Source organism: Phoenix dactylifera, unplaced genomic scaffold (assembly GCF_009389715.1).
Source record: "Phoenix dactylifera cultivar Barhee BC4 unplaced genomic scaffold, palm_55x_up_171113_PBpolish2nd_filt_p 001200F, whole genome shotgun sequence".
NCBI lineage: Eukaryota > Viridiplantae > Streptophyta > Magnoliopsida > Arecales > Arecaceae > Phoenix > Phoenix dactylifera.
Window position 1 is genome coordinate 14,147 of NW_024068535.1, and position 71,060 is coordinate 85,206.

A 71,060-nucleotide genomic window follows, 5' to 3' on the forward strand; every position below is an offset into this window, starting at 1 on the left:
GCCCGATGCCCATCACTGGTCGCGGGACGCCCGCAGCCTAGCCTGTGGCCACTCCCCTCCTCCTATCCCAGCTCCTCCGCCTGCCTCCTCCCATCCCAGCCCCTCCGCCAGGCCACCGCTGGCGACGACCCTAAGTCCGACCGCGATCCCTCCTGCCTCATCCTCCTCCGTCTATCCGTCTACCCGGGCGGTGTCCTCTGCCTACAGATCGACGAGGACCCTTCTGCCCCTGCCATCGATTCCAGATCCTCGACGTTCTCTTCTCCGACCTCGCCAACTGCTGCCTTTGGCTCCCTCACCTCTCCTCTCTCGCAACCGGATCCTCCTCCTCCTTCTACCTGGCCGACAGCTTCGAAGCGTGTCCTTATCCACGACCCCTTCAAGATCCTGGAAGGGATCGGGCGAGCCGGTCCTTTCCCTCAACTCCCATAGCCTCTTCGACTTCAAGCAGCCGAGGGAGCGGCAGAGAAGGAGGGAGAAGAGGCGGAGGGCATCGGGGGTGGCGTCGGGGGAGAGGGAGAGGATGGATTACTTTGGCATTGAGGAGGGGGAGGGAGGGGGATGGGTGGGAGAGGATGAGGCGGGGGGATGGAGTATTTTGGGAGGGAAAAAAACTTTTAAATGAGAGTATTTTGATCAAAAAAAATAGCTTCTTGACAAGGCTGAAAACAGATTTTTTGGAAAGCTCCAAAATGGAGCTTCTCTCAAAAAACTGTTTTCAATTTTCTGAAAAAACTAAAATAGTTTTTCGAAATTTTTACCAAACATCTTTTTTCATTCAAAAGTACTTTTGAAGGACCAGAAAGTGCTTTTTAGCCCTCCAAAAGCTTCCCAAATAGAGCCTAAATTGTCTCTGGTGTACTAGCATATTTCCTTGATATGGTGGCTGAAATATATATGGCGCTAAAAATCATGCTTAGTTCGATGCAATAAGCTTGATAAGGTATACCCTAAACCTTAAACCCTGGTGCAGGGTTTGTTCATACTCCTATAAATAGGGGAAAGCGCACCCCTTTTCTTCGCCTCCTATACCTCCTCCCCTTCTTGTTCTAGGGTTTTGCCCCGGCTTAGGGTTCCGCCGGGCCGCCGTTTTCTCCTTCTAAACAACCCATTTTCTCGATTCGGGGCTTCTGATTTGAGTAAAGTTTTCATCTTTAATCTTTCTTTTTCTTTTCTTTTTTTTTTTCGTGCTCGAGGCATTGGATTTAAGAATGGAAGTAATTCTTAATGTTAGGACTTGAGAGATTTTAGATCTTGATTCTTTGTAGAAGTCTTGCACGAAGCACCCCGGGCTTTGCTGAAGAACTCCGTGACGACGGAAGCCCCAATGCTCGTGCCAGATGGATTCGCCGTTCCGTGTTGCAGTTCTGTTCACGAATTCCTACGACCGATCTGTGTCAATGTAACGGCTAAACTTTAGTTTTTTATGATGTTTCTTTCCATCTGTTTGTTATCGTTTGCCTCTCCACACCTTTAGCTTTTTGAGGTTTCGTTCCCCAATGAGCCTAGTCATGGAGGCATACAGCGAGAACGGCGGGGTGAACGTGGAGGCTTACTCTTTTTTCCATGGTTTTGCCTCTAAAATCTCTCGCCACAACTAGATGCCGATCAAAAGCTTGGAAATTTGTATTTGTTCGCCAATATCACGCGATGAGCTAAGAGAGTTCCGAAACCCTTTTTTATTTTTTCCCTTCAAGTGGATATTGTTTGTCGCCTCTATAATTTTCTCTAGTGTCTAAGTTGGCTGGGGATGGTATTTTTGCTATCAGGATACGAGGGAAAAAATTGGATTGAGTCTTCCTTTTTTTGGAGGGGTACTATATTTTTCACTTAAAATGCTCTACTCTTGGCAATGGATATAACCTACCAGCGCTTCTGATAATTGTGCATGAAGCATATGAAAAGAATGGTTGATTTCCTTGACATGAGCTGATGCATATCTTTTCAGGATTTGCTTATAATTTTCTAGAAAAAAATTAAATGCTAGGATAATGCGGTATTCTATTCTTCTATTTGTTTTAGACTCATCGTGATGCATTGTCTGTGATGAAAATCTAGACAGCTTCAAAAACGCCAGTTCTGCTTCAGAACGATGGAGGAAGCTGTTCTGTGCTTCGGTACATTTTGGATTATCATTGTTTTTTCTAGTTTTTCACCTAGGATGGTTGTTTTTTTGTTTTTCTCACATCCATTTATTTGAACTAACTTTAGCGGTCTCTGATAGTTGTTTTTCTCCCAGCTGCCTATGATGATATCTCCAAGTTTATGAGATGTAAATAGCTTCAAGTCCCTGTTTTACAGGGAGAACCTACTTGGAACTCCTACATTCAATGACATCAGTGGACTTTTCTGAGGCATTGTTTCTTTTTTGATCATGATGTTATCTTGATATGTATGAATTATAGTGATTAACAAAGTACGTTCGGGCTGTTTCTAAACTCTTATTTCTTTTATGTATTTAATGTACGGTTTTTTTTTAATGAAAAATATTGAGGAGTGATTTCAGCTGGACGTGATGGTAGAAGCATTAGCCTTTTTTGCTTTTTAAACACTCACTTTGAAGTGTATATCTTGTACATAAGTATTTGGTTGTTGAATGGTAAGCCTTTTTTGTGAAACACAAAACATTTAGCTTTTTGCCACCGCCAATGATTATTTGTCTGCAAAATGGATGTGTTGTGGAACCAAGTCCCTGCTTGCAGGGAGAACCTACTTGGGGAGGCAGCAGTTAACATGACATCAACAGATACTTCTGAGGCATAGAGATTTATATGTTCAGCCTTTGAATTTTCTTGATTTTTCTTTCACTGTTAAGAAATTATTGGTGATGCTACTCGCTAGCTATGTCTGTAATTCTTATGTACACTATTTATACAAACACACTACATGTAATGAATCCCCAACTTACCCAGAACTAAATCCCCAACTCAAGTTTTAGCTTGGTCTGCATGTAATGAATGTAATTTCAAACAGCAACTAGGTAAACAATGAAAAAAATATTATGGCAATTAAATTATGTTGTCTCCCTTCCCTATTCTCTTTTGTGGCCTAAGCCTTTTTACAACATTATGTTACCTGATTTATTTGTACCTACATGTGTATGTATCTGAGTTTAACTATCCTCTTGCTACACTGCACAATTGGCATGTAGGAACTGATGAACTCAGAAATGGAGTGTGGTCATCAGCTTCCTTTCTTATCATATGAGATTAGGGCTGAATAACAGCAGCAGAACATTTTATATTTTTATATGTTCTTGCATGTTATAAGCCGCTGTATAGTCATCCTTCTTCTTTATTCTGTGGTATGTTGAATTACACTTTTCCATTCTTTAAGAGGCTTGAGAAGTTAGAATGTTCTGCAAGTAACATGCTGACATCAATTATTGGCTCTATGGGGCATCATAATTCAGCTCTTTACAATGTTACAATCTAAGTATTTTGGTTGAGATGCAATGGAAATAACCATGCAAGTATTGTTGAAAATTACAGGTGCAATCCCTTCCCAATCAGCTAGCTACAGTTGCAAGACATATGAGGATTGTGTATGTGCATCTTATCATGATTGAACCCAAGTAAAAGCTTAGGCTACATGTTCCACAGCATTCTGTCTTTTACTGATATGGAACTTTTTAGATTATTTTAAACTCAATATCTTCAAATAATTGGGATTTTGCTGCTTCCTATGTAAAATTTATTTACAATAATTTGTGGTGCTACCAAGATTGATAAGGTTTTGAAACAATAATATTTGATAATTAATCTTTTTGCTTCTTGAGTTACAAAAATATAGCAATTATTCTTTCTTGTATTTTGCGTTTAACTAATCATAGGACATGTTTCTTCTATTTGGCTATAGCTGATATTGGAGGTTCTATATTGTTCCCATGTCTAAGTAAATCTTTTCATTCTGAGGTTATCATTGGACTAACATGTCAACACTTCAGCTTTTTTGTTTCTCTACATTTTTTTGGTGGAGCTCATTGATGGAATATGTGAACCTTATTGTTTTGTTGTATGCTTTATTGGTCTCGTTCTCTATGATCTCTCTCTCTCTCTCTCTCTCTCTCTCTCACAGTATAGAGTTTATCCCTTATTTTCCCTCTTGATTTTTGGGTTTTTCTTCGTATTCTCCTGATATTATGTGGTTGATTTTATAATGGTGGTTAGGATTTCCGCTACATGTACCAAGGTTGGGGTTTTGGGTTGCCCTGGTCTTGAAGTTGCCGGATCTGGCTGTAGCTATATGAATCAAGGGAAGAGGGAAGAAAACTGGTCGGCTTGTCCTCCTTATTGTTGGCAACCCGCTTACCAAGCTTCCCACATTAATCTGTTGTAAAACGTAGCTTCCTATTTTATTCTTTTTTATTTTTTGTGAGGAGGGTAGAAGAGGGAGATGGTGCATGTGTTAGCCATTTTTAGAGGACCTTCTCACACATCAAGAGCTATCCATTTTCTTTGATTTTTTAATGTTTTTATCAATTTTTTAAAGTGATGATAGCTCGGCCATTATCCAGGCAAGCTGCTTTTTAATTGCTGCAGATTGTGTCATCGATGCCTACATCTGAGTCTTATTTTCTTTTAATCTATCGCTCTATTATTCCATGCTGTTCTCTATAATCGGCAATTATATTTTTGCTCTTATTTTTACTCTATTTGTTTTTTGAGGAAATATTTGTACTTTTATATTGATTTATTAGTTTGTATCGTTTAATCTCTCTAATTACTTTTTTGGTTGTGTATTGCTATGAAACTTTTTGGTCCCCTATGTACTTCACGCCGAAGAAATCTTGATTTTTTAATAGGTTGTTTCATCACGCATGGAGGACAACTGTCTCATTGCATACGGTAGTTTGTGGTTCGTTGAACAGAAAGCTTCTCATAGCAATCTCATAGCATATAAAGGACAACTGTCTCGTTGAACATAAAGGACAATCTCATAGCATATAAAGGACAACTGTTTCATCGCAAAGCTTCGAGTGGAAAGGGAACAATTTTATTTGCTATGAGATTGCATCTACTGCTATCAAGAAAATCACATGAATACTATCTCATGACAAATCAAGAAATCAAAAACTAGAATTCAAGAGGCTGGAACCACCAATTGCAGTCAGATATGATTTTATGATGATGGAGGGAACATGGCTTATCGCAACCCAATCCTCGCCATCATTTTCCCAAACTCTGTCACTAAATGCAGCAGGCATATGCAGCAGCTCCAGCTTCTTAAGGGTAGTGACATATCTTAGTCCATGTGGAATCATCTTCAGTGCATTACAGCCAGCAATAAACAGGTGACTGATACCAGGCATCGCCCCCTCCTGCACCCTCCAATTTTCCAGTGCCCTCAGACCGTGGAGATGCAACCGTTTCAGCTGCAAGAATCCACCTGCAGAGCAAACCATCTCTTTCCCTGCGTATGCTCGAAACCCCAATCTAAGAACTCAAGGTTTTGCAGCTTCTCCAGCGTTGCCATTGGGTCCACTTCTATACGAGATCGCTGCAATGTGAGCTTGGTGAGGTTATGAGGGAATTCATCGCTGTTGGGTAATTGTGGCCTCTGACATACGTCCATTTAGACGCAAAACATGAAGGTGCTCTTGTCCTGATAATGCTGGAATGATGTCGGTGGGGATCGGATTCCCTTCGAGTGCGAATAAAACTAGAGAACTCAGGTTCCTAAGTGAATTGGACAGCATCGTTTCATCTAAATCTGAAACTTTGAGTATCTCGAGGTTCCGAAAGTTGGTCAGTTGTGGCAGTTGCTTCTCAATCCATAATCCACCACGTGCTCCCTTCAAGGTCAGCAGATTCTTTGCAGCACAGATCTTTACAGATCTTTTATAATGGGATCGGGATCGGATTAGCCCAGTAAAAGGATACATGCCTTAGTGAAGGAATCTTCCAAATGCATCAGGCAAAGACTTGACGGAAGTCCATGTTACATCAAGAGTTTGTAGATAGCAAAGATCTCCGATGGATGGTGGAATCTCTGACACCCAGGTCCTTCTCAGCCCCAAATATCGCAAATGGATTATGCTTTTGATTTCCTTGGGCATCTCCTGAAGTGACGCCCCTTCCAGATCAATCACTCTCAGTAACTTCAGACTGTGTAGCCTCAGGTCTACAGGGCCAGTGCTTGCAGGCCAATTGAAGCCTACGAGAGTGCGCAGGAATTGAGAAGAAGAATTAAGAGACGCCAGTACATGATCAGCACTGTAGTGGAATAAAGCCACACGGCGTGAAGCACTTGAGGTTGTCTGATCTTCGGTGCTATAAACGTCGGCAAATCGAGCCTCTTTTGCTTCCGATATGCACAATTCACGCAGGAGATCGTGAACTCGGAAGGTCTTGACACCTCCATCAGACTTCCTTTCCACAACTTGAACCATGCACCTCTGGACTAACTCTTCCAAGTAATCTGCCGCTGTTTCTTCTGAAGTTTCCCTCTCTCTTGCCGGAATGAAGCCTTCTGCAGTCCATAACCTAATCAGTTTAGAAGCTCTGATCTCTGAGTCCTCAGGGAAATAACCCAGATAGAGACAGCATGATTTTAGGTCGTAAGGTAGGTCTTCATAGCTCAAAGCCAGTACATCTAAGCATTGGTTGCCATCTTTGTCTGCCTCCCATTTCAAACTCTTCTTCACTTTTGACCATACGATAGGATTTTTATCTTTTTTCGATAGCATGCCTCCAAGCACAACAAGAGCAAGAGGCAAACCACCACATCTTTTCACAAGTTCTCGACCCAACATCTCCAAGTTCTCAGGGCAGCTCGTTTTAACATCTTGATTTGGAAAAACATTCCTAAGAAAGAGTTCCCAGCTCTCCTGTCCATCTAAAACCCTTAACTCATAGGGTGGGGAATCTGGATCAGCAGATTTTGCAACATCTATCGAACGGGAAGTGAAAATGATTCTGCTTCCGTTCTTCGCATCTGGCACAATTTTTTTCCATACTTCTGTACTCCATATATCATCCATCACCCATCACGATCAGATATCTCGTCTTTCAAGAACTTATGCAGCTTCTCTTTCAAGTCATCTTCTTCCATGCTATCCAGTTCTTCCTCTGAAATTCCCATAATTTTCCTCATGATGTTCTCCAAAATCTTTGTCACACTATAGACCTGAGAAACTGATATCCAGGCATATTTCTCAAAGCTTCTCTTGATTTCGCCGGTATTGTAAACCTTTTTAGCAAGTGTAGTCTTGCCCTGACCGCCAATTCCAACTATCGAGATCACGCAACGCCGTGTATTTCTCGGATCTTAATTGTTTTACGATTGCTTTCCTATCATCCTCGAAACCTGCAGTATCTGAGTCATCAACATGTGGTAATATCCGCCGCTGGGATTGCACACTCTCATCTGCATGGCTCCCCCCTGCTCCCCCACTTTCACCTATATTGGCGATGCCATATCGATCTCTACGATGGGAGATGTCAAGGATCCTTGACTTGATCTCTGAAATATCCAAGCCAATTCTATGGCAAGCTATTAATTCACCGAAGATAAGGGCATACGTAATGACAAGGCCCACGAAGCCTCTCCGCCTCCGCCGTCTCTCGATCTTGAGCACAAATGTTTCAACGATATCCTCAGCGTCGTAAGCTACATCTGTGACATCTCTCGCCCAATTCTTCACACTCTCATCGTTCCCCTTCCGTTTGTTGTCAGCGTCCTTCAAGAAGCATTGAATTCCCCGCAATTCATCTTCTATCCGCTCAACTTGATCACGGACTCGATACAGTAATTCGGCTTCTTGGAGTAGGAAGTCTCCGAGTTTTCGCACCACAACAGAAACAACAGCCTCAGCCATTTCTGATCTCAGTTCTCCTTCCCAGGTGGAAGTGAGATCATAGCTTCAGAAGCACATCTAGATTTGCAAGATCTGCTTGCTCGAAGGGCATCCAGCCATCATTACTTCTATAGCATTAGATGCATCTCTCCTGCAATCCATTTGTCAAGTTGTTCACAAAAGTCGAAGATTTCCCCATCTTTTTGACCTCTCCCCTGCAACCCATTTGTCAAGGCGACATGTGATCTTCTCTGGATGTGAGTCCGCTGCGGAACTGACCCATTTGGTGGCTAGGTCCGCGGTTGACCCATTGACTTGTAACATCGTTAATAAAGTACATAAACATCTAAAAGTAATAGAAATGAAATTAACAAATATAAAAACAGACACTATAATTAATTTCAATGTCAATATATAATAAAAAGTGCTTACTTCATTTTTTTTAAAACTTGGCATGTTTATTTGATAGCAATTTGTATCGCAATTATATAATTATAAAAGTTAATCTGAATTTATCTAATTTATTTCAGTTAATTATATAATCTTGATCAAAAAATTGTTTAACAAAGTTTTGCAATGCATAAGTGTAGCACCAATGTGTTAGAAACATTTGATTATAAAATTATAAGTTACAAAGGTATGTAGTTGTATTGATAATCAATTTATTTTTTATACCAAACATATAAAAGTTTTAGTTATTAAAATATTAAAGCTGTTCTAGGTATGTAAAAATTGGATTAAGGTTTTTATTACCTTTCTGTTACAATAAAAATTGATTAAAAATAGTTGGTATGAAATATAGTTATTAATTTTGATGTGACCCTACCTAAAAATATTAGTGGGGGTTCAGTGGGTGGGCTGTGGCCCACCATAGGTTTTAAAACATTGCTTGATATTAATTTCGTTAATTTAACTGGAAAAAATATTGTTATTTTTAAAGATTTCCATGCTTACTCTTCCATCAACATGTTCATTTGGAATCCGTGCTGGAAGAACCTTCGCTTAGGCAGCATTTGGATACCGCAAAAAAACAAACAAAAAAAAAAGCTATTCAAGTACTGTAGAAGGAATGGATTCGTTTCCTAGGATAAGTGTCTTTTATTTGATCACAGGAATAAATGGGAGAGGTTACAGGAAAGGAATAGAAGCTATTTAATGCACTTCGAATTTCACGATGATTTATTATTTATCACAGAGATAATAACTTTTTGGTACACTTAAAAAAATAAAAAAAATGAAGTAATAACATGGTAATCAGCTAACGAGGTAGAAGGGAATATATCTATGCTATCTTTCTCCATGAATAAAGTTATGTTTTAGATAAGAAAGATCAAGGCTGCAAATGGGTCAAATTGACCCGTGATCCCATCTAATCCGACTCGTTTAGACCCAATCCGATCTATTTAAAGGATCTAAGGAGCTTGGTCAAGTTCTAAAATTCGACTCGTTCCATTTTCGGGTTGGATCTAAATTTTCTAAATTTTGATCCGACCCAATTTAATTTATTTAAAATTTAGATAATTTTGGATTTCCAACCCTATAATCCGACCCGATTCGATAAACTATTTAGGTTTGCAGGCTGCAAGGGTGCATCACATGTTCCAGTAGTTGTTCGTGGGTATCCAGAAATAAGGTTTTACAAAAGCATCACATGTTTGTTGAACTGGTTTAGTGTTCTGTTTGATGCAATTTTAATGGAGATCAGGTATCACTATCCTGTTGCTTTCTAGTTTACGAAATTTTGAATTCAAACTGCTGCTTTGCTCCTAGTAAAGAGGAGGTCAGCCAATCTAGTAGGTGAAAGGAGTAGGAAAACTCATGTAGTTTTGTTTCGGTAGTTTTATGGTCACCTTCAGACCTCAATTACATCTTCAACAGTTATGTTAGATCCATGTTTTTTTGTTTTCAGAAAAGGGTTTAAATCCATATTGAAGACACCTATGCATTTGGTTTTGAAATATGTACTCGTTCAATTTATTTTACTGTCCATATATTTTTTGACTTTGAGTTATATCAGACTATTAGGTATTGTTGAGCACTATTTATAGACAATCAACTTTTGTGGAAAGGATCAATTACCATTTACCAATACTTGGATACGCGTGATATCGTCCAAGCATAAAATCTATGAATCAGGTCCAAATGTTGCTTATGAAGTATCAGTTTGAAAATTGAGTCATGACTGAATAAATTATGAACAAGATAGGAGAGCTACCAACATTTAAGACAAGCATGTCATTTATTTGTATGATTTCATTTGAGAAAGTGAATATTGGTGAAATAAGAAATCGCAACTTTGCCAAACAGAGAGCTAATTGGGATTAGACCTGAACCGCCCCATCCCGATCCAAATTTTTTAGGTTGGGACCGAGTTTTACATAGATCTGGCTTGATCCAAATGACCTATTTGGTCAAAAATTATAGCCGTAGATTTGACCTGATCTGATTTTCTATTAGGTTTGGTCTGGGTCCAATATTAGAATCTAAATAAGGAACTTGATTGGGTCGGGTCACTCATGACCTGGTCCAATCTATTTGCACAAGAAGGTAATTAGACTATCCCGCTGGTAAAAGATGATTTGGCAAGATAAAGGAAGGAATCGTAATGACCAAATCCGGTCTGGTCAACAATCTTGATACCATTGCCAAGTCCAGCACCAAGGAGCTCATGGAGGCGCTTGTGGCCGAGGCTGATGTCAGTATGATTGGGCGGTTCGGAGTGGGGTTCTACTCTGCTTACCTCATGGCCGAGAAGGTGGTTGTGACTACAAAGCACAATGATGATGAGCAGTACGTTTGGGAGTCGCAGGCCATAAAGAAAGAAAACAAAGATTGTGTTAGAAGTTGAACTCTCTCAATCATACTAAAGTCGTGGTTGGACTTTTATTTATAAGCACCGTAGCAATTTACAAGATCTTGAGATAAGAAAGAAAAGAGATAATTACAAGATTGATGGTTGAGAGATTTTAGAAAGAAAAAATTGGAAGACTAGCGTTGAGAGATTTTAGGACTAGTCATTGAGAGATTTTAGGAGATTGCACTTCTAGCTGTTGGAGAGATTGTAGGAGGCGTGGCTGCTTATCTTAGAAAGTTTGTATTGGCATTTGTTGGTTTGAAAAGCGTTGGAGTCACTGGTGTGGGAGGAGGATTCATTGCTAAGATTTTAGCTGTTGGAGAGGTTGTAGGAGGCGTGGCTGCTCATCCTAGAAAGTCTGCATTGGCATTTGCTGGTTTGGAAAACTAGCCGTTGAAGTCATTGGTGTGGCAAGATGATTCATCGCTAATACTCTCCTGCAAACTGAGCCGATCTGTGAGGTTCTTCAGTTTGGTGCTTCGACGATAAAGGTCAAAGTGGGAGAGGGGCTTAGTGAAAATATCAGCTACTTGAGAGGAAGAGAACACATGCTAAGTGTGAAGTAGACCAAGAGCAACTCGTTCTCTAATATAGTGGTAGTCGATCTCAATGTGCTTACTTCGGGTATGGAGCACGAGGTTACAAGTTAGATAGAGAGCACTAAAGTTGTCACAGAATAGTGTGGAAGTTGTGGGCAATAGAACACCAAGGTTGCGAAGGAGAGACGCCAACCATGTTAATTCTACGGCAGTGTGTGCCATGGAGCAGTACTCAGCTTCTATGCTGGAGCGAGAGATAGTGTTTTGTTTTTTTGCACACCAAGAGATGCAGTTATTACCAAAAAAGATGCAAAAACTAGTGGTAGAATGACATATCACCGGACACCCTGCCCAATTAGCATCAGCAAAGGCATATAACTCGAGAGAGGAGTTGGAGTGAAGACGAATGCCCATGGTGGTTGTGCCTTGCACATAACAAAGAGTACGCTTAACCATTTGGTAGTGGGCTTCAGTAGGAGTGTGCATAAATTGAGATACGAAGTTGACACTGAAATGTAAGTCTGGCCTGGTGAGAGTCAAGTATTGAAGGGCGCCGACAATACTGCGATAATAGGAAGGATCGAAGAAGGATGTGGAGCTCCCAGAATCCTTCGTCTTCGGAGTCATAGGTTTCGCCACGGGTTTGCAATCCATCATCTGGGCACGATAAAGAATATCGAGAGCATAGTTGATCTGAGACAACACTAAACTGTCAGTAGCATAGGTCACTTGAATTCCAAGAAAATAATGTAAAGGACCTAAGTCTTTCATATCAAATTCATAATGAAGAGTATGAATAAAATTATGGAGTAAGTGTTCATCAGAACCTGTTAAGATAATATCATTAACATAGAGTAATAAAAAGATAGATCCATGAGACAAATGACAAATGAATAAAGAGGGATCCGCAATGCTGCAGAAGAAACCAAAGTCAAGAAGAAAGCTACTAAATCTGTCAAACCAAGCTCTAGGGGCCTGTTTTAGACCATAGAGAGCCCGATTTAATTTGCAAAAATGATGGGGATGAGTAGGATCAACAAAACTAGGTGGTTGTTCCATGAACATTGACTCATTTAGAAATCCATGTAAAAAAGCATTTTTAACATCTAACTGCCTAATCATCTATTTGCGTACTAAAGCAATGGTAAGAACTATTCTAATGGTACTTAGTTTAATTACCGAAGAGAAAGTCTCAATGTAATCGTTATCGTCAACTTGGTCATATCCTTTGGCTACTAAGTGTGCCTTAAGGCAATCAAGAGAACCATTAGCTATGAGTTTTGGCTTGTAGACCCATTTACTACCAATGACATGTATATCAGAAGTGCGAGGGACGAGGGTCCATGTGTTATTTTTATGGAGTGCCTCTAATTCCTCATGCATTGCTCTGGTCCACCCTTCATGTGACAAACGCTTTTTGGTTCCTGCGGGATTGGTAAAACCTTATGAAGATTGGCATATTTGGGATTAGGTTTGTAGATACTTGCCTTTGATCGAGTAATCATGGGATGAGGAATCATAGCCGTCGAAGATGGTGAAGCCTCTGGTAAAGGAGCAGCACTAGGTAAACTATAAAATGTGGTGTCGGAATCAATAATGGGAATGTTGCCTGCAATACTCGAAGGGTCAGGAGGGGTAAGAGGCTCTAGTGGAGGAACAAAAGAAGATTCAGGGATGCCAGGTTGTATGGGAGGCGATGCTGCTTCAAGAGGGGAAGAGTAAGAGGCTTCATTTGTGTTCTCACGAGCAACTAGCAACATGGGAGGGGAATCCAAATCATCCTGCACCATAGTGTCATTAGTAGTATTTGAAATATTAGGAGAATGCGAATTGGACGAAGTGATGGAGGCTAAGGATGGCGTAAGCCATTCAGAAAATGTGGAAATGGTGTTAGGTTGTAAGGAATGTGAGTGCAAGGCAGCAAAATCTTTGAAGGGAAAGCTACCTTCATCAAAAACAACATGATGGGAAATGTACATACGTCTAGTAGGAGGATAAAAACATTTATAACCCTTATGCTTATTACTATAACCCATGAACACACACGGAAGGGACTTAGGATCAAACTTGTTAGTTTGATTATTCCAAAGATATGGAAAACATTTTGATCCAAAAACTCGCAAAGATAAGTAATCTGGATGCCGTCCATGAAGTTTGTAAAAAGGAGAAATATTACCAAGTCTTACAGAAGGTATACGATTGATCAAGAAAACGGCAGTTGAGAAGGCCTCTATCCAAAAGCGCTTGGGCATGCCACTATAAAAGAGCATGGTTAAGCCCAACTCACGAATGGTTCGATGACATCAGCAATGGCATTTTGTTCTGGAGTTTGAGGACAAGAAATTTGATGAATGATCCCTTGATCCTGCAAAAAATTCTTAAAGGCATTGCTAATAAATTCACCTCCACCATCCGACTGAAAAATTTTTATTTGTTTTGAAAACTGACAATCAACAAATTTTACAGAAGTGCAAAAGGAAGCAAAGAAATCAAATTTATGTTTCAAAGGGATGAACCATATGTAACGACTACAATCATCAACTAATACAGCGTAGAATAAAAACTTATCAATAGAATTAACATGGGCAGGTCCCCCAAGATCACAATGGATCTTTTCAAAAAAAGTTATAATTACTATGAAAAGAAGGAAGAAATGGAAGGTGGCTGAATTTGCCAAGCTGACAACCACAAATAGTGGCAGTTTTATTTCGGCCAATAACTTTTATTAATCCTCAAGACTGAAGAGTTTGAACTACAGTAGCTTGTGGATGCCTCAATCTCTGGTGCCAAACATCATTGCTCACAGCTTGAAAGCGTAAAGAAAAGTGGGCTTCTAGGGACATGGAGATGGTATAGAGATTACCTTGCTTCGGCCTCACAGCAAGATTTGATTCATGGCCCTGTCCTTTATAGTAAAACCAACACCAAAAAACTCACAATTAATAGGATAATCAGTTGTTAATTGACCGACGGATAATAAATTTTTTCAAGGTCAGGAACAAATAAAACATTATCAAGAGTGAGAGAGTTGGGTTTGTTACCAATTTCGGCCTCACCTATATGAGTTATTGGTAACAATGTCCCATTACCAACCATCACATAATCGATTCCAGTATAAGGATGCAAATTTTTTAAGATACCTGGATTGGATGTCATGTGAGCAGAAGCCTCTGTGTCTGTTGTCCACTCTTGATCTTCAGCATTATTGCTGAGAGTTAGAGCAGCAAGAACTTGAGGCACATCAGTGTCTTGATAGGCTTTGTCAAATCTGTGCCAGCACTTGAATGCTTCATGTCCCTGTTTGCCACAGATTTGACAAGTGGTGTTCTGTTACGATCTCTACTATGTGGTGATTGAGGTTTCGCAGCTTGATTAATAGGCTGAGAACTATTGTTTTGGTGATGAAAGCCTTTGCCTTTGGAAGAAAAATTGTTTGGAAGATCCCATGGTTTATACAAGATCACTAGAAGTTATCGAAAAGTCGTTTTCTACTTCGAGTATTGATGCTGGGGATGGACTAAAACCAGATCAGCTCTAAATTGATTAGAACTGATCTATTGTAGTACTTATGGTGGCAATGGAACGGTCATGTGATTGACTTGCAAGGATTACAGGGAGAGGAGGGAGGTGGTGGGAGTTGCATATTGATTGACTGCTACATTCCTTCCCTTATAAACTTGTAATTATGGTAGTTAGGGAGTAGCCCGAGTAGTGGTGGGTGAATCGGCAGTCCCGTTATGATCTCCACAAAAAAAGAAAAAGAAAAAAAGCAAAGGGTGGCTCCAATAATGATAAAATTGGAGATTTGTTCTTAGTAGCTAGTTTCGATACCGGTTACAAATGAATCTGGCTGTTCAAATGAACAGGTCGGGACTTGCTCAAATGTGAATGACATTAATCAAATGAGGTAGGGCACATAATAGTGCTAGTGGGTCTACTTGCTCTGCGCCATCATCCCAATTTGTTGATATATTGAATTAATCTGCTCCATCAAATCAACCAATCTGGAAGACAACTGCAAATCAAAAGTAAGGAGCTGAATATAATATGAGCGTAAGGCATGCCATAATTTACCATATGAGGCCGCTGTTTGTGCTTTTTCCTATGAAATGTTAAGATCTGGAGCTACACCTGCAGAGGCTACCTCAGTTCTGCAAACACTTTTTCAAGATCATCAGTTTTGCTTATCTTATTCATAATATGTGCAATTCATATATATCTTTTGAAATTGTTCCGACCATGTTATATTTACTCAATAGGAATGTGATAGAACACCCTAACGAGGTGAAGTTCAGGAGACTAAGAAGGGTATTTTTTGGCTACCATATCATATGATATTTCTTTTTGCTGTTATGAAGAACACAACTCTGCATTTGTTATAATATTAGGTTCTTAGTCACTTTCCATTGGGCTTCACGGGAGCTGGTTGTTGTGTTCCCTTGTTGTTAATCGGGAATGAAGGTAGCAAAAATGTGCGAACAGTAATAGCCTTATTAATTTTTGAGATGGAAACCACATAAACAATTTCAAGTAGTAAATCTAGCAAGCAAATGAGCAGCTGAATCTCTGGGCTAATGGGCCGGGCTGAAGAGGCCAGGCCGATCTGCCCTGTTGATCGTGGTCGACCGATCGCAGAAGAGGTGGAGAGAAACTCCCCACTCCTCGATCGTCCCAAAGATCCAACCATTGGCCGGATAAGGTCGGGATCCCTCCTAACTAAGTCTTCTCCTCCTCCTCCTCCTCTGTTGAAACCGTCGCGAACACCCAAGAAGCGCCGCCGATTTCCAAGCATTTGCTGAGCTATTCCTCAGGATTCCATCTGAAAGGATCGTCTGATCATCCATAAAGTTTCGCCGGGCTGAAGTAATGGGTCAAACCCCTTCTTCCTCCTGATTTTCCGGCTCCATGGCTATTGCCGCTGTTTGATTTGGGCCGGTGAGCTGCCGGAATAGCATGAAACAGGACATTCTATATTTTCTTCTTCTTGCTTGGTTCTGCTGACCCCTGCTGGCTCTGGCTCGTTACTCGGGGCTGTCGTCGTTGCTATCACCAGAGGCTACTGTAGGCCGCCGTCCGCTAGCTCTTCCATGGCTCGGTTCGAGAAGGAGAGGGAGAGAGAGAGCCTCCCCTGTTTTGAGAAGAGGAAGAAGGCTTTCTCTCTTCTCTCTCTACTTTTCTCTCTCTTCTCTCTCCAGTTGGGCCGGGGGATTTGGGGAAGAGGAATTGACAGGTTATTGAATTTTGGTTCTGCAGAACAAAGCTTGAAAGCTTCAGATGGTTCAGAGTGTGAAATTGTTGAGGCGATGCTGGTAATAAGCCAAATGAGGTCAGAGCAAGGAGGACTCTCCTATCTTTGTTTCAGTTGGATGATGCTGACAGCGTTGAGAGCAAGGAAAATTTATCGAAAGACCAACTCGTAAGAGAATTTGACCGCTGGAAATACCATGTCTCTAGAAGATGGGTATGAATGCATAACTGGTGTCTCCCATGATGTGGATAGTTCTAAGGATGTTCCCGTTGAGGCGATCTCTAAGCTTGGTCGAAGCCAGAGTGTACATTACTCTTCCCCTGGAAACTTAGATAATGGACTTCTTCGCTTTTATTTGACTCCTTTGAGAAGCAGCAGAAGAAATGTAAGCAAGAGTAGGACGAAAAAAATCACATTAGACGCATCTTTGGGTTTTATTGAAAAGAACAGCATTGTACTCAAAAGGATCCTAAGTTTATATTGGTGGTTGTGCACTTTTTCCCGAAAACCATTCCGTAAGAGCATCGGGGGACGCTGAGTGCGACCAATTGGTAAAGTGCTTCAATATACGTGCGATTTCAGTGTCTTACCATCGAGCAGTTGGCAGGCTATAGCCTGGGGTGAGTGGAGAACGGGAAGACGAGGGAGGTGATGGCGGAGGAGGAACGGGCTGCCAGAGAGGCTAAAGGGAAGGATGTTGGCAGTGAGCGGCCGGCTCCGAGAGGGCCAAGCAAGGCTCCCTCCTGGTCAACGGTGGCTCAAGCGCCACCGAGGCAACCCATGTGGTCAAGCCATCGGAGGAGCTCGAGATCCTCCAAAGGCATTTCACAGAGGTACTCGAACTCCCGGCGGAGCGGGTGGGGAAGGCTCGGAAGGCGTGGGCGTCCACGGCAGTCATCGTCCGGAGCTTGGGAAGGCAAGTCCCGACAGAGTGGGTCGCCGGGAACTGAGGCAAAAGGGGAAGCTCGACTACGATGTCGAGGCTTTCCCGATGGTGGAGGAGCACTTGACCCTCCATTTCAGAAGTGAGGGAGACAAAGATGCAGCGTTGGCGGATGGTCCATGGATATTGGCCGGCCAACTTTTGGCTATGGACTGCAGGCTGCCGGACTTCTCCCCATGCGCCAAGGTGGTGAATCGGGTAGTGGTGTGGCTCCGGCTCCCCTTCCTGCCGCTTGAGTACTGGGACAAGGAGTCGATCTAGGAGATAGCGGCGGCGGCCGATGGTCTTGGACGGGTTCACAGACCACCTCCGGACAATTGGGTATGCTAGAGTGAAGGTGGAAGTGGATGCTGGTAAGCTGCTCAAACTTGAAATTTTCATCAGAGGGTAGGAGGCAAATTCTGGCAGGCTTTAGTCTACGAAAACGTACCGGCGTTTTGCTTCAGATGTGCGAGGATCGGCCATTTGGAGGGTGATTGCAAGTTTCCCCCACCTTTGCCGGGGTTGACGGAGAAGGATAGGCACAGGGACTCGGCCATGCCGATGTTCGTGGAAACCTCCTCCGAGATGGGAGGAAGTGAGTCCGACCATGGTCAACGGCCGGTGTTCGGGCCGTGGCTAACCACCACTCGCATCAGATAGCCAAGGGTGGCCGAGGACGGGTGTGGTTACTCCCGAGTCAAACTCGGATCCGTCATCGAGTCTGTCTGGGTCAAATTCTCCATGAGCCCGGTTGAGCTCACCCAACTCACCACCCAACTCGGATAGATGGCAGAAGCCCTCAAAGGTGGCATGGATGAAATTGCCGATGAAGGGTGCTCCGGCCGGCGACTCAACAAACTCAGGGGAGGAGACTGGCTAGGAGGGCCATGGCTCTAAGTCCGTAGCGAGCCAAAGGAATGCTTCGGGCTGGACTCAAGTGATGAACCTGGTGGAGCGGGCTGAGGAGGCCCACAAGACGTATCCATGGCAGAGGTGGCCTCTGGGCTGGGCTCGTTGAAACGGGCGACAAGCCCGGCCATTGCCTGAAAGGTGGATGGGCTGGTGGAGATAGGATCGGACCAGCTAAGTGGGCCAAGCGAGGGTGCGGAGGATGGGGGCCTGGTCAGTGGGTCCGCCTTTAAGGGCCTAGGGGGAGCTGGCGTGGATAGGGGCCCGAAGGAGGTCGGACTGGGGCCCCATGGACCGGAGTTGCGCCCGTGTCTCCTTAGGCCGAAGGTTTGCCACAGAAAGAGGGGGGGGGGGGGGGGGTGGTGACCACAAGCGAAACCCCAGACTACCTCATCCCAAGGTGGTGGAGGATGGAATGGGGAGCAGTGAGGAAGGAGAGAAGGGCGTGAGGCTTGTCGGTGCTGGAAGCAGCCGGAGGAAACCTAAAGGTCGAACCAAACCTACGGGGGAGCAGCAGCGATAGGAGGCGAGAGTGGAGGGTTTGCGGCCTACCTTTCGAGGCTCCAGCAAGAAGGGGGTGAGCTCCGGTGGTGCGAGTGGACACCGACAGAGTCGGAGCCCCCTGCTTCTCGGACAAGTGGAGCAAAGGCCAAGGGCTATCCGGTGGCATCATTGTGACTTGGAAAATGGGGAATTGTAATCTGTATATTTTCCATCAATGTAATTGGCAGGTTATTATGGTAATATTAGAAGGCAACGGGCATCCATGGGTCCTTTCGGCAGTGTATGCGAGTATTAATTATAGGGAGAGAAGGGTGCTGTGGGGTGAGATAGCTAGCATGGTACAATAGGGCTTCCTAATGGTTGTGGCAGGTGACTTCAATTATATTGATGGGCCTCAAGAGAAGAGAGGGGGCAAGTCATTTACCAACAATGTTGAAGTCAGAAAGTTCTAGGAATTCATCACAACGACTGGCTTGGTCGACCTAGGGTTCACTAGGGCTAAATTTTTCTAGTGTAACAACAGGCTGGGTCGAGCAAGAGTCTGAGAGCGGATTGATCGAGTTTTCACCACAGTAGGATGGATCCAGCACTGGCCGGATTACCGAGTGAGCCATCTACCTCAGATAGCATCGGATCATTGCTCTATCCTAGTGAGTACCTTAGTTGTGTGCTCTTATTTCAGTTCTTTTCATTTTGAGAAGTTTTGGCTTTCCTACCCTCAGTCTTAGGAGGTGGTGAGAAAGGCTTGGCAGACCGTTGTGCGGAAAAGTGCCATGTACAGAGTGACCAGAAAGTTGGAGCTAACCAAGCGACGGCTGAGAAAGTGGAACCGAGAAGAGGTGGAGATTATATTTAGAAGGATTGAGAAAAGTGAAGTGGCGATTGTTGACCTTCAGGAGAGAGAGGAGCGAAGGGGGGGCTTGACTGAGGTGGAGCAGGGGGAACTCAGGGCTCATCTGGTGTTGCACCACTCACTCCTTCGATAGCAGGAGACTTTATGGAGATAGAAGTCGCGGATATAGTAGGTTATGAAGGGGGACAGGAACACCAGATTTTTCCATCAGTTGATAATTATTCACTGACAGTGGAACAGGACTAGCAGTATCGGGAGAGTAGCGAGCAGGTGACGGAGGACCCCAGCATTATCAAGAGTGTGCTGGAGCTGTTCTTCGGATCTAGATGGATGGAGGTGTCAAGTAGGAGGGGCCTGTACAGTGAGCCAACACTAATGGCGAAGGTATATGGGGAAGAGAATGCAGAGTTGGTTAGGCCGGTATCAGTTCTAGAGATTCAAGAGGCATTATGGTCGCTTGCTGAGGACAATGCAGTGGGACTGGATGGTTTTCCCTCAATTTTCTTTAGAAGATATTGGCACATTATGAGGTAGATCGTTTCTGAGGTGGTTCAGCAGCTCTTCACTTCGGCAAGCATGGCTAGTGGGTGGAAAAGAACTAACATCACATTGTTCCCGAAGAGAAATAATGCCTCGGAGACGAGCCACTACCGCCCTATCAGTTTGTGCACCACTTTGTACAAGGTGGTAGCTAAGATTCAAGTAAGAAGGGTTAACAGCATTCTTCCTAGGCTCATCAGTCCTGAGCAGGGGGGTTTGTTAGGGGGCACAATATTTCTGATACTTTGCTAATAGAACAAGAGTTTATGGCTGATCTCCAAGAAGCACCAAGCAGAAGGAGTTTGATGACTGTTAAGCTGGATATGGAACATGCCTATGATAGAATGAACTAGAGTTTCCTGGCTCACTCTTTGGAGAGTTTTGGCTTCATCAACAGTGGATTCTGGGATGTGTCTGTACCCCTTCATTTGCCATACTAGTGAGTGGCTCACCTTCCCCATTTTTTGAGTTGGTGGTTGGCTTAAGGCAGGGGTGTCCGCTATGACCACTACTATTTATCATATATGTGGATACTTTATCTAGATGGCTATGGTATGCTGTCGAGTTTCAGGATTTGGAGGCTAATATATTGGGGGCGACGTCTATCCAGGTCTCTCACTTACTATTTGTGGACGACTGCCTACTGCTTGCTTGTGCGACGAGACACTTTGCCCTAGTTCTATAGAGAGTTCTAGGGGAGTATTGTTAGGCCTCTGGGCAAAAGGCGAATCTATCAAAGTTAGCAGTTTGTTTTAGCCCAAAGATTAAGGAGCGGCTGAAGGGGGCTATCATGGAGATCCTGGGGGTAGGCAAGCAAGGTAGTACATTGAGATATCTTGGGGTGCCGATCATGGGGCAATGCCTCCATCATGGTGACTATTTAGCCATCGAGCAAAGTATCAGGCACAGGTTAGAGGGATGGTAGGCGAGTGCCTTATCAATGATGGAGAGAGTTACCATGGTCAAGTCAATCCTCAGTTCGATCCCAGTATATCTGTTGTCCAATACTATTTTGCCGGTGGCACCCCTAAGGTCCATGAAGCAGATGTTAGAAACTTCATCTGGGGCAAGCGAGAGGGGGAGGGTGCGGCACTCACTTGCTTGCCTGGGATGTGATTTGTCAGCCGACTAGGATTGGGCGTCTACTCTCTGATCACTAGGCGGGAGATTATGGCAGCCAAACATGCAGCCAGGTATTTTCTAGAGCCAGAGAGCCTATAGAGTTCGTTGATGGGGGCAAAGTATGGGGAGGGGATGATAGGGTTTTCCTTTCGTACTAGATGTTGGTGTTCCTTTATTTGGAGAGAGATTTGCGCTCAGGCCCCGATGTTGATGCCAATCATCAGATGGGCTATTGGCGATGATCGAGATATTGATGCCTTGGAGGATAGCTAGGTGTCAGAGCAGCCCCTTGGACGGTGGCCCACCATGGTTGACCCGGATCGCTTGGTAGGGAGGACAGTATGTGATCTCCTTGTGCTCGGAGAGAGAAGATGGGATGAAGACTTCGTCCAACGAGCTTTTAGGGTACAGCTGGTGGAGAGGATCTTGGTCGTGCCACTACCCGCTATGGAGACCTTGGATAGGAGGGTTTGGAGTGTGTTCAGTGGGACAAGGGTTAGGGCCCGGGATCTACAGACCATAATCAGTGAGGAGCTGACTCGGCGGATTGATGGAGGGTGGATCTGGAGGATGTGTATCTACCCCTAGGTTGCCCTGTTCCTTTAGAAGGTGGCATGGGATTGCTTGCCGACCAGAGGTGTCCTGGCTAAGAGGGGGTGTGGTTGCTTCAACTTGTGCGGAGTGCCTCGGCATGGAGAAGACCATCAGCCATGTACTCTTTAGATGCATGCGTTGTAGTGCAGGTCTGGGGCTGTGTTGTAGATCCGCCGCAGGGAGTGTCATCTACTGAGGACTTTCTGAGCCAGCTGAAAGAATCCTGACGGAGTCCAAGCTTCTTGGAGTGGGGGGGTCAGATGCACCTATATGGACTATCACATTTGGCTAGACAGGAACAACAAGATATTTGAGGGCAAGATAGTGCATTCTGGAAAAGTGGCTGATAATGCCTTACTCCATACAATGGAGATCATTGGTGGTGCTGCTATCACCTCACCTGGGTTGGCCAGGGATATTTGGGGTTCCCATCTAGATCATGTAGTAACCAAGACTATCCTTGTATCCTGAGAACCCTCATCCCTCAGCTTTCTTAAGGTCAACTTTGATGGTAGTATCTCTGAGGAGGGAGGCAACAGTGGAGTGGGCTTTGTGATCAGGGATCACGAGTCTAGGCTGGTGGCGGTTGGAGGACGACACATATTTGATGAGTCTGTTAGTGCCACAGAGTTGAGAGCAGCTTGGGAGGGTATTACTTATGCTAGGACTGTGCTGAGAGTGGAGTGTAACCACCTCGAAGGGGATGCTACAATGATGATCGGCTGGATTCAGCAGAGTATTGATAGGCACCGATGGGGTGTCTGGCATCCGCTACTACGTGATATGTGTGAGCTTGTGAGGAGGCTCGTGGTGTTCTAGGGCCACTCATGTGTTTCGAAAAGCGGACAGTGCAGCAGATTGGGTCGCTTCCTTCGCGGCACACCATTTAGGAGAACTCCTATAGGGGAGTTTTGAGTCCATCCCTTCCCCCCTTCGTCTTCTTCTTCTCTATGACTCTTATGGGTGCACTCATGCATACATAACGTGAGGTACCGATGTGTCAAAAAAAAAAAAAAAAGTAGAGGGCCCCTTATGGCCTTACACTCTTGCTTCTCTCTCTGCCTCCATGTTTCTTAAGGAAAGGTCCTACCACATGATGCAGTCCAAATCCATTGCTAACTATGGAAAAGCATTTTGTGATTTTGAATGCTCTTTATGACTTTGAAGATGGAAAAAAAGTGCCAGGATCTGTCTAGCTTGGTTGCAACATTTTGTGTATGGATTGGTAGTATTATAGCTGTGTTAGATTACGATAGAGATAAAGATCCCTGTACTTGGTAAGTAATATAATTATATATATGTTTATTATTTAGTACTGTTGGATTTGCAATGTGTGATTTATATTGATAGATTTGATTTGGCATGTGATGGTATGTTTTATATGATTTCTGATACGAATATACTTGCATGATAGTATATGTATCTGATATTTTCTTAGAGAGAGGTCTGTTTCCGAAAAAATTCTTTCCTTTACCTTGGCCATGAAATGCCATGGGATAACCTTTTCCTATTCTTCTCTTGCTTGACATGGGTAAACAGTATTACCAAGCATTATCTCAGTTATTTAATTAGTTTCCTGGCCCTTCTTTTAGAGTAATTACTTTTCCGTGCTTCCATTCATGAATTATATTAAAAGGCTTCTTGTCTATCTTTATTTTTTTTAGATTCATGCATCTTTGTTGAAATAGTGTACCTGATAGCTATATATTTCTATATCATTTTTTTAAGTATTTTATACTTATTAAATTTTTTTATTATTAAAAAAAGATCTTATTCACTAAATTCGCCTTAGGCCTCCAAATGCATTGGGCCGCCCGTGCTTGCATTGACCAAGACCAACAACAGTAATGCCAGCCTTTCTCATAAGCTTCATCTCCTATGCGCTTTGATGTAATTGAGAGATGGCAAAAGCTAACAATAAATAATTGATATAGCCAAAGGAAGAGTTTCGGTGCACAACTATACAGTCTATACTACAAGACATGCTGCTTCTCTCTCATTTATAACAAAAAACACCATGTTATTACCTGTGATTAATAAACCGAGAAACATTCCCATATTTTATGGCATCGATCACACATGGTTCGATCTCTTCCCAGAAAACTCTGGCTCCATCAATGTGATCATCAATATCGTACAAGTAGCTGCATCGATCATGGTCTTACCCCAAAATTTTGGAGAACTTAAAAGGCTTCTTAACAAATAACAAGACAGATTTAAGCACAAGAACAAATGCGATGGAAGAGTAGAACCTTTCATCTCTTCTGTTCCCGTCTCCTCGTCGTTCAAAACCTTTCCAATGTACTCGCACACACACTCCACTCGTATTCCAACTCCGATCCCCCCCCCCCCCCCCCCCCCCCCCCCCCCCCCCGGCCGGTGTATAGAAGCGGAAGCTCTTATCGATTCTTTTATTTGTTATAGGGACTGCCCAACCCTATAATAAATGACTGCTCAATCCTATAACAAATGGTAGGTGATATTAAGGAAAAATGAACTTTAACCAATGGAAGAAAACCGCATGCCCTCCATTCATGAGTTTAATCAAATTTTTTTAATCCCAAGCCCATAACAATTTTGCCAAGATTTCTCATGCTGAAGGCAACACCAACAAGAACAAAAGAAACAGGTTTGTTCAGATGTAATCAAGTAGAAAATACAAAACTAGCAAGAATTAAATGCGCAGGATTCGGCCGGGGTTGCGATCAATTCTGGAGCTGAATATATAATACGAGTGTAAGGCATGAAATAATTTACCATCTGAGGCTGCTATTTGTGCTTTTTCTTATGAAACGTTAAGATCTGAAGCTACACCTGCAGAGGCTGCCGCGGTTCTGCAAAAACTCTTCAAGATCATCAGTTTTGCTTATCTTATTCATAACATGTGCAATTCATATATATCTTTGGAAATTGTTCCGGCCATGTTATGTTTACTCAATAGGAATGTGATAGAACACCCTAACGAGGTCAAGTTCGAGAGACTAAGAAAGGTATTTTTTGGCTACTAATTCATATGGTACGAGTGTTCAATCCCATGCCCATAACAATTTTGCCAAGATTTCTCATGCTGAAGGCAACACCAACAAGAAGAAAAGAAACAGGTTTGCTCAGATGTAATCAAGTAGAAAATACAAAACTAGCAAGAATTAAATGCGCAGGTTCGGACTATCGAGTATCTCAAAAGATCAAGATCAACCTCAGTGGTTAATTAGAAGTTAATTGGAGGATAAATTGATCACAGGATTATAATTACCTTTCTACAAAGATCAAGAGTGCAATCATATTGCCTACGAACATGCAAGAACAAACACTTGCAGTTGAATACAATGATATCTGAAATTTTAATCTCTCCATAACAAACGGGCGGATTAGCTCCTTTTTCATTTTTTTTTTTAAAATAGACATCTTGATTTTTTAATAGGTTGTATCATCACACATGGAAGAGAAGCAATCTCATAGCATATAAAGGACAACTCTCATTGCATACGGTAGTTTGTGGTTCGTTGAAGTTTCATGGCAAAGCTTCGAGTGGAAAGGGAACAATTTTATTTAACAGAAATCGCAGACCATTAACACAATCCATGAGCATTGACGAGCTGCATCTACTGCCATCAAGAAAATCGTATGAATACTATCACGACAAATCAAGAAATCGAAAACTAAAACTTCAGAGGCTGAAACCACCAAATGCAATCACGCAAAGAAATTCTCCCAGCATTAGAAACTGAGTCAGATATCATTTTATGATGATGGAGGAAACATGGTTTATCGCAACCCAATCCTCGCCACCATTTTCCCGAACTCTATCACGAAATGTGGCAGGCATAAACACCAGCTCCAGCTCTTTAAGGGTAGTGACATATCTTAGTCCTTGTGGAAGCATCTTCAGTGCATTACAGTCAACAATAGACAGGTGGATGAGACCAGGCATCGCCCCCTCCTCCACCCTCCAATTTTCCAGTGCCCTCAGACCCTGGAGATGCAACCATTGCAGCTGCAAGAAGCCACCTGCAGAGCAGATCATCTCTTTCCCTGCATATGCCCCAAACCTCAAGCGAAGGACTCTAAGGTTTTGCAGCTTCTCCAGCGTTGCCATTGGGTCCACTTCTAGATTAGATCCCTGCAATGTGAGCTTGGTGAGGTTCTGAGGGAATTCATTGCTGTTGGGTAATTGTGGCCTCTTTGACATAGGTCCACTTAGACGCAAAGCATGAAGGTGCTCATGTCCTGATAACGCCGGAATGATGTCGGTGGGGATCAAAGTTCCTCGGAGTCAGGGGCGGCCCAAGCCTTAGGCGACCTAGGCGGTCGCCCAAGGCCCCGGCTCGAGAGAAGGCCCCGCGACGGCATCCTACGCTCTACCCTCCCAGCTCCCGCTCCTAGCTAGTAGCTAGCTACAGACTACATCAGAGGGTAAGGCCGCAGCCCGCAGGACGGCAGGAGCCAACGGCTACCTCGACAAGACGCAGGTCGCCGGGTGCTCCACTGTCCACTCCTTCTCAATGGCTTAATCCGATCCCATATTCCCATCGGCCATGATGCCATCGCCCATCATTCCTCTCTGCCCTCTGGCTCTCTTTAAAATCTTCATCCTGCTCCACTCCTCCACTCCTCCTCTGCTCCTCATTCCTATTTCCTCAATCCTCTTCTACTCTGTGTCTCTGTTCGACTGTTCCGTGAAGGTGAAGCCGTGAAGGTGTGACTGCCTGCCGGCTGCCGCCTGGGTCGTCTACTCGTCTCCTCCTCGCCTCCCCCCGCGTGGCCGCGCCTCCGCCAGTCCGCCTCCCCGCCTCCTCGGGCCCCGGCATCCCGCGACCGTCCCCGCCTCCCCGGCATCCAGGCGGTTCCGCCGCCCGCGACCTCCTCGGCTCCTTGCCTCCCTCCCGCCTCTCGGGCCCCCGGCTCTCGTGAGGCCGTGACCCCGTCGCCCGTTGGCCCGTCCGGCTCAATCCAGCGAGCCGGCGAGGTCGTCTCCTCCGCCTGAGCGCCTCCCAGTCCCCGGACCCCGCCCGCGGCCTGTGCCGTCAGTCCGTCACTCCCGTGAGCCGTGCGCTTTCAGCTATGCTATATAGATGCGCTACCTTGTGAGCCCGTGACCTCCTCCGCTCCTCGCCCGCCCCCGGCCCCGGCTCCCGTGAGGCGTGAGGCCGTGACGGCAGACGGCGTGAGCGTGACCTCCTCGCCTCCCTCCCCGGCCCCGGCTCCCGTTGTCCCGTGACCCGTCACCCCGGCGGGCCCGGCCGTCCCCTCAGCCCTCCCGTCCGTCTCACTGAGACTGAGAGACTGTCAGTCTGTGACACTGACAGTGACTCAGTGGGACTGTGGGTGGTGGGCCTAGTGGCACTGTAGCACTAGCACAAGCTGCACAGCATATGGTGTGATCCTTCTAACCCTCCTTTTGTTGTTTGATTATATTTTCGACATCCAGTGTTTAATTTTCCTAATTTTATTGCAATTTCTATAATTTTGTTACAATTTTTCTCTTCTATTTTTTCTCTTTTATATTTTAATTTGTTTGTAGTAATTATCTTAATTGTTTTGTTTGGTAATATAATTTTTATATTCAAATGTCTAATAGAAAATATGAATGTGGATATGAAAAACTTAAAAAAAAAGAAAAATCGAAAAACTCATTCAATCTCAAAAAGGAGCTCTAGATAAATTTGTTATGACAAACAAACAAAACACTACATCAAGTTCAACTCAGGAATTAACAACTGAACAAGCACCTAAAATAGAGCTAAAAGATGACATGAAAGGAATGAAACAAAATGAGATTGACAACCATATTCATGGTGAAGAACATAATGAGAAATTAGATGAAGATAGGATAAATAAGAATAGTGTAGAGCTTAATGAAATTAGTTCTATTTCTACAAATATATACGATCCTGGTCAATGGAAGCAAATCGATACAAGGTTGAGAGATCTATTAGTAGAAAGAGGTCCAATTAGAGATTATGATCTTCATTTTCCTAAGGATGAAAATAATAGGCACTTCTCTACGCTACATTACATTCGTAAATTACCTAATGGTGAAAAATATGATAGAAGATGGTTAGTGTATTCGAAGGAATTGGATAGAGTATATTGTTTTTGTTGTAAATTATTTGATTCAACACCTAACACGAGTCACTTAGTCAATGAAGGAACTAGGAATTAGAAAATCTAGGTATTATGATCAAAAGTCATGAAATAACTAATGAACATATTACTAGCATGAATAAATGGATTAATTTAGAAGTGAGATTATTGAAAAATAAGACAATTGATAAAAGTCTCCAAGAACAAATAAACCAAGAGAAAGATCATTGGAAAAAAGTATTATTGAGAATTATTGCTGTCGTAAAAAATCTTGCAAAAAATAATTTAGCATTTCGGGGAAAGAATGAAAAGATTTATCAAAGCAATAATGGAAATTTTTTAAGTCTTATTGAAATGATTGCAGAATTTGATCCAGTAATGCAAGAACATATTCGACGTATTCAACATGGTGAAATTCACAATCATTATTTAGGTCATAAGATTCAAAATGAATTGATTCAAATGTTAGCATCTGAAATTAAAACTATAATAATTAAAAAGATTAAAGAAGTAAAATACTTTTCTGTAATACTTGATTGCACTCCTGATGCAAGCCATCAAGAACAAATGACCCTAGTTTTAAGATGTGTAGATACTTCAACAAGTCCAGTAAAAATAGAAGAATATTTTTTAGAATTTTTAGAAGTAGATGATACCTCTGGAAAAGGCCTTTTTGTTGCACTTATAAATATAATAGAAAAATATAAACTTGATATTAATGATATAAGAGGACAAGGGTATGACAACGGGTCTAATATGAAAGGAAAACATCAAGGTGTACAAAAAAGATTATTAGATATAAATTCTAGAGCATTTTACACACCATGTGGACGTCATAACTTAAATTTAGTATTATGTGATACTGCTAACTCATGTCCTAAGGCTATATCTTTTTTTGGAGTAATACAACGAATTTATACCTTATTTTCTTCTTCTACAAAACGATGGAAAATTTTACAAGATAATGTATCTACATTAACTCTTAAACCTTTGTCACAGACACGTTGGGAAAGTCGTATTGAAAGTGTCAAAGCAATTAAACATCAAGCTCCTAAAATAAGAGATGCATTAGTTCAATTAGCGGAAACTAGTGAAGATCCTAAAATAAAGAGTGAGGCTATATGTTTAGCTACATATGAGATTGAAAATTTTGAATTCTTGTTAGGCATGAATATATGGTACGATATATTGTTTGCTGTTAATTCAGTTAGTAAGAACTTACAATCTGAAGACATGCATATTGATGTTGCTATAGATCAATTAAAAAATCTTCTTTCTTATTTGAAAAGTTATAGGAAAAATGGATTCATGAATGCTTTGAATTCATCTAAAGAAATTGCAAATGAAATGGAAATAGAACCTATATTTCGTGAAAAACGTGTGATCCGTAGAAAAAAACAATTTGATGAAAATAGTAATGATGAAACAACAAGATCAGCTGAAGAATCTTTTAGAATTGATTACTTTTTGTATATAGTAGATCAAGCTATTTCTTCAATTCAAAATAGGTTTGAACAATTCACCATATATGAAGATGTTTTTGGTTTTTTGTTTAATTTTAGAAAGTTAAAATCTTTGAATGAAGAGAATTTGAAAAAGTGTTGTCTTAATCTTGAAAACTTTTTAAAGCACGGTGAATATTCTGATATTGATGGTCTTGATCTGTTTTCGGAGTTAAATGTTTTAAAAGAAGTTTTACAAATAGAAACTAGTACCCCTATTGATACTTTAAGTTTTATTAAAAAAACAGATTCTTTTCCAAATGCATTCATTGCTTATAGGATATTGTTAACAATACCTATAACAGTTGCTTCTGCTGAAAGAAGTTTTTCAAAATTAAAGTTGATAAAAACTTATTTGCGGTCAACTATGTCACAAGAAAGATTAAATGGATTAGCTATATTATCGATTGAAAATAATATTTTAATGAATCTTGAGTACAAAAGTTTGATTAGTAATTTTGCATCTCAAAAAACTAGACGGATTATTTTTAAATAAATTTTTAAAGTATTTTATACTTATTAAAAATTTATTATTATTATTATTATTATTTTAAAAAAAAGGCCTCATTTAGTGAGTTCGCCCTAGGCCCCCAAATGCATTGGGCCGCCCCTGCTCGGAGTGCTAATGAAACTAGAGAACTCAGGTTCTTGAGTGAATTAAACAGCATCATTTCATCTAAATCTGAAACATCAAGGATCGTGAGGTTCTGAAGGTTGGTCAGTTGTGGCAGTTGCTTCTCAATCCATGATCCACCACGTACTTCCTTCAAGGTCTGCAGATTCTTTGCAGCACAGATCTTTCTTGGGATCGGGATCGCGCAAGCCCGGCTAAAGAATACATGCCTTAGTGAACGAATCTTCCAAAATGCATCAGGCAAAGACCTTACAGGAGTCCGCCTTACATCAAGAGTTTGTAGATAGCAAAGATCTCCAATGGATGGTGGAATATCTGACACCCTGGTCCTTCTCAGCCCCAAATATCTCAAATGGATTATGCTTTTGATTTCCTCGGGCAGCTCCTGAAGTGACGCCCCTTCCAGATCAATCACTCTCAGTAACTTCAGACTGTGTAGCCTCAGGTCTACAGGGCCAGTGCTTGCATGCCAATTGAAGCCTACGAGAGTGCGCAGGAATTGAGAAGAAGAATTAAGAGACTCCAGTACATGATCAGCACTGCAGTGGAATAAAGCCACACGGCGTGAAGCACTTGAGGTTGTCTGATCTTCGGTGCTATAAACGTCGGCAAATCGAGCCTCTTTTGCTTCCGATATGCACAATTCACGCAGGAGATCGTGAACTCGGAAGGTCTTAACACCTCCATCAGACCTCCTTTCCACAACTTGAACCACGCACCTCTGGACTAACTCTTCCAAGTAATCTGCCGCTGTTTCTTCTAAAGTTTCCCTCTCTCTTGCCGGAATGAAGCCTTCTGCAGTCCATAACCTAATCAGTTTAGAAGCTCTGATCTCTGAGTCCTCGGGGAAACAACCCAGATAGAGAAAGCATGATTTTAGGTCGTAAGGTAGGTCTTCATAGCTCAAAGCCAGTACATCTAAGCATTGTTTGCCATCTTTGTCTGCCTCCCATTTCAAGCTCTTCTTCACTTTTGACCATACGATAGGATTTTTATCTTTTTTCGATAGCATGCCTCCAAGCACAACAAGAGCAAGAGGCAAACCACCACATCTTTTCACAAGTTCTCGACCCAACATCTCCAAGTTCTCAGGGCAGCTCGTTTTAACATCTTGATTTGGAAAAACCTTCCTAAGAAAGAGTTCCCAGCTCTCCTGTCCATCTAAAAACCTTAACTCATAGGGTGGGGAATCTGGATCGGCAGATTTTGCAACATCTATCAAACGTGAAGTGAAAATGATTCTGCTTCCAATCTTCGCATCTGGAAAGGCTGGCACAATTTTTTTTCCATACTTCTGTACTCCATATATCATCCATCACGATCAGATATCTCGTCTTTCAAGAACTCATGCAGCTTCTCTTTCAAGTCATCTTCTTCCATCCTATCCAGTTCTTCCTCTGAAATTCCCATAATTTTCCTCATGATGTTCTTGAAAATCTTTGTCACACTATAGTCCTGAGAAACTGATATCCACGCATATTTCTCAAAGCTTCTCTTGATTTCGCCGGTATTGTAAACCTTTTTAGCAAGTGTAGTCTTGCCCTGACCACCCATTCCAACTATCGAGATCACGCAAAGCCGTGTATTTCTCGGATCGAGTAATTGCTCTACAATTGCTTTCCTGTCATCCTCGAAACCTACAGTATCTGAGTCATCAACATGTGGTAATATCCGCCGCCGCGCTTGCACACTCTCATCTGCATGGCTCCCCCCTGCTCCCCCACTTTCACCTATATTGGCGATGCCATATCGAGCTCTACGATCGGAGATGTCAAGGATCCTTGACTTGATCTCTGAAATATCCAAGCCAATTTTATAGCAAGCTATTAATTCACCGAAGATAAGGTCATACCTAATGACAAGGCCCCCGAAGCCTCTCCGCCTCCGCCGTCTCTCGATCTTGAGCACAAATGTTTCGACGACGTCCTCAGCGTCGCAAGCAACAGCTCTGACATCTCTCACCCAATTCTTCGCTCTCTCATCGTTCCCCTTCCGTTTGTTGTCAGCGTCCTTCAAGAAACATTGAATTCCCCGCAATTCATCTTGTATCCACTTGACTTGGCCACGGACTCCATACAAAAATTTCGGCTTCTTGGATTAGGAAGTCTCCGAGTTTCTGCACCACAAGAGAAACAACAGCCTCAGCCATTTCTGCTCTCAGTTCTCCTTCCCAAAAGGAAGTGAGATTATAGCTTCAGAAACACATCTAGATCTGCAAGATCTGCTTGCTCTAAAGGCATCCAGCCATGATTGCTGCTACAGCACAGATGGGCCTCCCCTGGATCCCATTTGTCAAGTTGTACATAGAAGTCAAAAGATTTAGTAATCGCAAGTAATGTTAAAAGTTAATGAGATTGAAAATTAAAGCATCGTGACTGTTCAAGAAATAGTGTACCAATTCATGAAGCATTGCAACTCTATACGAAGGGATGCACTGATTGAAGCATTGCAACTCTACATGAAGGGATGCACCTATTCATGTCTACATATGTCTATAAATACTCACATTTGTAATCGTTTTTAGCAGAAAAATTAATTATCCATTTTTCAAGTCTCTGTTTTCATAGGAGTGGAACTCTTAAGAAAGTTCATATTCATTCCAACAAAGTGGTATCAGAGCGGGTTTTTACCTACAATGGAGAAGCTATCGACGTCAAACTCATTAAATACTCTATCCAATTTTTAATGGAGAAAACTATGAGTTCTGGCGTATTAAGATGAGAACTCTTTTGTTGGCGGAGGGTGTGTGGAATGCCGTGGAGGCTAAATTCCAAGAACCAGAACAAGGAGTGCAACTCACAAAAGAAGCGAAGAAGCAAATAGACAAGAGTAGAATGGTAGATGCTCGGGCATTGGCTCGTATTCAAGCTGGAATTTCTCCCACAATTTTTCCTCGAATTATGTATGCATCTACAGCAAAGGAAGCCTGGGATCGTCTTTGCCTTGAGTACCAAGGAGATGAGAGACAATCTGCACTTAGATTACAAAATTTGCACAGAGAGTTTGAAATGCTGCAGATGAAAGAAATAGAATCTATGTCCGATTTCTTTTCTCGGGCATTTGAGCTCATAAACCAAATTAAGGCCGCAGGAGATAATATTACTGAACAACGTATTGTGGAGAAGATCTTAGTAAGTCTTCCTCCAAATTATGATGATTCAGTAATCTTGATCGAAGAGACTAAAGACCTGTCAACTCTCACAGTCCAACAACTCATGTATTCTTTGCATATGCATGAGCAAAGAAAACTTAGAAGAGAAAGCAGATCAGTAGAAAGTGTGTTCTCATCAAGAATACAAAACAAAGGGAAGAAGCCAGAATCTTCATGGAAAAAGAATTCTGCAAAACAAGATAGAAGTGGTCCGGCATCAGAAGGCAAGCAGTTGACTTGTAAAATTTGTAGAAGAAGCAATCATAAAACTGAGGATTGTTGGTACAAGGGTAAACCCCAGTGTCGGTTTTGCCAAAAATTTGGTCACATAGAACGTGACTGCAGGAAAAAAAGAGGAGAAGAACAACAGGCCAAGATGACAGAAGCAGAAGAAGAAAACTTTCTCTTTGTTGCCGCCATGACAGCCAAAGTAGAAACTACAGGACAATGGCAATTAGACAGTGCCTGTAGTAATCATATGAGTGGTAAAAGAAGTCTGTTTGTGGAGCTAGATGAATCCATCAAGCCAAAAATACAAATTGGAGATGGGACTTTCTTAACAGCAAATGGAAAGGCACAATCAAAATTCAAACCAAGCAAGGAAGCAAGCATATCAGAGAAGTCTTATATGTTCCTAATTTGGCAGCAGACTTGCTTAGTGTGGGATAACTCATGCAAAATGGATATTCTCTTTCTTTTGCCCAAGATAAGTGCTTGATATATGACAAGCATCAAAGATTGCTGGTTTCTGTTCAAATGACAGAAAAGAGATGTTTTCCTTTCTAAGTTACAACAAACAACTCTGGATTAGTAGCAACTGAAAATGAATCCGAGCTATGGCATAGAAGATTTGGCCATCTAAATTACAAATCTTTAAAGCTTTTGAAGGAGAAAAATTTTGTGCAAGGACTTCCTTATATTGATGACCTGAAGGAAGTTTGTGAGAGCTGTGTTATGGGCAAGCATTCAAGAGCATCTTTTCCTGACAAAGCAAAATGGCGTGCAAAAGCCCCTCTTCAATTAGTTCATACTGACATTTGTGGCAAGATGTCAGTCCCTTCCCTTGGAGGTCATTTCTATTTCTTAACCTTTATTGACGATTTTTCTCGAAAATGCTGGTTTTATTTACTTAAGGAGAAGTCAAAAGCTTTCCAAAAGTTTATAATCTTTAAAGCAACAGTTGAAGCAGAAAGTGGATATAAAATTCAGACTCTAAGATCAGATCGAGGAGGCAAGTTTACATCAACAGAATTTAATGAATTCTGTCAAAAAGAAGGCATAAGGAGGCAACTGACAACTGCTTATTCACCGCAGCAGAACGGTATAGCAGAGAGAAGAAACAGAACCATTGTTGAAATGGCTTCCTCCATGCTTAACCAAGCTAAATTACTAAAGCTTTACTGGGGGGAGGCGGTCAACACTGCAGTTTACATTCTAAATCGATGTCCAACGAAGGCTATATATGACAGAACACCTTTGGAGGCTTGGAGCAATCAGAAACCAAGTGTGGAGCACTTAAAGATATTCGGATGTGTTGCTTTTGTGCAGGTTCCAAAAGAGAAGAGAACCAAGTTAGATCCAAAAAGTAAGAAGATGATGTTTGTTGGTTATTCAGCAGAGTCTAAGGCCTATCGTCTGATTGATCCTGAAAACAAAAAGATTGTGGTAAGCCGAGATGTGATCTTTGATGAAGATCACTTCTGGAGTAATAACACAGCAAGGCCATCAACAGAGTATATGCCACAAATTTTTGAAGAGTAGGAGGGCGATGATATTTATACAAGGTCACCCACTGGAACTCCTACAGGAACCCCTGTTAGAGCAGACTTATCAGCGGGTTCTCCTAGCTCATCTACAAGGGACTCAAGCTCAAAATCTCCTCCTAGAAAGTTCAGATCACTACATGAAATTTATGATCAATGTCAAATGATGTTGATTGAACCTGCTACATTTGAAGAAGCCGTGAAGGAGCAAGTTTGGCAGCAGGCCATGGAAGAAGAGATCAATATGATCAGCAAAAATCAAACTTGGATTTTGGTTGATAAACCAAAAGATCGAGCAGTGATCCGTGTCAAATGGATTTATAAGCTTAAATTAAATCCAGATGGCACTGTTCAGAGACATAAAGCTAGATTGGTTGCTCGGGGTTTTACACAAAAGGCTAGAGTTGATTACACTGACACTTTTGCTCCAGTTGTTCGTTTGGAAACAGTGACACTTGTATTGGCTTCAGCAGTTCAAAGAAATTGGCAAGTTCACCAAAAGGATGTGAAATCAGCTTTTTTGAATGGAAAGATCAAAGAAGAGGTCTACATACAACAACCCCCCGGATTTGAAGTTCCTGGAGAAGAGAAGAAAGTCTGTAAATTAAGTAAGGCATTGTACGGTCTAAAACAGGCTCCACGAGCCTGGTATTCTGAGTTGGACAGTTACTTCCTCAAGAACAAGTTCAGAAGAAGTGAGAATGAACCAACTTTATATTTGAAAGAGGAAGGTAATTCTATCATATTGGTTGTTGTTTATGTTGATGACCTTATTATTATAGGCAACAATGAACAGAAAATTGGAAGATTCAAGGAAGAGATGAACACAACATATGAGATGACTGATCTTGGACATCTCAAATATTTTCTTGGCATGGAGATAGATCAGACAGCCGCAGGAATTTTTCTGTCACAAACTAGTTATGCAAGAAGACTTCTCAATAAGTTTCACATGCATGATTGTAAACCAGTGGACATTCCTTTACCAGTTGGAAAGAAACTGAGTAAATCAGATGGATCTCTACTTGTAGATGCCACACAGTATAAAAGACTTATTGGGAGCCTTCTCTACTTGACTGCAACAAGGCCAGACTTGATGTTTGTTACTAACTTACTTTCTCGATATATGCAGAATCCAAGGAATATGCATTATGGAGCAGCTAAACAAGTTCTACGTTACTTAAAAGGAACCCTCGAGTTTGGAATTTTCTACAACAACAAGAAGCAGTCTTCTCTCTCCGGTTTCACAGATAGTGATTGGGGGGGAAGCATTGATGATTCAAAAAGCACATCAGGATACTTGTTCATGCTAAGTTCGGGAGCCTGTTCATGGCTTTCAAAGAAGCAGAGTGTTGTTGCTCAATCCTCTGCAGAAGCTGAATATATAGTAGCAGCAAAAGCTGCATCACAAGCTATATGGATGAGGAGAATGCTTTCTGACATTGGGTTACCACAAACTGAAGCTACTGTTCTTTATTATGATAATCGATCAGCAATAGCCATTGTTGAGAATCCAGTTCATCATGAACGCACCAAGCATATCAAACTAAAATATCATTTTATTCGTGACGCTGTATAGAAAGGCAAAGTGAAGCTAAAGTACTGCAAGTCAGCAGAACAACTTGCAGATATCTTTACAAAAGCACTACCTCGGGACAGATTTTTTCAGATAAGAGAAAAGCTCGGAATTATATCCGGCAATCTCATTATGGGGGGAGTGTTAAAAGTTAATGAGATTGAAAATTAAAGCATCGTGACTGTTCAAGAAATAGTGTACCAGTTCATGAAACATTGCAACTCTATACGAAGGGATGCACCTATGATTGAAGCATTGCAACTCTACATGAAGGGATGCACCTATTCATGTCTACATATGTCTATAAATACTCACATTTGTAATCGTTTTTAGCAGAAAAATTAATTATCCATTTTTCAATTCTCTGTTTTCATAGGAGTGGAACTCTTAAGAAAGTTCATATTCATTCCAACAAGTAAATGGTAAACACCTATATATTTAAACGGTAGTGGTTTGACCAGCACAAGTAATCGCAAGTTGCAATTTAGTAAATTTCTTACGTTCCTTTCCAATCAAATAATAAGTAATCTCAAGTTGCAATTTAGTAAATTTTTTACGTCCTTTTTAATCAAATCTAAGAGTCTATTTGCATTGTTGTTGTTTCTGTATTTTTATTTTTCCACGAGAGTCTATGAATCAAGATGAAGTGGTCCTTGATGACAGGAGAAAACATTCCCTGCAATGAAGTATCATTATTGTTCCTTAATGAAAAATATATTAAGAACAGAAAAAAAAAAGTTTTCAAAAGAAGTAAAGATTACAATGACCTTCAAATGTAATTAGAAGGAGATTTAATCTAAGCCCATAGTAAATTTACAAATATGGGAATAATGCATCGAAGTCTCCTTTTTTTTTTCGAATATGAATGTATAGAAGTCATTACAACTTTCAACAAAGGCCAATAAATACTGAAAAAAAAATTATACCTCCATTGTATAAAGCGCGGATCGAGGTGTTGTTTGTTAATTTTATTGTACAATGATTGATTCGAGCGGGACTTGCTAATCGGGTTGGTCGAGCTAGATTCGTGCTAGGCTCAGCTTAAGATGCTACATCATTTTATCAGAAGCGGGATTGGCCTCACTCAGTCTTTGGATCTACCTTCTAGCTTCCAGACCACTACTTATCCAGTTTCAGGCTTCTAGCCCAAACCTCTAGTTTTGTGGAGTTTCAAAATTTGTCCATCATTTGGGCTTTTCTGGGCAATATAATTCTTAAGAAGTTTACATGTGATGTACCAAGCTAACCTAGACATCACTTCCGCATTTTCACTGGTATAGCCCCGCATTTACGCACAATGGTGCAATAAAGAATTCTAAATATGATGTGACGACAAGCAATTAAGCCCATTTCACCTCAAGTTTGCCTCTACTTTTCTCTTAGAATTTGTAGGACCGTAGCCCCTACGAGGCCTAGCAAGAGAAGCATGAAAAATCGACTTGGTTTAGAATATAGAACGAAGATTGAGAGGCGTTAACATCCCTTCTACTAATTAGCCATGTGATGCTCGCTTGCTAGGTTGAGCTGTGATCAGACTTAGAAAAATAGGCCGACTGTAAAAGAGTTGGTTGATGCGCTATGCAGCAAAAAATTTAAGCATGGAGACTAAGGTATGGTGGTCGGTGGACATTTTTCATCAGAGGTAGACAAGATGAGAGGAGAGGATGGATTCTTTTTGTCCAATGATGGAAAGGCTAGAGAAGGCAAGAAGCTGATAGTTGGCGTGGGGTTGTTAGGTTAAGGGGTGGGGGCCTCATTAGTGGTCAGTGGCCGATGGCCTAATAAGGTAGAGGGTTGTCTAATGGAGGCGAGGAGGCAAGGAGGAGAAGCTAACCCTAACTGTTGGTGCCTGTTTTCCTTAATTAGCAATGAAATGAACCTGAAACCTTAAAAGATATCAAATAGCTCGATCTAATTCAAAAATTTCACCTAATTAGACAAGTCTAGCATGGATCACCATAACTATTTATATAATAGATATAATATTTATTAATTTAAAGAATGGGGTTTGGGTCGGGTTGTTGCAAACTCGAGCTCGACCTATTTAAAGGATGGGCTTAAATTTTTGGCCTAGTCCAACCCACCGAGCTGAAAAATCAGGCTCAAACCAGTCCAAAAATGTATCCGGCTTGGATGGGCTACCTGACGGTTGAGCAGGTCTAAAGTTCCAGCACAATGATATTTTTTTGGAAAAAAAACAATATTTCATTTTATTTTTAGAAGATACATAAAGGGCTTTGTGCCAAGGTCGATCTTTACATGAAGCCGGTTTCGGCAGCGGCCCAGTTTTATAGGAGTTCGGTCAGACCGGCCAAGCCGGTTCTGATAAGTACACTGATTTCCCGTTTGGTGCACGGTTTGCTCAAACTCCTATAAATAGGGGAAAGCGCACCCCTTTTCTTCGCGTCCTATACCTCCTCCTCTTCTTGTTCTAGGGTTTTGCCCGGGCTTAGGGTTCCGCCGGGCTGCCGTTTTCTCCCTCCAAACAACCCGATTTCTCGATTCGGCGCTTCTGATTCGAGTAAAGTTTTCATCTTTTATCTTTCTTTTTCTTTTTCTTTTTTTTTTTCGTGTTCGAGGCATTGGATTTAAGAATGGAAGTAATTCTTAAAGTTAGGACTTGAGAGATTTTAGGATCTTGATTCTTTGTAGAAGTCTTGCACGAAGCACCCCGGGCTTAGCTGAAGAACTCCGTGACGACGGAAGCCCCAATGCTGGTGCCAGATAGATTCGCCGTTCCTTGTTGCAGTTCTGTTCACGAATTCCTACGACCGATCTGTGTCAATGTAACGGCTAAACTTTAGATTTTTTATGATGTTTCTTTCCATCTGTTTGTTATCTTTTGCCTCTCCACACCTTTAGCTTTTTGAGGTTTCGTTCCCCAGTGAGTCTAGTCATGGAGGCATACAGCGAAAACGGCGGGGTTAACGTGGGGGCTTACTCCTTTTTCCATGGTTTTGCCTCTAAAATCTCTCGCCACAACTAGGTGCCCAACAAAAGCTTGGAAATTTGTATTTATTCGCCAATATCACGTGATGAGCTAAAAAAGATCCGAAACCCTTTTTATTTTTTCCCTTCAAGTGGATATTGTTTGATGCCTCTATAAGTTTCTCTAGTATCTATATTGGCTGTTGATGATATTTTTGCGATCAGGATACGAGGGAAAAAATGGATTGAGTTTTCCCCTTTGTGGAGGGGGTACTATATTTTTCACTTAAAATGCTCTACTCTTGGCAATGGATATAACCTACCTGCGCTTCTGATAATTGTTCATGAAGCATATGAAAAGAATGGTCGAATTCCTTGATATGGGCTGATGCGACAAAATGTGCATATCTTTTTAGGATTTGCTTTTAATTTTCTAGAAAAAATTCAACTGCTAGGATAATGAGGTATTCTATTCTTCTATTTGTTTTAGACTCATTGTGATGCATTGTCTGCGATGAGAATCTAGACAGCTTCAAAAACGCCAGTTCTGCTTCAGAATGATAGAGGAAGCTGTTCTGAGCCTCGGTACATTTTAGATTACCATTGTTTTTTTCTAGTTTTTCACCTAGGATCGTTGATTTTTTGTTTTCTCACATCCATCTGTTTGAACTGACTTTAGCGGGCTCTGATAGCTGGAATTGTAATTTTCCCAGCTGCCTATGATGATATCTCCAAGTTTATGAGGTGTAGATAGCTTCAAGTCCCTGTTTTACAGGGAGAACCTGCTTGGAGCTGCTACATTCAAATGACATCAGTGGACTTTTCTGAGGTATTGTTTCTTTTTTGACCATGATGTTATCTTGATGTGCATGAATTATAGTGATTAACAAAGTACATTCGGGCTGTTTCTAAACTCTTATTTCTTTTATGTATTTAATATACTGTTTTTTTAATGAAAAATATTGAGGAGTGATTTCAGCTGGACGTGATGGTAGAAGCATTAGCCTTTTTTGCTTTTTAAACACTCACTTTGAAGTGTATATCTTGTACATAAGTATTTGGTCGTTGAATGGTAAGCCTTTTTTGTGAAACACAAAACTTTTAGCTTTTTGCCACTGCCAATGATGATTTGTCTGCAAAATGGATGTGTTGTGGAACCAAGTCCCTGCTTGCAGGGAGAACCTACTTGGGGAAGCAGCAGTTAACATGACATCAACAGATATTTCTGAGGCATAGAGAATTATATGTTCACCCTTTGAATTTTCTTTGACTTTTCTTTCACTGTTAAGAAATTTTTGGTGATGCTACTTGCAAGCTATGTCTGTAATTCTTATGTACACTATCTATACAACACACTACATGGCATAGGGTACATCTTCAGAATGGAAGGCGAATATACTTTGTGCATAAAACAATCTGCAGCTCTACCTTTCCTCCTAAAGTAAAGGCCAACTTACCCTGAACTAAATCCCCAACTCAAGTTTTAGCTCGGTCTGCATGTAATATTTTAAACTTAGGCTACATGTTCCACAGCATTCTGTCTTTTACTGATATGTAACGTTTTAGATTATTTTAAACTCAATATCTTCAAATAATTAGTGGTGCTCCCAAGATTGATAAGGTTTTGAAACAATAATATTTGATAATTAATCTTTTTGCTTCTTGAGTTACAAAAATATAGGGATTATTCTTACTTGTATTTTGCTTTTAACTAATCATAGGACATGTTTCTTCTATTTGGCTATAGTTGATATTGGAGGTTCTACATTGTTCCCATGTCTAAGTAAATCTTTTCATTCTGAGGTTATCATTGGACTAACATGTCGACACTTCAGCTTTTTTGCTTCTCTACATTTTTTTGGTGGAGCTTATTGATGGAACATGTGAACCTTATTGTTTTGTTGTATGCTTTATTGGTCGCGTTCTCTATGATGTTGAATTTTGTTCTCAAGGTCTCTCTCTCTCTCTCTCTCTCAGTATAGAGCTTATCCCTTCTTTTCCCTCTTGATTTTTAGGTTTTTCTCCGTTTTCTCCTGATATTATGTGGTAGATTTTATAATGATGGTTAGGATTTGCGCTACATGTACCAAGGTTAGGGTTTTGGGTTGCCCTGGTCTTGAAGTTGCCAGATCTGGCTGTAGCTATATGAATCAAGAGAAGAGGGAAGAAAACTGGTCGGCTTGTCCTCCTTATTGTTGGCAACCCGCTTACCAAGCTTCCCACATTAATCGGTTCTTAAAAAGTAGCGTCCTATTTTATTCTTTTTTATTTTTTGTGAGAAGGGCAGAAGAAGGATATGGTGCATGTGTTAGCCATTTTTAGAGGACCTTCTCACACAGCAAGAGCTATCCATTTTCTTTGATTTTTTAATGTTTTTATTAATTTTTCAAAGTGATGATAGCTCGGCCATTATCCAGGTAAGCTGCTTTTTAACGGTTGCAGATTGTGTCATCAATGCCTACATCTGAGTCTTATTTTCTTTTAATCTGTCGCTCTATTGGTCCATGCTGTTCTCTATAATCTGCAATTATATTTTTGCTCTTATTTTCACTCTATTTGTTTTTTGAGGAAATATTTGTACTTTTATATTGATTTATTAGTTTGTAGCGTTTAATTTTTTAATTACTTTTTTGGTTGTGTATTGCTATGAAACATTTTGGTGCTTCTATGTTTTGGACTTCACACCTAAGTGCAACTAGTTTGATCTGGGATTATGGCTGATATGCCACCCATCAAATTAGAAAGAGGTTGCAGAGTTTAATTACTGTAGAAAGAGCTTTATAAAGATTTTAAGTAGGTGTTAGATTTGTCTTTACCCTGTTGCTGATCATCAGAAAGATTGAAAACATACGGTCCTGGTATTTTGGATTGGGCTTTCAATCTCAGGATCGAAATGACACAAAGTCTTGTACTGCAGCAAATTCTTGAATTGTCAACATGATATCGCTGATATACTGGGACAACTCATTGTTGCTTACTGGGTGACAAGGACTAGAGTTTCATAGTATGTATTAGTCTTTATTAACATCTTGTAAGGACTGAAAACCAAGTGTGACTTTTTATTATGTAGATCTTTCCTTTGTGATTGCAGTGAAGATTTATATATAGATATAGCCTAAAGTTACTTGAATGTCTGCAAGCCTCCAATTCTTTCTAATTGTAGCCATGTTGAGAGCTTGTAAACATTTGATTTATTTATTAAATGAATTTTAGCTTGTATTTACAAGATATGGTGTTGGCCACAAAGTTGGCTGGTTGGTTGCCTTTGCTCTGGATATAGAAGTTGCGGAGCGAATGGGATAATTGGTTGGTTGTTTGCCTTGCCCCAGAAGATGTGGATTGAAATACCAACTTGAACAATGCCTTTCTAGAAAGGATGTTGGATTGAATGGAAACAGTGATTTATTAATGGCAGAAGTTAGCCGTGCGAGTCACCACGGAAAGAAAATTTTGAATCTTTGATCTCAGAAACCCTGACAGCATGCAATCTAGCTGCATAGCTGCTCTTCAAAGGTGCCTCCCACTGTGTAACAGACCCTGAGAGCGAAACTTTTATGCGATTAGTTTAAAATTCCACACATTTCCTTTTGTTGTGTTTCCCATGGTAAATTGAATTTGATTAGTTTAACATCAAGGCGACATGTGTATGTTGTGAATCCGCTGGGCTGAACTGACCCATTTTGGTGGCTATGTCCGCGGTTGACCCGTTGTTAATGAAGTACATAAAGATCTAAAAGTAATGGAAATTAAATTAATAAATATAAAAACAGACCCTATAATTAATTTTAATGTCAATATATAATAAAAAGAGCTTACTTCTTTTTTTCAAAACTTGGCATGTTTATTTGATAACAATTTGTATCACAATTATATAATTATAAAGGTTAAAATGAATTTATTTAATTTATTTCAGTTAATTATATAATCTTGATCAAAAATTTTTTTAATAAGGCTGTACAATGCACGTGTAGCACCAATGTGTTAGAAACATTTAATTATAAAATTATAAGTTACAACGGTATATAATAGTATAGATAATTAAGGCCTTGTTTGAAGAGCTTTTAGAGGGGCAAAACGTATTTTCTGATCCTTGAAAAGTACTTTTGGATGAAAAAGAATGTTTGATAAAAATTTCGGAAAGTTGTTTCAGCTTTTTCAGAAAACTGAAAATTATTTTTTAGATGAAGCTCAATTTAGTTGTTATGCCAAACCTATAGAAGTTTTAGTTATTAAAATATTAAAGCTGTTGTAGGTATGTAAAAATTGGATTGAGGTTTTTACTATCTTTTTGTTATAATAAAAATTGATTAAAAATAGTTGGTATAAAATATAGTTATTAATTTTGATGTGACCCTACCTAAAAATATTAGTGGGGGTTCAATGGGTCGGCTGTGACCCACCATGGGTTTTAAAACATTTCTTCATTTTAAGTAGTTGTTTGTGAATATCCTGAAATAAGGTTTTACAAAAGTTTGCTGCACTGGGTTAGTGTTTTTGTTTGTGCTTATGAAGTATATGTTTGAAAAATTGAGTCATTGCCACCAAGGTGGTAGCCTAGTGGTAAGGGGGCGATAATTCTGTCCAAGTTGCCCGGGTTCGAAACGCACGGGCGTCGATTAAATTAGGGAACTAGATGCCCCACGCCCGGATGTCTTGCTGGCGATTATGCTTTCCTTCCACTTGTAACCTGCGACCTTTATCGAACATTTTCTGGTAGAAGGGGTTTCTTCCACTTGTAACCTGCGACCTGTATCGAACATTTTCTAGTGGAAGGGGGGGTTCAGTGGGGGCTGTTACGCGGGTGGGCTGGTCTCTCCCCCTCCCCTCCTATTTTTCTACCAAAAAAAAAAAAATTGAGTCATTACCTAAGGAAGTTAATAAAAGTCCTTGAGAGATGTGCAGCGTTGATGAACACCGACAGCAATTGTACCTTGTCAAGCATGTCATTTTTTTGTATGATTTAATTTGAGAAAGTGAATACTGGTTGAACAAGAAATCGGAACTTCCGCGAAGAAAGAGAAAATTAGAATTGGTTTTGAACTGAATCCAACTTGAATCTAACTCGGACCCATCCCAATCCAATTTTTTTGGATTGGGATCGAGTTATACATAAATCCGATCCAATCTGAATGATCTGTTGAATCAAAAATTATAGCTATGAATTTGATCTGATTCAATTTTTTATTAGGTTGGATATGAATAAAGAACAAGGTTGGACCCGGTTATTTATGGTCCCACCCATTTGAACCCAAAGGATGATATCCCTCTTGTGATGATACAGGGAGGTAATTGGACTATCCCGCTGGTAAAAGATGATTAGGCAAGATAAAGGAAGGAATAAGGGTTATCCCGAGCTCCAAGCAGCTTCCGCGAGTCCAACCGATCGACCACGCCGCTTGTATGTCCTCGCCACTCTGAAAAATCCCGAGCTCCAAGCAGCTTCTTTCTATCCTCTTCCAGGAAATGGAGCTCGTCGTTAACTCCGCTCTTCACCTCCTCCCCTCTCGCTCTCGTCCTTCGCTTCTTTCCTCTTCTTCTACGGAGATGCCGTCGTCCAAGAATCTCAAGCCCGCATCCTCTCCGAAGCTCGCCTCTTCCCGCCATTCCTTCCCGCGCGTCTCCTCCTCTCCCTCGCAAAATTCGAGGCCGTTCGTCGTCTCTGCCAACGCCGTCGCGGTCCAGCACGCGGAGAGGGATCGGTTTCCGGCCGACGTCCGGGTCACGGAGACGAAAGAGCCTCGCTCCAGTGTTAGCTCCTCTTTTCTCCCTCTCTTCCGTCCTCTTATTTCTTTTAAAAGGATTTTAATGTCCACTGCTAATTTGTCTGTATTAGAATTCAATTGTGTGTCATATTAAGACAGGTCGACGGATTAATGTTGCATTAGGACTTGCCTTGAGCTGTCCTTCGTGTTAATTGGTTAGAGTTTTAGCTTTTATGCCTTGAATTCTCTATCCAGCCTGAACTTATTTCACTCCGAGGTTGGATTCATGTAATCTTAAGACGTTTGTGATGGATTTTTAGGCATATTGATGGTGAACTGATAGTAAGAAATTTCGGAAATTTCAGAACAAGAATCCTGCCACATGATCAGTACCGCAAGAAAAGACAAATATGTCTACTAGAAATAACAGGATATATATACGCGCGCGCATACATACATACTTATATACACACATATACATACATACTTATATACGTGATTCTTGAGTATCTCAAAATATAAAGATCAACCCCATTCGTTAGTTAGCAGTTGAGTGAAGCAGAAATTGATTACAGGATTCAAATTACCTTTCTACAAGATTTTTGAATTGTAAACAAATTAGGGCAATCATTTTTCCTACAAACATGCAAGAACAAGCATTTATAGGTGGATACAATGATATCTGAAATTTTAATCTCTCACTAGTAAATGGTCGCTTAACTCCTTTACATTAAAAAGAAAAGGACATCTTGATTTTTAAGTGGTGGTTTCATCGCGCATGGAAGAGAAGGAATCCCATAATATAAAAGACAACTATTTCACCGCATGCAATAGTTTGTTGTTCTTTAAAGTTTCATCGTAAAGCTTCAAGTGCAAAGGGAGAAATTTTATTTAACCAAAACTACAGTACTCCATCAACAAAATACATGAGCATTAGCAATGTATTTACTTCTATAAAGAAAATCCAATGAATATTGTTAAAATATTTGAAGAAGAAGAGAAAAACAAAACAAAGAGCACTTTATATTTCTGTTCCATTATACTCGGTACATCTCAAAGGTTATGTACATTCGTGTACAGACTCCATATAAGCAAAAATAATATAGGCTGATATTGTAATGTCCGGGCCCAATGCTAACTGGGCCCAATAATTTTAAAGTCCAGTTTACTGGTATTTGGGCTAGGTTGTTAGTGGGCCATATTGGGCTAATAATATGGAATAATACTGACCGATATAGAATCACGCTAATAAAGAAAAAATAATATAGGTTAATATAGGTTGTTACTTAATCCCTAAAATTATGCTAACAAATACTATCTCACGACAAACCATGAAATCAAAAATCAGAACTCAAGATGCTGAAACAACAAGGTCACCACCAAATACAGTCACGAAAGATATTCTTCGAGCATTAGAAACCGAGTCAGGTATCATATATGATGATGGAGCGAACATGGCTTATTGCATCCCAATCTTCACCATCATTTTCCCCAAGTCTATCACGAAATACTGCAGGCATACGCAGCACCTCCAGCTCTTTAAGGGTATTGACATATCTTCCAGTACCTCACAGTCACTAACAGACGAGTGGATGAGAGCAGGCATCGCCCCCTGCTCCACCCCTCAATTTTTCAGAGGATCTGCAACTGTTGCAGCTTCAAGAAGCCACCTGTAGAGCAAACCATCGCTTTCCCTGCATATGCCCCCATAATCTAAGAACTCTTGAGGTTTTGCAGCTTCTCTAGAGTTGTCATTAGGTCCACTTCTAGGGCAGACTCCTGCTGTTATAATCATTGTAGGACCATTGATTGATTTGGTTGAGCATCGTTGAGCTTCAATTGCCTTTTCTCTGAGATCTGTCCTCACTGCGGATGTCTTCACCAAAGCTCATCTTTCCAGCATTTTTCGATCTCTTATTTCTAAACTCAAGTTGGTGTCCACTTTACCATCTTGAGTTTGAGGGGAATGTTAGAAACATTGTAGAACCATTGGTTAATTTGTGATTGATTGTGCCAAATATAGTTGGCCTTCATAAAGTCTGATCGTGCCAAACATAGTCGACCTTACCAAACTTCGTCAGCCTCCTATACTATATAAAGGCTGCTCCTATACATTGTAAAGACAAGCAGAAATACAATTCTCTTCTCTCATTCTTCTTTTTTCAATATGGTATCAGAGCCACCGATTACGTAACCTGCTGCCTTCATCTCTTCTGCCTTTGCAGTGATTATCGCCGTCGCACGTAGATTTTTTGTTTCTCCTGCCTCGTTTAAGAGGGGGGTAGCTCGGGCTCTAGCCTCAGCGGCTTTTAAAGTTCCCTTCTTTTTACCGAGATCTTAATAAAATCTTAGCCTTCTTACTTTCTTCCTTTTGCCCTTTAATTGTTTTTTTGTTATTTTTTCATGATTTTTTGTTTGACTTTTGATCGGAAAGTGATGCCATCCCACTTGAATGCTAAGAAGTTACTGTAGATAGACATCCCCCCTTCAGATCTCCACCTTCCTCGTCTGCCGGAAGAAGGCCCTCGCCTCGCCGGAGGTCCGCCGCAAGGTCCCCATCGACGAGTCCTCCGACTTCGCCGCCATTGCCGGCGAGCGCAACTATTTCGACCTCGCCCTCCGATCCACCGGCTACGGCTCCCGCTACTAGGGGGTCTACGGCCGGTGAAGTGCAATCTAGACCGCTACGTCGTGGAGGACATCATGGAGGCCGGTGCCCCTCTTCACTTCGGTCTCGAGGCTGGATCCAAGCCAGAGCTCCTCCTCGCCATGAGCTGCCTCCTTCGAGGAAGCCCCGAGGCCTTCCTCATCTGCAACAGTTACAAGGACGCGGAGTACGTCGATCTCGCCCTTACGACCAGGGCTTTGGTCCCAAGAAGCGTGGCCCCAAGGACACCGCCAACGACGACGACGACAGATTCGTCGACGGCACCGGTGCTGGTGGGGTGCAACTACCCGGGGACGAAGGCGGAGTTGAAGGGTTGCATCAACGAGATGCGGCGGATGCATCGCTGCCTGGTGGAGCGCTACGGCTTTGCAGAGCAGCACATCGATGGGCTCATCGACACCGACGAGTTCTACCCCCAGCTCACGGGAGCCAACATCAATGGCGCGCGGCGGATGCATCGCTGCCTGGTGGAGCACTACGGCTTTGCGGAGGAGGACATCGCCGTCCTCGTCGACACCGACGAGTCCTACCCCCAGCCCATGGGAGCCAACATCCATTGCGCCGTCGCCAAGCTCATCACCTCTGCCCGCCCCGGCGACTACATCTTCTTCCACTACAGCGGCCACGGCACCGCCTCCCCGCTGAGACCGGCGAAGACGACGACACCGGCTACGACGAGTGCATCGTCTCCTGCGACATGAAGCTCATCACCGATGATGATTTCAGAGAGTTCGTTGACAAAGTCCCGGAGGGCTGCCGGATCACCATCATGTCGGATTCCTGCCAGAGCGGTGGCCTGATTGATGAATCAAGGGAGCAAATAGCTGGCTTTAGCTTCAAGGCCTTCTTGAAACAAGTCCATGAGGCTTTCAAATCCATGGTCTCAGACGACGTCGTCTTCGTGGACTCGGACCCTTGCCACTCCTTCCAGGCCATCCGTGAGCAGATCTTGGACTTCCCTCGGCATGCCCACTCGATGGTAAACTTGGTAGGCGCGGTTCTGCTCCAAACCCAAAAGGACTGGATGAGCATGGAGTATCATACCACATTGTACCATCAAAAGCTTAGCGAAGATAAACTTGATAGGGGCGGTCCCGCTCTAAACCCAAGAGGACCAGGTGACATAAAGCAGCATGCCACACCGTACCGTCAGAAGCTTGGCGAATGTAAACTTGGTAGGCGCGGTCCGGATCCAAACTCCAGAGGACTAGGTGAGCATAGAGCAGTACACCACACAGTACCGTCAGAAGCTTGGCGAAGGTAAACTCGGCAGGCACGGTAGCGCTTCAAACCCCAGCAGCATGGCGTTACACCATCTCGTCAGAAGCTTGGCGAATATAAACTTGGCAGGTGCGGTTCTGCTCCAAACCTAAACAGCGCGTCACACCATCTTATCAGAAGCTTGGTAAAGGTAAACTTGGCAGGCACGGTCCCACTCTAAAAGTAGTGCGCCACACCATCTCGTCAGAAACTTGACGAAGGTAAACTCGGCGAGCACGGTCTCGCTCCAAACTCCAGTAGTGCGTTACACTATCTCATTAGAAACTTGGCGAAGGTAAAATCGGCATGCACTGTTCCACTCCAAACTCCAGCAGCAGCGCGCCACACTGTCTCGTCAGAAATTTGGCGAAGGTAAACTTGGTAGGAGAAGTCCCGCTCTCGATCATGGAGGCATACATCTACATGGCGCCGCCCCAGTCCTCAATCTCTAGTTTTATATGCTACTCCCGACTTCTTCATCATCTAGTTCAAGGTCTCTTGCTCTTCTTCTATGGTGCTTTCGTCTACGAGCATCGTTGAACTTCAGTTGTCTTCTCTTTGAGATCCGTCTTCACTGCGGACGTCTACACCAAAGCTCATCCTCCTGGCGTCTTTTGATCTTTTGTTTCCAAACTCAAGTTGGTGTCCACTTTACCACTTTGAGTTTGAGAAGGGATGTTAGAATCATTGTAGGACCATTGATTGATTGTGCCAAATATAATCTGCCTCCATAAAGGCTGATTGTGCCAAATTTAGTCGGCCCTACGAAACTTCATCCTTGATTAATTTGTGATTGATTATGCCAAACATAGTCAGCCCAATCAAACTTCGTCAGCCTCCTAATACTATATAAAGGCTGCTTCTATATATTGTAAAAACGGGCAGAACTATAATTTTCTTCCCCCATTCTTCTTTTTTGAACACCTGCAATATGAGCTTGGTGAGGTTCTGAGGGAATTCATTGCTGCTGGGTAGTTGTTGCCTCTTTGACAAAAGTCCATTTAGATGCGAAACATGAAGGTGCTCATGTCCTGATAAGGCCGGAATGATGTCGGTGGGGATAGGCTATCCTTTGACTCTGAATGATGTCGGTGGCAACTCAGATATGCTTTTGCTTTTCCTTATTCTTTTTCTTTTCTTTTTTGGAGGGGGTACCATACTTCTGTCACTTAAAGTACTCTACTCTTGGCAATTGTTATAACCTACTTGCGCTTCTGATAATTATGCATGATGCACATGGAAAGAATGGTTGAATTTCCCGATGCAACAAAATTATGTGCATATCTTTTTAGGATATGCTTATAATTTTCTAGAAAAAAAATTCAAATGCTAGGATGATGAGATGTTCTATTGTTCTATTTGATGAGCATCTAGACAGCTTCAAAACGCCAGTTCTGCTTTAGAAAATTCATGACAGAAGAAGCTGATAAAAAAATCTGAGCCTCGGTACATTGTGGACTTACCACTGTTTTTTTGTAGTTCTTCACCTAGGATAGCTGTATTTTTGTGGACTTGTCACTGTTTTCTGTAGTTCTTCACCTAGGATAGCTGTTTTTTTTTTCTTCACTTCAATTTATTTGAACTGACTTTAGCGGTCTCTGAGAACTGGAATGGTATTTTTGCCAGCCGCCTATGATGATATGTTCAAGTTTATCAGGTGTAGGTAGCTTCAAATCCCTGTTTTACAGGGAGAACCTACTTGGAGCTGCTACATTCAAATGGCATCAGTGGACTTTTCTGAGGCATTGTTTCTTTTTTGATCACGACGTTATCTTGCCATATATGAATTGTAGTGATTAGCAAAGTACATTCAGGCCGTTTCTAAACTCTTATTTCTTTTATGTGTTTAGCGTACGATTTTTTTAATGAAAAATGTTGAGGAGTGATTTCTTTTGTTTTGATTGTAAAGAATGTCGAGGGGCGATTTCAGCTGGTCATGATGGTAGAAGCATAACCCTTTTTTGCTTTATCAACGCTTACTTTGAAGTATATATCTTGTACAAAAATATTTGGTTGTTGAATGGTAAGCCTTTTTCGTGAAAACAAGAGTTTTTAGCCTTTCCCATATATAAAGCATTAGGTTTTTGCCACTGCCAATGATGATTTGTCTGCAAAATGGATGTGCTGCGGAACCAAGTCGCTGCTTGCAGGGAGAACCTACTTGGGGAAGCAGCAGTAATTAGCATGACATCAACATGCAGATACTTCTGAGGCAAAGAGATCTATATATTCACCCTTTGAATTTTCTTTGAATTTACTGTCACTGTTAAGAATTTTTTTGCAGATGCTTCTTGCTAGCTATGCCTGCATTTTTGAAGATGAAATTTTTAAATAATGAAATGGGGATGTTTGGGATAGGAAAGAGCCAATGAGAAGAGCCTGGTTGGTGGGGTTACAAAATCTTTTGAAGAGCCTGGTTCAGATCATGTCAGGTTAGACAAGATAGGTTCGGAATTGCCCAAATATCTCTGAACCTGATCCTGATGATTCCATAGCTACTGGAACAATTGAGGGTACAAAACAATTGGAATATGCCTACGTGCGAGAGAAGTTTGCGGAACCTGATCCTGATGAGTGTGTCAAAGAAATGGTTTTGAGAACTGGCAGCAGTATGGAACCTTGCGCTCAAGGAATACGTCTTCAATCAAGGCAGCTGAAACTTTGAGGACCGAGCCTGATCCACATGACGACATGGGCGCATTGGCCGGCCAAGAAGTACAAAGAATCGAAGAGCCTGTAGCTGCTATTTGTGCACGTCTTCAGAGGGCCGTTGACACTTTATTTACTTATTTATTTGTACGTTTATTTGTATTTGTCTGCGATCTGCAGTAAGATTTGTTTGGTATAATTTATGCTGATTTATTGCCAAATAACTGCATTGGAAGTTCTCTTTCTTGTTGACTTCTCGAAGAAGTCATAACAGATGAACTTGCGCGAGCTGAAACTTAATGCCGTTGAAAAGAAATGATCCTGGCTTGCTGTGGCTTGCAGAACTTACATGGTGATCATTAAATTAAGATCACATCAATTCTTAAACAAAACATATGCTGTGGATACCAAGGCATGTCTGTGCACGTGCTGTGGTGGTAATTGCATGTATAAACTGATTCATTGGATTTGGAAATGGTATGAAAGTAAATTATGAAATTGCATATTTGCATATGTCTTTTCACTAGGTTATAACACAGAATCATGAAAAGGAGCTTCACGGGAGCTGGCTGCAGTGTTCCCTTGCTGTTAATAGGGAATAATCGGGAAAAAAATAACTTGAGAAAGTATGGTTGAGAGGGTTGAAGGCTTGCAAATTGTTTTCTTTTTTTTTATGTAAAAAGGAGTCACTCAGCTTTTATTAAAGATTAATCGTATTTACAGCAGAGATAAGGGGTAGAGATGAGTTACATTGTCAAGAAAGGAGAGGAACAGATGCGAGAAAAAGAAGCTAAATAGTTCCAAAACAAGTGTCTGATAATCAGTGCTGGAAAGAACCTCATCTAGACCAATAAGCAGAAGCATTCATTGCCTAAAAATTTCAAGCAATTTCATAAAGATTTTTAGAAAAAAGCACCAGAATCCAGAATGGCCACAAGCTCCAAATTTCACAGAAGCTTAAGAAAGTATTTGAAACAAGAAAACAACCAATTTTCCATCACCGATTCTCATACCACGTCTAGTACCTCCTCTGAAGCATAATACAATCTGCTGCAAGGCATAAGATGACGAACAGGAGTAGTAGATGAAGGACACAAAGTTGTAATCCTTCAGTCATTGAAATGGCCGATTGCAGCTAAGGCACAGGTCGAAGGCGGGACTGATCTGTTCTGCAATATCTTTCCTTTGCAGGACTATATGACAATTGAATAGTAAGTGTGAGATACGGGCTGAAGTCGGCAACCCCAGCCGACTTCAGCCCCAATCTTCTTTTGGGAAGAACCGGAACATATCCTCTCCGGCTCCTTCGAGGCCGATTGAGGCGAAGGCGCAGTGGGTATCCCGCGGCACCCCCCTCCGATCAATCCGCGGCCAATCCGCGGCCGCGGATTCCGCTCGATTGCTGCGATTTTCGTGGCGGAGAGGCGTTACAAGGGGGTGATAAAAACCCCCATTCCCTTCCCCTAAGGCCACCTACGAACCTCCTCCCTCTCTCCCTCTCCTCCCCCTCCTTCCTATCCTTCCTCGGCTCTTGCCTCCCGACTGGCCGGTGCTGCCCGATCACCGTCCGAATCCCTTTCGCAAGCCTTCCCCTGTTCTGAGATCCGTCCCCTCGGTTCCAAGCGCCGCCGCCTCTGCCACCGCCGGTAAGCTCCCTCCAGCCTTTGATTACAAGATCAATCATGTCATATTTTCTTTGTTTTGGCCCCAAACCAAGATCATTCTCGGTTGTTCTTTTGACGCCGGCCACCGCAGCGGCCCCCGGCCGCCACCGTAGTCGGCCGGCCGTCGACCGAGGGATGGCCTCCGGCCACCCAGGCCGGCCATCATGCCGGCCTTCTTCCTCCCCCCCAATTTTCCTTCTTCCTCTTCTCCCTTCCCTGTCCGTGGGGGTTTGGGGAGGAAGAAGGCCCCTACGGGCCGAACAGGGCCAAGCATGGGCCCTGTTCACCATGGGCCCGACTTGGGCCCGGTTCACTGTGGGCCCAACTTGGGCCTGGTTAAAAAAAAAATCCGAAATTCGAAATCTGAAATCCGAAAATCCGAAACCCAATCCGAAATCCGGAACCCGAAACCCGACACCTGAAACCCAAACCCGTTTAGCCAATAAATGGAATTTTGCAATTAAGCCCTTGACAGTAAATTATTTCATAAAAAGGATCTTCTGTAATTTATGATGGATCCCTATAAGAAAGATTTATTACGTAAATGTCCTCAAATATGTTATTTGGTTCCTTTACTCAAGTTTTATTATGGAAGAGTGCCCTATGATTAAGTATTGGTCCCTGCAATGAATTTTTATTGCATAAATGAACCTATTTGAGACCAACCTTGGGGGCCCCATTAGGCCAGGTCTATACGGGCCCTATCGGGTCATGCCAATTATGTGCCGACTCTGGGCCCTATTGGACCGTATTCAATAATATTATTTTTAGTTTTGCTTAGCTCTAAAATTAACAAAGGAATTAATTAAATTTAAACAAGTGAATCTGATCCGCCTATCTGAAGTAGGAATTAAGCAAGAAGAGGTAAGTAACTTAATACTTTAAGTGTGATTTCCAAATTATTTGATAAATTGATTAAATTTTGACATACGTTTTGTATTCAGTAAAATGGGTCAGGCATGTTAAGTTTTATTTGAAAATTTTGTTGTATGCTCTGAAATCCATAAAATATGACTGGATAATTTATGAAATCTATTTTTCTATATATATATGCATTCTCAGCATGGCTATGATCTGTTCTGCTCTATTCTGGCCCCGCCAATGGGGATTATACGTTGGACCTGTCGACTTGTAATATGTGAGGAACCGATTTCAACACTATGCTATCGGTGATTAGAATAGTAGTTTCTGGACACCGTTGCCACCAGTGACTAACAATAGTGGTTTCTGGCACTTTATGCAACCCATGCCACTAGGTTACGTGGCCGTAGCCTATTATGTTGAGATTCTGGTATGAGAGTTTTTGAAAAAATAATAATAAGTTTTGAAAATAGTAAAACGATGTTATTTATGATTTATTCCAGTCATTATCCTGTATTTTGATCTGATATGCTCTGACCCCACTTTGGGGTATTTTGTTGCTTACTGGGCTAGTGTAGCTCATTATTCTGTTTTCTGTTTTTCAGATCCAGAGACTTGATCGTACGTGATTGGGGGAGTGCATTAGATTTTCCGATGATTCCTTCAGTTATTGGCATTTTAGTTAGATTAGCTTGGACATTTGAATTATGTTGGTATATGCTATTTTGAAATTTTGTAAGACTGCTTTTGACCAACTTAAATAATTATGTTATCTTTAAATATATGTGATTGCTTTGATATGATTTGCTGCCTTGCACGCCTGTGCGGCCCGCCGTGCGGGCGTGCGGCGTCTACCGCGCCTCGGGCTCGAGGCGTGACAGATTTGGTGGTATCAGAGCTCAGGTTAAGATCACTAGAGACCATAAGTAAAACAGTCATATTAGAGCCTAAATGAAAGGATGCCTAGGATTCGTCGAAAAGGTTGAGAGATGGGGTAGTAACTAGACAAAGGGATAATGTTCATTTATTTTGTTAACTATTTTGTGTTTGGATAAATTTATAAAATTTATATCTTTTTACTGAATCAGAATGCCGCCTCGCCGTGTCCGTAGCTTGAATCGGATGGTTAGGGGCTCTCGAGGAAGAGCCCCCACTAACCAAGCGGGCGAGGCATCGCATAGCTCAGGGCCCCAGGGTCAATCAACTCCAGAAACGGCCGTCGAAAATCAAACCCGAGTGCTCGAACTAATCGAGGAGGTCGTCGGGTTAGTACGCCAACAGAGGCAACAACCTCAGCCACTAGTCCAGCAGGATGTTGCTCCTCCTGAGCAAAGAAGAAGTATAGCAGAATTCAAGAGAATGACACCTTTGGCTTTTAAAGGCACCAAGTCCTCAAGAGGCCGAAGCCTGGATAGATGAAATGGAGAAAGCCTTCAGGGCAATGGAGTGCACCGATGAAGAGAAGGTCAGATTTGCCACCTATATGCTTCAGGACCGAGCTCGTCATTGGTGGATGTCTGTGGAGCGCATATTGGCACCTGAACAGGAGGCACTTACCTAGCAGAGATTCCGCACAGCCTTCTACTCCATGTATTTCCCTTCAAGTCGCCTTAGGGAGCTAGAGAGGGAATTTCTAAATCTGTCTCAAGGAACTATGATCGTGGATGAGTATGAGGCAGAGTTTGACATGTTAGCTCGGTTTGCTCCCACCCTTGTCATAGATGCAGAGTCCCGGATGAGGAGATTTGAAGAAGGATTGAAGCCTCACTTACGTTGGGGTTTGGCCGCAGTGCACTCAACAAACTATGATGACCTGGTAGACAGGGCCAAGAGTATAGAAATTGTCTGGAAGGAAACTCTGGAAGGAAACACAAGATTCAAAAGATAGAATACAAAAGAAGAGGAGCAGAGATGATGATACTCATAGTGGACAGAATTCTAGCAGGACAGCAAAATCTCGTAATAGGTCTGGGCAATCAGAAAAGCAGGAATCTTATGGAGAGACTATTCAATAAGAGAAGCCTAAATGTGAAGCATGTGGAGGCGCCCATAAGACAGAACTCTAGAGACGGTTGTCCTGTGCTTGTTTCAAATGTGGCCAACAGGGTCATAGGATAAAGGAGTGCCCTTATAATCAGCAAGACTCTCAATCAGTTCAGAGGCCTCAAACTACAAGAACCCAGCAAGTGCAAGCTTCTCCTGCTCCGGCTCAGTCAGCTCAGCCTTCTTCTCCTAAGCAGCAGAAAGGAAAGAGATCGCGCACACCGGATCGTATTTATGCACTGACTCAGCAGGATGCTGAGGCATCCAATACTATGGTGTCAGGTACACTACCGGTTGCTTCTGTTTATGCTTATATACTGTTTGATTCTGGTGCTACACATTCATTTTGTCATCGATATTTGTGCAAAAATATGACCTACCTTGTGTGCCGTTAGATTATGATTTGCATGTTAACACCACTGCCGGAAGTGGGAGGATTGGTAACAGGTCTGCAAGACTTGTCCAGTTCAGATAGTAGGTAGAGACTTGCCTGCTGATTTGATAGTTATAGATATGTATGACTTTGACATAATTCTCGGTATGGACTGGTTAGCGTCACACTTCGTTACCACTAACTGCCATGAAAAGCGGGTAAAATTTTAGATCCCTGGAGACACTGAATTTAGCTTCATAGATAGTGGTGCTTATACATTCCCTCGAGTTCTCTGCTATGCACATTAAGCAGCCTGTACGTGTGGCTGATAGAAAGGAACAAGAATTAAGAAGGCGCACAATTCCTTATGTCAAGACCCAGTGGAGCAATCACTCAGAATGTGAGGCTACATGGGAACTGGAGGACGAGATGAAGGAAAAATATCCAGACTTTTTTTTTGCAAACTAAGATATGTTAAATTTCGAGGACGAAATTTTTCTAAGGCGGAGAGAATGTGAGATACAGGCTGAAGTCGGCAACCCCAGCCGACTTCAGCCCCGTTCTTCTTTTGGGAAGAACCGGAACAGAGGATCGTGATTGCGATCCTCTCTGGCTCCTCCGAGGCCGATTGAGGCGAAGGCGCCGCGGGTATCCCGCGCCACCCCCCTTCGATCAATCCGCGGCCAATCTGTGACCGCGGATTCCGCTCGACTGCCGCAATTTTTGCGGCGGAGAGGCGTTACAAAGGGGTGATAAAAACCCCCATTCCCTTCCCCTAAGGCCACCTCCGAACCTCCTCCCTCTCTCCCTCTCCTCCCCCTCCTTCCTATCCTTCCTCGGCTCTTGCCTCCCGAGTGGCCGGTGCTGCCCGATCACCGTCCGAATCCCCTTCGCAAGCCTTCCCCTGTTTTGAGATCCATCCCCTCGGTTCCAAGGGCCGCCGCCGCTACTAGCTTCCGAACCGAGCCGAGATCTCCCTTCCACCGTCTCTGCCACCGCCGGTTAGCTCCCTCCAGCCTTTGATTACAAGATCAATCATGTCATATTTTCTTTGTTTTGGCCCCAAACCAAGATCATTCTCGGTTGTTCTTTTGATGTAGGCCACCGCAGCGGCCACTGGCCACCACCGCAGTCGGCCGGCCATCAACCGAGGGATGGCCTTCGGCCACCCAGTCCGACCATCATGCCGGCCCTCTTCGTCTCCCCCAATTTCCCTTCTTCCTCCTCTCCCTTCCCTGTCCATGGGGGTTTGGGGAGGAAGAAGGCCCCTACGGGCCGAACAGGGCCAAGCATGGGCCCTGTTCACCGTGGGCTCGACTTGGGCCTGGTTCACTATGGGCCTAACTTGGGCTCGGTTAAAAAAAAACCCAAAATCCAAAATACGAAACCCGAAAATCCGAAACCTGACTCGAAACCCGGAACCCGACACCTGAAACCCGAACCCATTTAGCCAATAAATGAAATTTTGCAATTAAGCCCTTGATAGTATATTATTTCATAAAAAGGATCTTCTGTAATTTATGTTGGATCCCTATAAGAAAGATTTATTACGTAAAGGTCCTCAAATATGTTGTTTGGTTTCTTTACTCAAGTTTTATTATGGAACAGTGCCCTATGATTAAGTATTGGTCCCTGCAATGAATTTTTATTGCATAAATGAACCTATTTGAGACCAACCTTGGGGGCCCCATTTGGGAGGACAACAATAAGGAAGGTGAAGAAGAGGATAGAAATGTGTCAAATGAAAATCTAAAACCTTCTTCTTCTTCTTCGGCTAGTCCATCTTCTGCCAAAACTCACATCCCAAAGGCCCCATTTCCTGAAGCTCTTACTTCACCCTCTCCATTTGGCAAAAAAGGAACTTCATTAGAAGAGATGATAGAGGTCTTCAAACAAGTTAAAATCAACCTCCCACTCCTTGATGCCATCAGACAAGTTCCCTCCTATGCCAAATTTCTCAAAGACCTTTGTACACAAAAGCGAAAATCTAGGACACATGTGCCTAAAAAGGTCTTCCTAACTGAGCAAGTGAGTTCTATTCTCCAACACAACACCCCTTCAAAATTCAAAGATCCTGGTGCTCCCACGATCTCCTGTGTCTTAGGAAATAATTTCATTGATCGAGCACTCTTAGATCTAGGGGCAAGTGTCAACCTTTTACCTTATTCAGTTTATGAGAAACTTGGATTAGGTGAGTTAAAACCAACCTCGGTATCCCTTCAATTGGCTGATCGATCTGTAAAAACACCACGTGCGATAATTAAAGATGTTCTTGTCAAGGTAGACAAATTCTATTTTTCAGTAGATTTCATTGTCCTTGATATGGAACATGAGCCCAATCCTAATAAACAAATCCCCGTGATCCTTGGGCGGCCCTTTTTAGCAACAGCCAATGCATGCATCAATTGTAGAACAGGGGTAATGAACATATCATTTGGGAACATGAAGGTAAAATTAAATGTGTTCAATGCGGCCGACCAACCCGCGAGGGAAGTTGAGTGTTTTATGATAGACAAAATAGATGACCTCATAAAAGGAGATGCAAAAACTATCTCACTGTGTCTGGCTGAAGACAATAAACTTAGCGCTTGTTGGGAGGCAACCCAATTCTCTTAGATTTCTTTAACATTGAGGACAATGTTAGATTTAGGTTTGGGGGTATTTTTAAGTATTTTTTTTATTTTTTGTTTTGTTTGCATCTCTTGCATTCGTTTTCACTTCATAATGTGAGGTTTATCAAAAGAAATAAAAAAAATAAAAAAATAAAAATATTTTTTTTAAAAAAATGTGTTCATTTTTATTTTTTATAAAATAATAATAATAATAATAAAAATTTTAAAAAAAAGTTTTTGTTTTTTTTTAAAAAAAACCTCATTTCTATACATTAATGCGAGAATGCTAAACACACAAGGTATATAAAATCTAAAAAGCCCAATGACTAGTCGGAAGTAATACAAATTTAAGTTTTTTTCATTAAGTCTCTCTTAGGGAGTTGTAAGCTAATTAATACTTCGAAATTTTACTACACACTGGCCGACACTTCTAAGGTCTAGGCTCGACATTATATTGATAGTATAGTAGCAACCTTGGACCCTGATGAATCATACTTATCTAATCCCAAAAAAAAAAATCATCAATAATAATGGATTTAGTCAGGAACATCGAAAAGGGCTACCTATTGTCAAAGGTCAAGTGGGCTTGTGATGAGAACTCCGAGCATAAGTCCGTAGGAGAGTCTTGATGCCCGACACCTTATGCCAACTGGTGTGAGAGTTGTCGACTGATTGCTCGTTACACGGAGAAATCACCACAAGAGTAAAAGTGCACAATATATATATAAAAAGGAAAAAAAAACTCTGTATTGACCTTGAAAAAGATAATAGTGTGAAAGCCGTCGTTGTAAAAATTCGAGTAAACTGGAATATTACAGATAAAGCCCGTGAGGTACTAAAGTAAATATCCACAACTCTCGAAATCCTGCAGATAAAATGATTTTGAATCAGTGAACAGGTCATTTCGACCAATCCTTGGAAACTACTAGTATTTGCAATATTTTGTTGATCCGAACCCTTAGCTTGTGTACGGTCCAGATTTCACCGAGCACTCCAGTATAATTAAGTCTTACAACTTCCTAACGGAAACTTAATGACTTCAACTTGAATTGCATCTTGACCTAAGATTTGGGCTGACTTAGTAAATAAAACCATGTGTGCTTTGAAATTCTTATCATTTATGTATCTTAAATTAGATTAAAAAAAAAAAAAAGAAAAGAAATTAATAATAACAATAATGATAAATAGAAGTTTGTGGGTATCTTCAATGAAAATCCTCACGAGACTACAACTCGTCCACTAGGTAACCTAGGGGTTTAAAGCCTTGTTACATATGGTAAATGTAACCGCGATGCCTGCGAAAGTGAGTTAAAATTCTTCTTTTCTAGTTTTATTTTGCTCGAGGACTAGCAAAACATAGGTTTGGGGGTGTGATAAGTGCTTAATAATCTATAATTTAGTTATCTTTCCATAGCACTTATCAATGTTTTTAAACTGATAAATATATATTTTACGATAAAATTAAATAAACATTGAAATGAATTTAAAATATGGTAAGAGGTAAATAATTCTTTTCTCAAAACAGACTCTAAACTTGTCTCTCTCCTGGTTATAATCTTTCATGAAAACATATAAGGAGGAGATTGTGTTGACCCAATTTGGTAACCTGATGGAGTTGTAATCAAGCTAAGGTTATAATTAAATGGGTTTTGGTCCTGATTCGATCGAAAGTTATAATTAATTATGTATGGGGCAAAGGTTCGATTAACCCTTTTTATTAGGTCACGGTCCGGTTTTTAGTCTTGTCTGGTCGAGTTCGATCTGAAGCAGCTCAGCAAGAATTAAATTTAAATAACATTGGGCTCGAGAACAATTTCAAGCAAATCAACGATCATGACCCACCTCAAATCCAAAGCCAATTCCCAACCAATTCCTTACCTGCCTTCATATAAAATTTATAATTTTAAAACAATAATAATAATAATAATAATAATTGAATATCCATGATTCACTGTTCATATGAACAGTGTCCCGTGAAAACACTGTTCATATGAACAGTGTTACAAAAAAAATAATAAAACTAATCCCACTGTTCATCTTCTTCCTCCCTCCTTGCATCAGGGCCGTCCACCTTCCTCCCGTCGATCCCGCGAGATCCGCCGCCCGTGCCAGCCGCATCAGCCGCATGCCATCCGCCCGTGATGCAGCCCGTTCCACCTCCCAGCAGCCGAGATCCAGCTCCTCCGCCATCAGCCTCCCGTCGTTCCTGCAGCTAGCGAATCAGGCGTTCGTCCGAAGCGTCTTCAACGCGTTCATGGCACGATTCAAGGCTGCAGCGAATCTCCGGCCATCCTTCCATTTCGAACACAACCGAGGCGTCCCAGATTTCAGCTCCCAATCGCGACCAGCATCCTGTTTTTCGCCATCACCGTCCGCATCTTCTCCGGATTCAAAACCCCCAAATCACGGATTGACGCCCTTCACCCGAGATCCAGCCATTCTCCCAGCATCACGCCCTCGCGTGCAACAGGAATCAAGCCTCTGCGAGATCGAAGACCTCAGACCACGCCCTAAATCCATCGCTGGGTCTTCAGCGGTCTATAAGAAGAGCTCGGTTGGGAAGAACGGGGGAGGGCACGGTTCCAAGAAAAAAACAGAGCTTGCTCTGTTTTGAAGAGAAAAAGAAAACCAAAAAAAAAAGAGAAGAGAATAAAAAAAATAGAGAGGGTTTGAGGCGGATGGCAAAGGAGTTCTTCAGCCAACCAATAGAGATGACAAGCACCATGAGCAGCTGAGCCTCGGTTTAGGGGTTTGATGAAGCCATAGAGGAGTATTCATTTCATTTTTATTGATTTGAGTTTGTATTGTGAGATGTTTGCATGATGAAGAATTTATCAATTGATCTTATGATTTATCCAATTTATGTGAATCATTTATCTTGCATAAAATATTTTACATAGATTGATCTATTTCATCGAATCCAACACCTGTGGTTTGGAGGAGATATTCATGTGACATCGATTTCATGTTTAATGACTTAATAATCAGATGCATCATGCTAGGTTAGACAGGTCATGCAGAGTAGATGGTTTGTGCTAGACTTAGATGATTCATGCTGAAAATTAGTTATAATTTTCTTTTATGATTGCTTTGGCTTGTAGTCGGAAGCAATCAAGTCTTAAATACAACTCAATCATTAAAAGCGTCACGAATATAAATCTATCGGTGGACTCTAGCCCTAAACATCTCTCTCCATAGATAATTCATACTATTACATCCATATTGATTTTTAGTTTTGATCATTCACTCTAGCTTATACCCTTTGAAGTAATTATTTAATTAAAAAAAATAACTTGTCTCCAATCCCTGTGGACCGACACCCGTAATCACTATCCTACAGGATACGTGCTATTGCGTGGTTTATTTTTGAAATTGAAAAGAACCGATCAATTTTTGGCGCCGTTGCCGGGGATTGCTAGCATAGTTATTTTTCCTATTATTAAAAAAAATTAATTAATTAAAAAAACTTTCAAAAAAAAATATAAATAAATAAAAAAATTATTTTCTATTATTGTTACTTTTCTTATCTTTTTTTTTCTCTAATACTAATTTTTTTTTAAATTTTCTTTTGATCTTATTTGATCAGGAATCGAGAAAAAATCTGGGATGATCAAAAAGAGAACTGCTGGAAAAGGAGTGCTGTAGAGGTTTGCCTAAAAAAAAAAATTAAATTACTGGAAAAATTCCCTTTGGTAACCTCTAAACCTTTCTTATTTAAATTAATTATTAGCTTGAAATTTTGTGGTGATTGTTTGTTTTTAATTTCAGCAAAAGTGTGAATGCATGCTTGATACACATGCACCAATTAATTTGCACTTAGTAAGGGCAATCACCCCAACAAGATAAGAGCCGGATTTCATCACCGGACTCTTGCCCAACTTAGGTGAACTCAATCTCACATAGTGTCACTTTAATTAAAATTAATTAGACATTGGCTCCTAGGGACATTCGAGCTCAATAGGACGATGATCACCGAAAGTTGCACCAATTTTGCTCTGTGGCTTAGTTGATGTCTAGGCAAGCTTTGTCCCTATAAGGGAGACAGTTCATCTATTCGAGGCAAGTGGGTTTTAAGTGGGACCTTTGCGAACGCATCGTGACCCCTCCACTTACCTGGGAGCTTACCTGGTCAACTCGGTTCATTAGACCGGATTGGAGGCTTAGGTGCCCTCTTCAAACCAGTTAGGAGCTGTCTAGTGATTTTAGGACAAAGACTAGGATTGATATGCTTTTCTCTTTTATTGCATGCTTGATTGATCGAGTACTAGTGTATGCACGATAGTCGTTCTAGAGTACGAAACCTATTACCTTTTGACCCTGAAATAGAATGAACCCTTAGGAACATTCGAGCTAAGATCAAAATATTAGGATCATCCCCACCTCTTAAGATGGCTGAAGAACAACCCAAACTCCTGAGGGAGTACTTTACTCCCACTATTTACACTTCCCCATCTTGCATTCGATTACCTGAGGTAGCAGCTGTACAATATGAAATAAAGTCTAGTGTGATCCAAATGCTCCCATCTTTTTATGGGCTCACCAACGAAGACCCATACAAACATTTAGATGAATTTCTTGAGATTTGCACCACTGTCAAGATTCAAAACTTCACTGATGATGCCCTGAAACTTAGGTTATTCCCCTTCTTCCTTAAAGATAGAGCCAAACAATGGCTGAATTCTTTAGAAGCTAACTCGATTCGTTCTTGGGATCAAATGCAACAAGAATTTCTTAAAAAATACTTTCCCATAGGAAGAACGAACCAGTTTAGACGTGCCATTACAAGCTTCTCCCAAACTGAGGGAGAAGAATTTCATGAAACTTGGGAGAGATTTAGGGACCTAATCTGTAAATGCCCTCATCATCAAATACCTAAGTGGCAACTAGTGCAATGTTTTTATGACGGATTGACAGAACGAAACCGTCAGATGATCGATGCTGCATGCGGGGGCACTTTTATGCTTCAAAATGAGCATGAAGCATGGCAATTATTTGAAAATCTTAATGAAAACTCCCTCCACCATGCTTCATGTTCTCGTCAAGCACCCCCGAGTTCTCAAAGAAAAGGGACTATTTGTGAAATAAGTCATTCTATGGACCTGTCTAGCAAGGTAGATGCATTGTCCCATAAGATTGACCAACTGATGATAGGTGGGCATTACATGAACTCTTCCCAAGCACAAGTGTGTACTATTTGTTCTAGCCCATCCCACCCTATTCATGAGTGCCCTTCAGCGCCCCAATTCCCCGAACTCGTGCAAGAACACATCAATGCTGCTCAAACACAGCCTAGACCGGATAATGACCCATTTTCCAATACATATAACCCGGGATGGCGAAATCATCCAAACTTTTCTTGGAAGCAGCAAGCTTCGAACACAGCCCAACCCTATTCCCAAAATTTTCAAAATTCTCAAAATTTTCAAACCCCACAAAATATTCATCCCTACCATCCCTCGATTCAATTTCAACACACTCCTCCTCCACCCCAAAGAAACACAGCCTTTGAGGAGAAAGTGTTGAACGCCCTTCAAGGTTTGGAAACCATTACACAATTGGTGCACTCTCACACGCAATCAATCGCCAAGCTAGAATCCCAGATGGGGCAACTAGCTAATGCACTGAACAAGCGAGAGGAAGGAAAGCTTCCAAGCCAACTACTAAGTAATCTTAGGGGACAATACATGGCTCAAGAAAATCAATTAAATGCAATTCATCATGAACAAGCCAATGCTTTGACTACCCTAAGGAGTGGACGTATAATAGACAATAAGATTGGGGAGGACAACAATAAGGAAGGTGAAGAAGAGGATAGAAATGTGTCAAATGAAAATCTAAAACCTTCTTCTTCTTCTTCGGCTAGTCCATCTTCTGCCAAAACTCACATCCCAAAGGCTCCATTTCCTGAAGCTCTTACTTCACCCTCTCCATTTGGCAAAAAGGGAACTTCATTAGAAGAGATGATAGAGGTCTTCAAACAAGTTAAAATCAACCTCCCACTCCTTGATGCCATCAGACAAGTTCCCTTCTATGCCAAATTTCTCAAAGACCTTTGTACACAAAAGCGAAAATCTAGGACACATGTGCCTAAAAAGGTCTTCCTAACTGAGCAAGTGAGTTCTATTCTCCAACACAACACCCCTCCAAAATTCAAAGATCCTGGTGCTCCCACGATCTCCTGTGTCTTAGGAAATAATTTCATTGATCGAGCACTCTTAGATCTAGGGGCAAGTGTCAACCTTTTACCTTATTCAGTTTATGAGAAACTTGGTTTAGGTGAGTTAAAACCAACCTCGGTATCCCTTCAATTGGCTGATCGATCTGTAAAAACACCACGTGGGATAATTGAAGATGTTCTTGTGAAGGTAGACAAATACTATTTTCCAGTAGATTTCATTGTCCTTGATATGGAACATGAGCCCAATCCTAATAAACAAATCCCCGTGATCCTTGGGCAGCCCTTTTTAGCAACAGCCAATGCATGCATCAATTGTAGAACAGGGGTAATGAACATATCATTTGGGAACATGAAGGTAAAATTAAATGTGTTCAATGCGGCCGACCAACCCGCGAGGGAAGTTGAGTGTTTTATGATAGACAAAATAGATGACCTCATAAAAGGAGATGCAAAAACTATCTCACTGTGTCTGGCTGAAGACAATAAACTTAGCGCTTGTTGGGAGGCAATCCAATTCTCTTAGATTTCTTTAACATTGAGGACAATGTTAGGTTTAGGTTTGGGGGTATTTTTAAGTATTTTTTTATTTTTTATTTTGTTTGCATCTCTTGCATTCGTTTTCACTTCATAATGTGAGGTTTATCAAAAGAAATAAAAAAATAAAAAAATAAAAATATTTTTTTAAAAAAATGTGTTCATTTTCATTTTTTATAAAATAATAATAATAATAAAAAAATTTTAAAAAAAAGTTTTTGTTTTTTTTTAAAAAAAACCTCATTTCTATACATTAATGCGAGAATGCTAAACACACAAGGTATATAAAATCTAAAAAGCCCAATGACTAGTCGGAAGTAATACAAATTTAAGTTCTTTTCATTAAGTCTCTCTTAGGGAGTTGTAAGCTAATTAATACTTCGAAATTTCACTACACACTGGCCGACACTTCTAAGGTCTAGGCTCGACATTATATTGATAGTATAGTAGCAACCTTGGACCCTGATGAATCATACTTATCTAATCCCAAAAAAAAAAAAATCATCAATAATAATGGATTTAGTCAGGAACATCGAAAAGGGCTACCTATTGTCAAAGGTCAAGTGGGCTTGTGATGAGAACTCTGAGCATAAGTCCGTAGGGGAGTCTTGATGCCCGACACCTTATGCCAACTGGTGTGAGAGTTGTCGACTGATTGCTCGTTACACGGAGAAATCACCACAAGAGTAAAAGTGCACAATATATATATAAAAAGGAAAAAAAAAACTCGGTATTGACCTTGAAAAAGACAATAGTGTGAAAGCTGTGGAGTGATTGATTATAACCCTATTTGATTTTGATGAGCTCAAAGCATTTGAGTATATCTTATGTTTACTAATGAATTCAATCTAGTGTTTTAGTGAAATTCTTGTAAATTTATGGTCAAGTGTCTCTAGATTTGGTTCAAGACATTTTGGATAAGTTAAGAAGTCAATTTGAACCAAAGTCTGAGACTCGAGTCGACTCCGGAAGATTACGAGTCGACTCCAAGCATATCAGAAGCACTGGCACAGGCTCGAGTCGACTCCGAAACATTACGAGTCGACTCCGACTGAGAACAGACAGACGAACAGAAAGACCCAACTCAAAATCTGTCAGCGAGTCGACTCCTGAAGAGCGCGAGTCGACTCCGATGCTTGCCGAGTCGACTCCAGGGAGTTACAGACAGAAAGACAGAGAAGTTATTTTGGACCCTGAGAGCCGAGTCGACTCTTGAGGAACTCGAGTCGACTCCGATGGTTGGCAGGTCGACTCCAAAGGAAGCGAGAGTCGACTCCCAGTGTAATACAAGGCAAAAATCAGAGAGCAACTTTCGGACACTGAGAGCCGAGTCGACTCCGAGACAGCGCGACCCCAAAAAGACAGAAGACAGTATTTTTGTCTTTGAGAGGCGAGTCGACTCCAAGACAGTTCGAGTCGACTCCAAGGCAGCGCTACCCCAAAAAGACAGAAGACTGTTTTTCGGATACTGAGAGCCGAGTCGACTCCAAAACAGTCCGAGTAGACTCCAAGACAGCACGAGCCAAAAGACAGAAGCTCGGGAGTTCGGACTCTGAGTGCCGAGTCGACTCCCAGAATTTCCGAGTCGACTCGAGTGAGCAAAGTTGAAGAATACCTCTATGGATTCCTTGGAATGAGTCGACTCCAAAAGTGCCAGGTCAGCTCCAGAGTTTGGGGAGTCGACTCTGGGTTAAGTCGAGTCGACTCCCAGTCGAGAAGAGCACTTTAATTCAAATCCGGAACAGTTGCCGAGCCGACTCCAGAAAAGCATGAGTCGACTCCTGCTGCAGCCGAGTCGACTCCAGATCGCGCGAGTCGACTCCGATCCCAACGAAAACATTGTCAGGATGTGCAGAATGTGCAGAACGGCTAGAAGATTGTGTCTAACGGCTAGTTTCCGTAGGGAATGGCTTAAATAGCCACAGAGAACTGTAGCACGGTAGAGAAGTGACATTCCACTCTAAGAAAACAAGAAATCTTCATCTGCAAAAGGATTTCAACAGAAAAGAAGGAAGAGGGCCATTAACTCCATTCAACCAACTCTTTCCAGCATTAAAGAAGTCTCCGTCAACCTTCAAGTCTTCAAGACATTCAAGAGGAGACCTAGAGTTCGAGAAGCCCTCCTCTACATCATCATAAACTTGTTTGAGGGCTCTTAACTTCTCTATTATTTAAATTGCTTAATATCTGCTTGCTTAGAAGCTGTATTTTTCTGTTTGTTCTTTCAATCCATTTGGTCCTTACTTGATTCAATCAGGAGATTGAATCAAGGGTGTAAAGGTTTGTTGGTGAGCCTAGGTTGAAACCAACGTGTAAGGATTTGATTGTGATCCCGGGAAAACAATCGGGTGGTTCTAGTCGGTGAGCCTGGAAAAACCGACCGAGTTCGTTGTGATCTCGTAAAACAACAAGTTAGGTTGTGAGCTTGTAAAACAACCGGCTGTAATCCGAGGGGTTATAGTGAATTCCCAAGTGAGGCTTGGGGAGTGGACGTAGGAGCAAGGGTTAGCTCCGAACCACTATAAAATCATTGTGTTTGTGATTGCCTTTGTGTCTCTTACTTTCATTTCATTTACTGTACATAGCATCTAATTAATCTACTCGCAAAAAGTATTAATTAGTATTTCACAAACCATTTAATTGTAATAATTATTTTAAAACCCAATTCACCCCCCCTCTTGGGTTGTCTATCTGGGCAACAAATGGTATCAGAGCCGGAACTCTATTACCCAAAGAGTAAAAGATCAAAATGACAACCCCATTTGGATCTTCTCACATTGAGGATCAGTCCACACATAGACCTCCATTCTTTAATGGATCCGACTATTCATATTGGAAGGCTAGGATGAGAATATTTATCCAAGCCCAAGACTATGAGATGTGGACCACCATTCTAAATGGACCATACATCCCATCCATTTATGTAGAGGGTGTCACCATACCCAAGCTTGAAAAGGATTGGGATGACAACGACATTAGGAAGGCACAACTAAATGCCAAAGCAATGAATGTGCTTTATTGTGCATTAGATAGAAATGAATTCAATAGAGTCTCTACTTGCAATTCTGCAAAAGAGATTTGGGATAGACTTGAAGTGACCCACGAGGGCACAAATCAAGTAAAAGAATCCAAAATCAATATATTAGTTCATAAGTATGAATTATTTAAGATGGATTCTAATGAAACAATCACTTGCATGTTCACTAGATTTACTAACATTGTCAATGGCCTAAAAAGCCTTGGCAAAAATTATACTAACAGTGAGCTTGTCAGGAAGATTCTTCGTTGTCTACCAAGGTCATGGGAAGCCAAGGTGACGGCAATCCAAGAGGCTAAGGATTTAAACAAGCTGCCATTCGAGGAGCTACTTGGATCCCTCATGACGCATGAGCTAACGATGAAACAACACAATAAAGAAGAGTCCTCTCACAAGAAAAAGGTAATAGCACTAAAATCTGTTTCCACTAACAAAGATGTGTCTTGCAGCAGTAGCAGTGAAGAGGAAGACAATGAGGGAGATGATGATGAAGAAAATTCCGAAGATTCATCAACCGGAAGAAGTCCTCTCATCAAAGGAGAGGCCCCTCAAATTTCTATCACAAGGATAAAGGTAAGGAAAGAGAAAATGAGGGGATTGGATGTTATGAGTGTAAGAAGCCGGGGCACTTCAGAGCTGAATGTCCTTTGCTGAAGAAAGGGAGCAAGTACAAGAAAAAAAAAGTTCTTGTCTCCACCCTATCGGACTCCGACACATCATCATCTTCATCGGATGAGGAACAAGAAGAAAAGGCCAACCTTTGTTTTATGGCTAACGACAATAAGGTAACATCCGGAACACATTTAGATTTTACTTTTGATGAATTATATGATGCCTTCAATAAATTAATGGACGAATATAAGACAATAAATCTTAAAAACAAAGAATTAAAACTAACTAACCAAACTCACCTCCGTAAGTATAATACATTAGTTAAGGATAAAGATGTTATTATTAAAGAAAATTCAGAACTTAAGACAAGCAACCAAATCTTAATTCAAAAGACTAATACCTTAACTAAAGATAACGAAAGGCTGAACAAAGAAATATTAGAACTTAAAAATAATAAACAAATCTTAAAAGAGAGTCTTACAAAAGACCTAAATGGACTAAAAACAGAAAAGCAAAAATTGACACTAGAACTTGAAAAGTACAAGCCTTTTGTAGAAAAATTTACATATAGCTCAAAAAAATTAGAAATGATACTTAATAGTCAACGAGCTGTGTTCAATAGAGCTGGTTTAGGGTATAAACCTAAAAATAAGCAAAAACTCCTTAGTAATTTCTTTGTTAAAGCAGGAGAAAGCAAAACTAAGAAAATAACATGCTTTTGCTGTGGAACATTAGGACATAAAGCAAATGTGTGTGATTATAGAAAAGAAAAAACTAAAAAAAAAATTAAAAGGGTTTGGGTTCCAAAAGAAACCAACATTACTAACCATGAAGGACCCAAGAAAACTTGGGTACCTAAAATTGTATGATTTGCTTGTGTAGGAGTGTCTTGCAGCCAAGGTCGATAAAAATTGTTGGTACTTGGACAGTGGCTGCTCAAGACATATGACGGGTGACAAGGACCAATTCTTCACCCTTGAGCCTAAGAAGGGAGGTGCTGTGACATTTGGAGACAATAACCAAGGTCACATCATTGGTATAGGTAAAGTACAAATCACCCCTTCAACCTTTATTGATAATGTTCGATATGTTGATGGTCTTAAGCATAATCTACTTAGCATTAGTCAATTGTGTGATAGAGGTTTCGATGTTTTGTTCAAGCCATCCTTATGCATCATAACCAACTCAAATGACAATAGTTTAGTTTTTAAAGGAATAAGACGTGGAAATGTGTATGTAGTAGACCTTGAGGATCTTGCCAAACATAACCCATGTTTAGTTGTTAATGAAACTAAGGATAATGATGCTAGTTGGTTATGGCACCGTAAGTTAGGTCATGCAAG

The 71,060-nt window shown here is 41.5% G+C and overlaps 1 protein-coding gene, 1 long non-coding RNA gene, 14 other non-coding genes and 2 pseudogenes across 19 annotated transcripts; 14 read left to right on the plus strand and 4 right to left on the minus strand.

The window, feature by feature from the left end:
• Positions 1-1,187: 1,187 nt before the first annotated feature.
• LOC103696879 lies at positions 1,188-8,166 on the minus strand (annotated as a pseudogene).
• Positions 1,274-1,417, plus strand: LOC120108152. Its single transcript, XR_005509640.1, has one exon. It is a non-coding gene; the product is annotated as a small nucleolar RNA snoR134 (small nucleolar RNA).
• LOC120108150 lies at positions 1,848-1,932 on the plus strand. The gene has a single exon (XR_005509638.1). It is a non-coding gene; the product is annotated as a small nucleolar RNA U36a (small nucleolar RNA).
• Positions 2,242-2,356, plus strand: LOC120108157. Its single transcript, XR_005509645.1, has one exon. It is a non-coding gene; the product is annotated as a small nucleolar RNA Z278 (small nucleolar RNA).
• Positions 2,645-2,759, plus strand: LOC120108146. Its single transcript, XR_005509634.1, has one exon. It is a non-coding gene; the product is annotated as a small nucleolar RNA Z278 (small nucleolar RNA).
• LOC120108149 lies at positions 3,132-3,236 on the plus strand. The gene has a single exon (XR_005509637.1). It is a non-coding gene; the product is annotated as a small nucleolar RNA snoR97 (small nucleolar RNA).
• LOC120108148 lies at positions 4,233-4,327 on the plus strand. The gene has a single exon (XR_005509636.1). It is a non-coding gene; the product is annotated as a small nucleolar RNA snoR109 (small nucleolar RNA).
• Positions 8,167-15,674: 7,508 nt separating the features above from the next.
• LOC120108143 lies at positions 15,675-18,038 on the minus strand. Its single transcript, XM_039121732.1, has 2 exons — positions 17,813-18,038; positions 15,675-17,740 (listed from the first exon to the last, which is right to left on the minus strand). Exons 1-2 carry the CDS (start codon positions 17,971-17,973, stop codon positions 17,122-17,124), a joined length of 780 nt encoding a protein of 259 aa, XP_038977660.1. The 5' UTR covers positions 17,974-18,038; the 3' UTR covers positions 15,675-17,121.
• Positions 18,039-25,305: 7,267 nt separating this feature from the next.
• LOC103696877 lies at positions 25,306-32,255 on the minus strand (annotated as a pseudogene).
• A 6,730-nt stretch (positions 32,256-38,985) lies between these two features.
• LOC103696878 lies at positions 38,986-42,752 on the plus strand. Of its 4 annotated transcripts, XR_005509631.1 has the most exons (4): positions 38,986-39,117; positions 39,249-39,924; positions 40,015-40,109; positions 40,238-42,752. It is a non-coding gene; the product is annotated as an uncharacterized LOC103696878 (long non-coding RNA). The 4 variants fall into 4 exon arrangements; XR_003383401.2 differs by having other exon boundaries at positions 39,249-40,109; positions 40,204-42,752; XR_602474.4 differs by having other exon boundaries at positions 39,249-40,109.
• Positions 39,254-39,397, plus strand: LOC120108153. Its single transcript, XR_005509641.1, has one exon. It is a non-coding gene; the product is annotated as a small nucleolar RNA snoR134 (small nucleolar RNA).
• LOC120108151 lies at positions 39,828-39,912 on the plus strand. Its single transcript, XR_005509639.1, has one exon. It is a non-coding gene; the product is annotated as a small nucleolar RNA U36a (small nucleolar RNA).
• Positions 40,240-40,355, plus strand: LOC120108155. The gene has a single exon (XR_005509643.1). It is a non-coding gene; the product is annotated as a small nucleolar RNA Z278 (small nucleolar RNA).
• On the plus strand, positions 40,642-40,756 carry LOC120108145. Its single transcript, XR_005509633.1, has one exon. It is a non-coding gene; the product is annotated as a small nucleolar RNA Z278 (small nucleolar RNA).
• On the plus strand, positions 41,657-41,751 carry LOC120108147. Its single transcript, XR_005509635.1, has one exon. It is a non-coding gene; the product is annotated as a small nucleolar RNA snoR109 (small nucleolar RNA).
• Positions 42,753-50,506: 7,754 nt separating the features above from the next.
• LOC120108154 lies at positions 50,507-50,596 on the plus strand. The gene has a single exon (XR_005509642.1). It is a non-coding gene; the product is annotated as a small nucleolar RNA Z223 (small nucleolar RNA).
• A 186-nt stretch (positions 50,597-50,782) lies between these two features.
• Positions 50,783-50,898, plus strand: LOC120108156. Its single transcript, XR_005509644.1, has one exon. It is a non-coding gene; the product is annotated as a small nucleolar RNA Z278 (small nucleolar RNA).
• A 13,222-nt stretch (positions 50,899-64,120) lies between these two features.
• Positions 64,121-64,226, minus strand: LOC120108144. The gene has a single exon (XR_005509632.1). It is a non-coding gene; the product is annotated as a small nucleolar RNA R71 (small nucleolar RNA).
• Between the last annotated feature and the right edge of the window lie 6,834 nt (positions 64,227-71,060).

What these genes read in the sequence shown, in the direction of transcription:
- LOC120108143 (XM_039121732.1), bottom strand. Translation starts at nt 17,973, where the DNA reads ATGGTCGGACTCACTTCCTCCCATCTCGGAGGAGGTTTCCACGAACAT. An exon ending in ACATCTGAAGCAAAACGCCG is followed by an intron (nt 17,741 to 17,812) that starts GTACGTTTTCGT and finishes AAGTTTGAGCAG; the next exon opens with CTTACCAGCATCCACTTCCA.